Here is a 71566-nt window from a genome sequence, read left to right on the forward strand (position 1 = left end):
GGGCAGAGTAGGGGACGTGAGGACAGAGAAGGGGGCCTACGGGAGGGCAGACTAGGGGGCCTACGAGAGGACAGACTGGGGGGGGATCGGACCAGGGCAGACAAGGGGGGGGATCAGACCGGGCAGAGCAGGGGGCCTAAGAGAGGGCACAACAGGGGGCCTAAAAGAGGGCAGAGCAGGGAGACTAAAAGAGGGCAGAGCAGGGGGAATAGGACCGGACAGAGAAGGAGGGATAGGGACGGACAGAGGAGGGGTCCTAAGAGAGGACAGACGAGGGGGGCATTGGAGCGGCCGGGGGGGGGCATGGAGCGGCCGGAGGGGGGTGGGGGCTTGGAGTAGACGGAGGAGGGAGGGCCTTGGAGCGGCCGGAGGAGGGGGCCTTAGAGAGGGCAGAGGAGGGGGACTTCGAGAGGGCAGAGGAGGGGGATAAGACCGAATGGGGGGGGGGGGATTAGCCGATAGAGAAGGGGGCCTACGAGAGGACAGACTAGGGGGCCTACGACCGGGCAGACAAGGGGGGGGATCGGGCCGGGCAGACAAGGGGATGTAAGAGAGGACAGAGAAGGGGGCCTACGGGAGGACAGACTAGGGGGCATCGGACCGGAGAAGACAAGGGGGGGATTGGATCGGGCAGAGCAGGGGGCCTAAGAGAGGGCAGAGCAGGGGGCCTAAGAGAAGCAGAGAAGGGGGAATAGGACAGGACAGAGAAGTGGTGATAGTACCGAACAGAGAAGGAGGGATAGGGACGGACAGAGGAAGGGTCCTAAGAGAGGACAGACGAGGGGAGGATAGGAGCGGCAGGGGTGGGGGGGGGGGGGCTTGGAGCGGCCGGAGGAGTGGGAGCGCCTTGGGGCGGACAGACGAGGGGGCCTAGGAGCGGGCAGAGAAAAGGGGGCATAGGAGCAGGCAGTGAAAGGGAGGGATAGGAGCGGGCAGTGAAAGGGAGGGATAGGAGCGGGCAGTGAAAGGGAGGGATAGGAGCGGGCAGTGAAAGGGAGGGATAGGAGCGGGCAGTGAAAGGGGGGGATAGGAGCGGGCAGTGAAAGGGGGGGATAGGAGCGGGCAGTGAAAGGGGGGATAGGAGCGGGCGGAGAAGGGGGGATAGGAGCGGGCGGAGAAGGGGGGATAGGAGCGGGCGGAGAAGGGGGGATAGGAGCGGGCGGAGAAGGGGGGATAGGAGCGGGCAGAGAAAGGGGGGGTAGGAGCGGGCAGAGAAAGGGGGGGTAGGAGCGGGCAGAGAAAGGGGGGGTAGGAGCGGGCAGAGAAGGGGGGGATAGGAGCGGGCAGAGAACGAGGGGATAGGAGCGGGCAGAGAAGGGGGGATAGGAACGGGCAGAGAAGGGGGGGATAGGAGCGGGCAGAGAAGGGGGGATAGGAGCGGGCAGAGAAGGGGGGATAGGAGCGGGCAGAGAAGGGGGGATAGGAACGGGCAGAGAAGGGGGGATAGGAACGGGCAGAGAAGGGGGGGATAGGAGCGGGCAGAGAAGGGGGGATAGGAACGGGCAGAGAAGGGGGGATAGGAACGGGCAGAGAAGGGGGGGATAGGAGCGGGCAGAGAACGGGGGGATAGGAGCGGGCAGAGAACGGGGGGATAGGAGCGGGCAGAGAACGGGGGGATAGGAGCGGGCAGAGAACGAGGGGATAGGAGCGGGCAGAGAACGGGGGGATAGGAGCGGGCAGAGAACGGGGGGATAGGAGCGGGCAGAGAACGGGGGGATAGGAGCGGGCAGAGAACGGGGGGATAGGAGCGGGCAGAGAACGGGGGGATAGGAGCGGGCAGAGAACGGGGGGATAGGAGCGGGCAGAGAACGGGGGGATAGGAGCGGGCAGAGAACGGGGGGATAGGAGCGGGCAGAGAACGGGGGGATAGGAGCGGGCAGAGAACGGGGGGATAGGAGCGGGCAGAGGACGGGGGGATAGGAGCGGGCAGAGGACGGGGGGATAGGAGCGGGCAGAGAACGGGGGGATAGGAGCGGGCAGAGAACGGGGAGATAGGAGCGGGCAGAGAACGGGGGGATAGGAGCGGGCAGTGAAGGGGGGATAGGAGCGGGCAGAGAACGGGGGGATAGGAGCGGGCAGAGAACGGGGGGATAGGAGCGGGCAGAGAACGGGGGGATAGGAGCGGGCAGAGAACGGGGGGATAGGAGCGGGCAGAGAACGGGGGGATAGGAGCGGGCAGAGAACGGGGGGATAGGAGCGGGCAGAGAACGGGGGGATAGGAGCGGGCAGAGAACGGGGGGATAGGAGCGGGCAGAGAACGGGGGGATAGGAGCGGGCAGTGAAGGGGGGATAGGAGCGGGCAGTGAAGGGGGGATAGGAGCGGGCAGTGAAGGGGGATAGGAGCGGGCAGTGAAGGGGGATAGGAGCGGGCAGTGAAGGGGGATAGGAGCGGGCAGTGAAGGGGGACAGGAGCGGGCAGTGAAGGGGGGATAGGAGCGGGCAGTGAAGGGGGGATAGGAGCGGGCAGTGAAGGGGGGATAGGAGCGGGCAGTGAAGGGGGGATAGGAGCGGGCAGTGAAGGGGGGATAGGAGCGGGCAGTGAAGGGGGGGGATAGGAGCGGGCAGTGAAGGGGGGGATAGGAGCGGGCAGTGAAGGGGGGGATAGGAGCGGGCAGTGAAGGGGGGGATAGGAGCGGGCAGTGAAGGGGGGGATAGGAGCGGGCAGTGAAGGAGGCCTTACAGAGAACGGAAATGAGGGGGATGGGGGGGACAGAGATGGGGGGATGGGGCGGACAGAGGAGGGGGCTTCGGAGTGGACAGAGGAGGATGGGGCCTGAGAGAGGACAGAGAAGGGGGCCTGAGAGAGGACAGAGTAAGGGGAATAGGACCGGACAGAGAAGGAGGGATAGGGACCGACAGAGGAGGGGTCCTAAGAGAGGACAGACGGGGGCGGGGGGGGGGGAATAGGAGTGGCCAGAGGAGGGGGGGGGGATAAGAGAGGCCAGAGTGGTCGGCCTTGGAGCAGCCGGACGGGGGGGGGGGGTCTTGGAGCAGACAGAGGAGGGGGATACGACCGGGTAGAGTTGGGGGGATATTAGCCGAAGGAGTAGGGGGCCTAGGAGCGGGAGGCGAAGAGGGGATGGGGCGGACAGAGGAAGAGGGTGGACCGAGGAAGGGGGGTTGGGGGCGGACAGAGGAAGGGGCCCCGGAGCGGACAGAGGAGGAGGCCTCGGAGAGAACAGAGTAAGGTCCTAAGAGAGGTCAGAGAAAGGGCGGGGGGGGGGGGGGATAGGAAAGGAAAGAGTAGCGGGCCTAAGAGGACAGAGAGGGGGGGATGGGACCGGACCCAGAAGGGGCCTAGGAGAGGACCGGGCAGAGACGGGGGGAGATTAGCGGACAGAGTAGGGGGCCTGAGGGAAGACAGAGGAGGGGGGCTGAGGGAAGACAGAGGAGGGCGGGATAGGCGCGATCAGAGGAGGGGTGATAGGGGATAGGAACGGGACGGGCAGGGGTGGGGGATAGGAACGGGACGGGCGGGGGGGGCTGGATAGGAATGGGCTGGGCCGGGCACGGGGGGGGAGGGGCGGGGATAGAAACGGGCCGGGCCGGGCCGGGCCGGGCACGGGGGGGGGGCGGGGATAGAAACGGGCCGGGCACGGGGGTCTTGCAGCCGACCGGCCACGGGGGCCTCGCAACCGACTTAGACGGGGTCCTAGGAGCAGACAAAGAAGGGGGCATTGGAAGGGGCATAGGACTAGACAAAGGGGCAGAAGATCAGAAAAGTTGGGTGGGGTAGGGAGTTGAAGCAGACAGAAAAGGGGGCCTAGGAGCAGCGTGGCTCAGTGGAAAGAGCATGGGCCTTAGAGTCAGAGGTCACAGATTAGCATCCCAGCTCTGCTCATTGTCAGCTGTTCGACTTTGAGCATGTCATTTAACTTCTCTGTGCCTCAGTTACTTCAACTGTAAAATGGGGATCAAGACTGTTAGCCCCCCTGTGTGACAAGCTGATCACCTTGTAACTTCCCCAGTGCTTAGAACAGTGCTTTGTGCATAGTAAGCACTTAATAAATGCCATTAAAAAATGGGAACGTGTAGGACCACACAGGCGAGGGGGGCAAGACCCCCACAGAGGAGGCTCTGGGAGCAGGACTCAGAAGGGGGAGGGTTCAGGACCAGCCAGAGAAAAGGGGTCAGGACCAGAGAAGAGAGGGTAAGGATTCCTTGTCAAAAAGACACTTGGACCTATAAGATAGAAAAGGAACTGTTAGAATTGCAGAGAAGTGGGGACAGGTGTTCTGAGGTTTTGATTCAGGGTGGCAGGCAACAGGTGTGCTAGTTCTGTTACATGGTTTTCTCTGAAACACTTAGCGTAGTGCTCTGCATATATTAAGAACTCACCTACCGTTGATTGATTGCAGGAGCCAAGTGTCCTTTACAACTTCCTCTGTCATGGTGAGAAGCTGGAGAACAAAGAGTAAGTTTGAGTGGCCAGGAAGCCTTCTGAAAGAAAGCGTTAAGCCCTTGAACCCACTCCCCGACCTCTACCCCCAGTAAGGTCATGAGTAAAATTAACATCCTGAAGGATGAAATGCCCACACAACATCCCAGCAGCAAGGGCCTTGGAGAAATTTTCCAGCCTAGAAAGGTTCACATCTAGCAAGCCACAGGACACCTAGTCAGCTTCCCTCTTAACATTAGGCTTTTCCCCCCAACCCACCCACACCCTCCTTACTCCCTCAGAGGCAGTCACTGTCAAGTACAGAGGGGTTCCACTTCTAAAGGAGCTGAGGATTTGCAGGGTGACCCAGTGGACAGGACTGTAGGTTCAGAGAGCAATGATCCATATATAGAATTAAGGACCTGAGTCTTCTGAATCCCACAGTCAAGCCAGACAGAACCAGTTTCCTACACAGAACCTTAGCCCCAGAACCAACCACAGTACAGAGATTGACATATCCCTCTACATGCCTTGTAGCCCTCCTACAGTGACCCCTAATCATTCACACATGCTCCCATCACCTTCCCTTAGAGATGGAAGCTGATTCTTCTTGATTGCTGATCCTTCCTCTCCATGGGGATCAGCTGCTCTGGGTTCTCAATGAAGAGTCAACAGGCCTCATGGCCAGAAAAGATGGTGAGAAGCTTTTGGGAACAGAAATCCTCGGGTCCATCTCTTCCAAATCATCAGGAGTCCTTTGACATCCAACTCTGGACGGCCTCAACATGGAAATAGGAAGAGCTTGAAAGCTCTATCTTGCTCCTTACACCTCATGTGGACCACATCCACCCTCAACCCATCCCACACATCCTCTTCCCCGAGCCCCCTGACTCCCACCCCCAACCTACCAGGTGGATCAACCAGCCATTTCCCACATTTTTAAAAAGCCCTACTGGAATTGTTTCTTCTCTCACAAGCCTTAGTTGACTAAAGCTCTCATCCCCCTTAACTCCCCATGCCCCCACCCCTCCAAACACTTTGTTTACCTTTCCAGCTCACTCATACACTTAGTCCCACCCTCTAAGCACTGAAGCATTCACCATACATCATGTAAGCATGTTTTCATTCATATCCTTCCCTTACTTGTGTGGTATCATCTGGGACTCCCCACTAAGTAGATGCCAGGCCCAAAAGATTGACAAGGAACTGTTAGAATTGCAGACAAGTGGCAACAGGTGTTCTGTAGTGCTGAGTCAGGGTGGCAGACAACAGGTGAGCTAGTTCTGTTACCTTGTTTTCTCCTATACACCTCATACAGTGCTCTGCATACACTAAGTATTCACATACCATTGATGGATTGCAGGAGCCAAGTGTCCTTTAGATCTTCCACAGCAACCATGAGAAGCTGGAAAACAAGCAATGTGTGTGTTAACCCCTCACATCCAATCCATCACCTAAACCTGCCGGTCTCACTTCCGCACCATCGCCAAGATCTGCCCTTTCCTCTCCATCCAAACCGCTACCCAGCTGGTTCAATCTCTCATCATATCCCGACTGCATTACTGCATCAGCCTGGTCTCTGATCTCCCGTCCTCCTGTCTCTCCCCACTTCAATCTATACTTCACGCTGCTGCCCGGATCATCTTTGTGCAGAAACACTCTGGGCATGTTACTCCACTCCTCAAAAATCTCCAGTGGCTACCCATCAACCTACACATCAGGCAAAAAAAACTCACTCTGCTTCAAGGCTCTCCATCACCTTGCCCCCTCCTACCTCACCTCCCTTCTTCCCTTCTACAGCCCAGCCCATACCCTCCACTCCTCTGCCGCTAACCTCCTCACTGTACCTCATTCTCGCCTGTCCCGCCGTCGACCCCCGGCCCATGTCCTCCCCCTGGACCGGAATGTCCTCCCTCCGCACATCCACCAAGCTAACTCTCTTCATCCTTTCAAAGCCCTACTGAAAGCTCATTTCCTCCAGGAGGCCTTCCCAGACTGAGCCCCCTCCTTCCTCTCCCCCTCACCCTACCTCCTTCTCCTCCCCACAGCACCTGTATATGTTTGTACAGATTTATTACTCTTACTTGTACATATTAACTATTCTATTTATTTTATTGTTAATATGTGTTTTGTTGTCCATCTCCCCCTTCTAGACTATGAGCCTGCTATTAGGTAGGGACTGCCTCTATATGTTACCAACTTGTACTTCCTAAGCACTTAGTACAGTGCTCTGCACACAGTAAGCGCACAATACAATTGAATGAATGAATGAATGAATGAATGAAAGAAAGAGGCAGGTTGAGTGGCCAGAGAGCCTTCTGAGATAGAGTGTTATGTTCTTCACCCCATTACCTACCTTTGACTCAGAATCTGGGCATTCATGAGGTCAACATCGCTGAGGAGGATACCCCCACAGAACAGCCCTGCAGGGAGGGCCTTGGGCAAGTTTCCTGGCCCAGAAGAGCTCACATCTACCAAGCCAGAGAACACAGTCAACGTCACTTTTGACATCCTTCCAACTCCCTCAGAAGCAGTCACTGTCAAGCACAGAGGAGCTCCACATGTAAAGGTGTTAAGGATTTGCACTAACTCCCAGACATCCACCCTTAGATGCCCCCATCACCTTCCCTCAGAAATGCAAACTCAGCTCCTGAATCTTCCTCTCCATGGGGATCAGCTGCTCTGAGTCCTCACTGAAGGAGCAACAGTCCTCATGGCCAGGAAGGGTGATGAGAAGCTTCTGGGAAAAGACATCCACTCATCACAACTCCTTCGACATCCATCTCCAGACTACTCTCACCTGGTATGAGGAAAAGCCTGAAAGCTCCAGGTTGCTCCTTATGACTCACTTGGACCACATCCACCCTCATCCCACACATCCTCCCACCCCGCACCTACACCCCCAACCTACCAGCCATTTCCCATATCTTGAAAAACTCTACTGAAATGATTTATTCTCCAACAAGCCTCACCTGACATAGGATCTCATCCCCCCCTGGCCCCCGCCCCTTCAAACGCACACTACATTTTCCCTTCCAGTTCACCCATGCACTTCATCCCTCCCACAAAGCAATGAAACATTCACTTCACATCAAGTACACATCATTTTACTCAGATCTTCTCTTACCTGTATTATATCATCTGGGTCCCTTTCATTGTACTGATGCCACACCTATAACATAGGAAGAGAACTGTTAGAATTGCAGACAAGTGGGGACAAGTGTACTGAGGTGGAGGGTGAGTGAGGGTGGCCGGTAACATTTGTGCTAGTTCTGTTGCATTCTATTCCCCCAAGCTCTTAGTACAGTGTTCTGCATACATTAAGTACTCACCTACCACTGATGGACTGCAGGAGCCAAGTGTCCTTCAGAACTTTCACAACACAGTGAGAAGCTGGAGAACAAAGAGGTAGTTTCAGTGGCCTGAAAGCCTGCACAGACAGCATTGGGCCCTTCACTCCACTACCCACCCCAGAGCCCAAACCCAGGCATTAGTGAGATCACTATCCATGGGGACAATGCCCCTACTAAACAGCCCTGCAAGAAGGGCCTAAGGGCAGTTTCTGGGCCCAGAAGAGCTCATATGTAACAAACCAGAGTATACTTAATTAACTTCACTCTAAACACTAGGCTCTTCACCCCTCCTTCCCACCCTCCCAACTCCCTCAGAGGCAGTCACTATCTAGTACAGAGGAGTTCCACCTCTAAACCAACTGAGGATTTGCAGGATGACCCTGTGGACAGGACTGTGGGTTCAGAGAGTATTGACCCCTCTATAGAATTAAGGACCCTGGGTCTTCTCAGTCCCACAGTCCAGTCAGACAGAACCAGTTCCCTATGCAGAGCCTTAGCCCCAGTTGGTAGAACCAGCCACAGTACTGAGAGTGAGAGGCCCCTTTGCACACCTTATCCTCCTCCTGCAGTAACCCCTAGTTATCCACCCTTAGATGTCCCCATCACCTTCCCTTAGAGATGGAAGCTCAGCTCCTGATTCTTCCTCTCCATGGGGATCAGCTGCTCTGGGTCCTCACTGAAGGGGCAATGGTTCTCATAGCCAAGAATGGTGATGGAAATCTTCTGGGAGGAGAAACAAGCCGGTCCATCTCTTCCACTCATAACGACTTCTTTGACATCCATCTTTGGACCGCACTCACCTGGGATGAGGAAAAGCCTGAAAGCTCCAGCCTGGTCGTTATGCCTCACTTGGACCACATCTACCCATCCAGCACTCCCACCACCCACCTAGTCAGTGGACATAACAGGGCTCACCCACATCCTGAAAAGCCCTACTGAAATGGTTTCTTCTGCAACAGGCCTTCCCTAACTAAAACTCTCATCTCTTCACACAAACCCACACTTTGTGTTCCCTGCCAACTCACCCATGCACTTAATCCCACTCCCTAAGCCCTGAAGCCTTCTCCTCACATCAAGTACCTATCCTCTTACCCAATATTTTTCCTTACCTGTATTGTATCATCTGGATCCCCATCATTATACCAGTGGCTGGACCTATAAACAGCTAAGGGAACTACATCAGCATGCACAAGACAGGTCTATCTGACATTCAAAGGGAAAGTGATACCATAATGAGAGCAGAGAAGTGGGGACAGGTGTGTTGAGGTGGTATGGGAAGGCTGCAAGAAACATGTCTGCTTAATCTTTTCTATTAGACTCTCTCAAGCAGTTAGTAGTGTTCCTCTTGTAGGAATTTCTCAAACCCTGTTGATTGATTGCAGTAGCAAAGTGTCCCTTAGAACTTCCACAACCAAGGAGAGAAGCAGGAGAACAAAGCAGCAGTTTGAGTGGCCAAGAAGCCTTCTAAGATGGAGTGGTAGGCCATTACCCCACTACCCACCCCTGTTCCCCAATGCAAGAATGAATGAGGTCAAAGTAGGTGAGGAAAGATATCCTCAAAGCACAGTCCTACTACAGGTAGGGTCTTGGGGAAATTAACTGTCCTAGAAAAATGTCCAGCTACCAAGCCAGTAGGGAGATTCAAGGCTCTTCCATAATCAAGAGCTCTTTCTTTTCCCAAGCTCACCCAACCAACCAATTACACCCCCTCAAAAACAACCATCCTTGAAAAGAGGGTGGCCCTGTACTCTTATATAGGGCAGGGAGAGTGTGGGGGCGGGAATTCACTAATCCCCCTGATTAGAAGCAGCTGGGGTAGAGAGCAGGTGCCACCGAGGGAAAGCCCGGCTGCATTATTGGATGAGGATATGGCTGCCAAAAAGACAGAAAAGGACAGGATAGGATGAAAGGGTTTGTTTAGAGAAACACTAATTCTGAGCAGTCTCCAGTGAGTCCCGACTCTGGCCCGACCCCCACCGCCCTTTCATGTCCTGTCTCATTTCCCTCCTCACAGTCCCCACATACAGGCTTCTGACACCGGACCCAAGGATTGGCTAGGAAAGCCTGGCCCTTCAAATAGGACAGCCCACCACTCTCCCCACGATCAAATCCCTCTCAAAATCACATCTACACACCATGGATTAGTGGAGAGAGCACGGGTTTGGGAGTCAGAGGACGTGGGTTCTAATCCTGGCTCCTCCGTTTCTCTGCCGTGTGACCTTGGGGAAGCCACTTACTTCATCTGTAAAATGGAGATTGAGATTTAGACTGTAAGTCCCAAATGGGGTGACCTTAGTACCTTGTATTTACCCCAGTGCTTACAATGGTGATTGACACAAAGTAAGGCCTTAACCAATGCCACAATTATTATCATTATTATTTTCTCCTCCAAGAGGTCTTCCACAACTAAGTTCTCATTTCCCCTATTTGTTCTACCTTCCACGTGGCCTGTGCACTTGGATAGTCTCCCTCTAGGCACTTGCTAGTCCCACTTCGCCATTTCTTCTCTCTGCAAATTATTTCAGTGCCTGTCTTCCTCTGTAGACTGCAAGCTCCTTAAGGACAGGGATTATGGCTATCAACTCTGTGGCAGTGTACTTTCCCAAGCACTTAGTACAGTGCTCTGCACAGAGTAAATGCTCAATAAATACGATTGACCGATGATCGATTGATGGCGGCTCGGGCTGCAGGAGGCCAGTGGGTGACCCCCATATTGTGATGGGCTCCGGTGGCTCAGTCTAGGGTGTGGCAGGGAGTTAACAAAGGAAATCCCGGGCTATGGCCTAGACCCGGCCTTCCGGCTCCTGCTTGCCTCCCCTCCTTTCTGGCCTTGAATCGGGGGAGAGTCATTGCCTGTCAGATATGCGGATGGAAGGCGTTCCAGGCCAGAGGCAGGACATGGGTCCAACGTGGGTCTCAAGGGGCAGGAACCGAGGGGATTTCGAAGGATCGGGTACTGGTGGGATTCTAGAGGTCACTCCAACAGAGACCTCAGGAGTCAATCCCCAGTGAGGTCTCAGGGGTCTTGGGGATACTCTGGGGGTTGGGCTCCAGATGGGAATTCAGGGGTTGCTCCAGGAGTCTCAGAGGCTAGGCTCTCCAGTGAGGCCACGGGCGGTGGGCGGGGTGGACACCCAGACAACTGCAGCTAAGCTGACTGCCACACTCTGCCCTACAAACACTTGCCCATCCCCTCCCCAGATCCCCAGAAGGGGCTTGTTCTCCAGAGACTGGTGGTCCAGAACTACACCCTGTACAGAATTCAGATCCTAGTTAAAAAGACCTGCTTTGTCCTCCCACCTGTACCCAGAATTCTCTTACTCCTGTCCTCCCTAGACTGTAAGATTGTTGTGGGCAGGAAATGTGTCTGTAGGGGGTAGTTGGGAGGAGAGAATGTGGTGAAAACCTGTGGGTAATTATTGAGCATTTACTCTGTGCAGAGCACTGCACGATGTGCTGGGGGATTAGGATACTGAGTTGATGGAGCTGACAAGGAGATGATCGTCTAACTCTCCAGCCACTTGCGAAAACTGACAATTTAAGCACAGTGGCTTCAGTCAGCCGATTGGATCCTTAGCAAAGATCAGGTTTTTGATTGCGGCCGAGAGTTTGAGAATCTCAGTTTGTGGAGCAGGGGATTGATTGACAGTGGAGGACACTGCTGGGATGAGACAGGAGGCTGAGGCAGAAGAGCAGCATGGCACCATGTGAACCATCGCACAACTCTATCATAATTATTATTATTGATATGATTAATACAGTAATAATATACAACCTGCCCACAAGAAGATTAGTCTCCTGGAAGAAACAGACATTAAAATAAATGACAGAAAGGGGAAGTAGAGTATAAGTGTATTTACATAAGTTCTGTGGGCTGGAGTATCAAAGTGTTTATCTTGGTAAGTCTACAAATTGGTAATAAAAATGCCAATTTAGAACAGCAGTCTTCAAAGTGAGCCACAGAGGTTGAACTCTGTCCAAAGAAATAAAGTTTCAAGTTTACCTGTCCTTCTCTGGGGAATAGTCTAAGCAAAATATGTTTTGGTTTTAACATGGTTTTGAAAGATTAATCAAAACCACTTGGCAATGCTATGAACGGAAAAAAAACTTTGGTTAGACTATAAGCTTGTTGTGGGTAGGGAATAGATATTGTACTCTCTCAAGCACTTAATACAGTGCTCTGTACACAGTAAGCGCTCAGTAAATACGACTGTGATTCATTTGCGTAGTGCTTTGCTTTGCAGAGCTAAATAAGAAATGTGCAGTGTTCTGTGTGGTTCATTTGTTTTTATTTTTGTTATTGAGATTTCTCTGTCAGGGCAAGCCATTGGAGAATACTCAGGAGCAACAGGTGGCTTAGGGGATAGAGGCTGGGCCTGGGAGTCAGAAGGACCCGGGTTCTAATTCCGACTATGCCACATTTCTGCTGTGTGACCTTGGGCCGGTCACTTAACTTCTCTGGGCCACAGCTACCTCATTTGTAAAATGGGGATTGAGACTGTGAGCTCCAGGTGGGATAGGGACTGTGTCCACTCTGATTTCCTTGTATCCATTCCAGCTCTCAGTACAGTGCCTGGCACATAGTAAGAACTTAACAAATAGAATAATAATAATCATAATAATAACTGTAGCCTCTACAAGTGTTGCAGAAATCTCAGGTGGAGTCCAAAGTGAAGTGTGGGTTGATTTGAAATTCATTCTTTTCTGAACTAAAAACACACTGCAACCAAAAGATTCCTCTGGTCACTTCAGGAATATTTTTCAAAGTGAAAGTTTCTTTTTAGCAACATTCCTGAACGCAAGCATTCATAGTATGAAAGTCCCACTAGTGAAGACAGATATGGTCTTTCTTGAAAAGACATTAATAGTGGTAATAGTAGGAATCAGCACTTACTATGTGCCAAGCACTGGAAAGAGCTCTAGGGTAGACTACACAGGTGGAAAAGACCTCATTCCCATTGAAACACTGGTTCATAATTGGCAAGTCCACCACTGATGTGATTTAGGTGAACTTGAGGATTCTGAACCAGTATTTCAATGGAAAATAAGAGAATGAGTTCTAACCCTCCTCTGTAAAATGGGGGTTAAAACTGGGAGCCCGATGTGCGACAGGGATGGTGTCCGACCTGATTACCTTGTCTCTATGCCACAGCTTAGTACACTGCTTGGCACGCACTGGTCTGCTGGGTTAACATGGACAAGTTACTTTATTGCGTGGTGCCTCATTCCCCTCATCTGTAAAATGGGGATTAAGACTGTGTCTGACCTGATCAGCTTCTACAGTACACTTCGTACAGTGCCTTGTGCATAGTAAGCACGTAACAAGTACCATTTAAAAAAAAATGCTGCTGCAGCTCCTTCTCCTCCTCCTCTTCCTTCTCCTCTTATTAACCTCCATTTCTGGTCCTCGTTACTCTGCTGAAGCAACAGAAGCTACCAACACCAGCAGCTCATCAGGGTTTGTGTAACAAGGAGTTCTCGGCACCTGCTCTCAGTTAGTGAGCCAGGGATTGTTTGCAGGAGAAATCCATCAATTGTTTCTATGGCGCACTTAGTGTGTGCAGAGCACTGAACAAAGAGCTGAGGAGATGACAATATAAACAGAGTTGGTAGACATGTTACCTCCCTGCAATGACCTTACAGTCTAGAGGGGTACACATAAATAAAGATAAATTATGGATATGGACATAAGTTCTGAGGGGCTGAGGCAGTCACAGCAGTGTGGGCAAAGATGACACAAAAGGGAGTGGGAGAAGAAGAAATGAGATAAGGATTAATGGGGCAAGAGTTTCAGGCTGGAGGATGGGGGAATGGGGGTCGAGGGTTGAATCTGCAGTCCAGTCCTTATTGCTAAACAATCCATCCATGAGGCCTCCAGGAGGATGGAAATAAATCCATCAGTAATGTTTAAGGACATATTGCCTGTGGGTCGCTATACTGAGCACAGGCGAGTTCCTGCCCTCAAGGAGCAGGATCCAGCAAGACAGACCAACTCTTGAGTAATGTACAAATGGGAGCAGGAGAGCAGGGAGCACAGGAGTAGGTGTCTGGATCAGATCTGCACACAAGATCTGGGAACGGGCAGGGAAGACGTGGCAGCCAGGGAGGAAGTGGGGGCAGCCAGAAGCCAGAGAACACATTTTGGACTTTAATTGATGGGTGGCTTGGGCCCAGAACCACGTAGAGAGGGGCTGCCAGACCTCTCCAACGTTCCCAGGGTAGGACTCACCTTTTTTTTAAAATGGTATTTGTTAATCATTTACTACGTTCCAAGCATTGTCCTGAGCTCTGTGTTAGATACAAGCTCATCAGGTTGGACACACTCCATGTATCACATGAGACTCACAGTCTTAACCCCCATTTCACAGATGAGGTAACTGAGGCAAAGAAGAGTGACTTACCGAAGGTCACAAAGCAGACAAATGACATGCCAGGATGACTCCCAGACCCATGCTCTATCCATTAGGTCAGAGGTTCAGGCAGGCCCATCTGTTCCATGATGCCCCCAGCCAGCTCTGTACAGAAAGTCACCCCCTCCACCCCCCGCAACCCACCGGTCCTTCCCCTCCCTGCTTCAAGGAAGAATGTTCTAGATCAGAGATTTCCCGGGACTATATCAGCACCTCCACACCAGTAGGTTTCCTACGGCTGTGCCCTGGGGGTACTTTTCTGGGTACTGGGGAATGTCTCAGGAACGGGAGCGTGGGGATTCCAGAGGCAGCTGGGCTATCTGGCAGGCCGAAGGTAACTGGAGTGTGGAGTCATTCATTCATTCATTCATTCATTCGTATTTACTGAGCGTTTACTGTGTGCAGAGCACTGTACTAAGTGCTTGGGAAGTACAAGTTGGCAACATATAGAGACGGTCCCTACCCAACAGCGGGCTCACAGTCTAGAGTCACTGCTTTATCTAACACTGACTTACTTTGTTGGGTTTGGGAGTGCTTGAGAGTGGGGGAAGGGGAGTTAGAGGAGATGAAGCCAAAGGAAGGAGAAGGAAGAGGGAGAGGGGGTGGTGGGAGGGACGATGAATCCCCAAGCATTGCCTTCTTCCCTGCCTATATCTGCCCTGCTGCCAGCCCCCCGGAATCGCTTCCACTGGAGGATGAGGGGGCACCTAGTGGCAGTGGTGCAAGGGGTTCAGACCCACAATTCCACCTCCTCCTACCCAGTCCTCCCACTCCCCTTCACTGTGCTGCCTCTGCTGACACCCCTGCAATACAGGGCTGCAGAGACAACCACCAGGACAACCATGCAAACACAACTGCACTACCCCATCAATGGCCACATATGCTCTCTCGCTCTGCCTGAGTCTTTGCCTCATTCATTCATTCATTCATTCATCCAATTGTATTTATGAAACATTTTCTATGTGCGGAGCACTGTACTAAGCATTTGGGAGAGTACAACAACAGACACGTTCCCTGCCCACAAAGAACTTACAGTCTAGAGGAAGAAAGATATGTATGTAAGTGCTGTGGGGCTGGGAGGGGGGATGAACAAAGGGAGCAAGTCAAGGTGACACAGAAGCGAGTGGAAGAAATGGAAAAGAGGGCTTAGTCAAGGAATGAACTCTTAGAGGAGGTGTACCTTCCATAAGGTTTTGGGATGCGGGAAAGAATAATTGCCTGTCAGCTCTGAGGACGAAGGGGGTTCCTGCTGAAAGCTCCATCTCCCAAAGCATCCACCGTGGCCATGGGTGAGGTCCAGGTAGGCCAACATTTGGGATTTTCTTGGGATCTCAGAGGGTCATTGCTCATGACTCTACCAGTTGCCCGCTGTGTGACCTTGGGGAAGCTCTGGGCCTCAGTTTCCTCACCTGTAAAACCGTGGTTCAATACCTGATCTCCTCCTACTTAGACTGTGAGCTCCATGTGGATCAGGGCCCGTGTCTGACCTGATTAACTTGAACCTTGACACATAGTAAGCGCTTAGCAAATATGATACTGACTTCATCCTGCTCTCCCCATCTTCAAAGCCCTCCTGAAATCACCTCTCTAGGAGGTCTCTCACAATTAATTTCTCCTTTTCAGTCATTCAATTCATTCAGTTGTATTTATTGAGCATGAACTGTGTGCAGAGCACTGTACTAAGTACGTGGGAGCATACAATACAACAATAAATGGACATATTCCCTACCCACAGTGAACTTACAGTCTAGAGGACTATCTCCCCACAGTGGCAACTACAGCACTTCCATATCTCCTAAATATTTAGGGGACTCAACACCTTGACCCTCCCCTGTAGTACTTTTGTACTTATCTTTAAACTCCATTACTTCCTCCTTTGTGTAATTTATTATAGTGTCTGTCTCCCCTGTTAGATTGTAAGGCCATTGAGGTCCAAGTCTACTAATTCTACTGTACTCTGCCAAGCATTAGTATGGTGTGCTATTCTCAGTAGGCATTCAAAAAATATTTTTGATGGTGTAGGACTTCCCTAACAGCTGCACACAGATAGCAACCCAGCTGACCCTGTCATGTTCTGAACCCTGGGAGTTCAGACCATAGACACTAGGAGGTAGGGGAGAGTGGGAGCAGGGTGAGGTGTGGTGCTGAAACCTCACTGTGGGAGTTACGACTCCATCCTCAGGCCCATGGTGGAATCTGGGGCTATAGTATGTCAGGGAAACAGCTCTGGCACCAAGCTTCACAAGATTTGTTCTGGGGTCTGCAGAGAGCTCTGACTACTCTTCAGGCCCTCAGGGGTTGGTATCTAGAAGCCCAACTCTGAGCTGCCCTTTTCCCTTCTCTTTCTTGGTTGGTTTTTTTTTTTTGGCGGTCATGGGAAGGATTTGGTACTACTGCTGGATGTAAATACTACTGCTGGATATAAACCGGTGATAGTGGGAGAAAGAAACCCGGTGTGTAATATGTGGCTCAAAGATTCTAGAAAGGAGCAGCTAAGATGGGCATGACCTACCCTCAGCTTTGGACATTCCCCAAATCAGTGCCATGATTTGTGGGATAACTTCCGGGCTGCCTTCTTTGCCCTGCCTCATTTGTCCACTCTGGCAGCCATTCCTTCTCCTTTAATCCTGGTAGGGGGCCTGCCCCAAGGTCTGAAGATCTGAGCCCCTGGCCAAACCAGCCTAATGCTCTGTCCATAAGTGCTCTGTGAAGGGAACAGCCGTTTCCTTCCTCCCCGCCCCCCTCTTCTGTTGCAACAAGCATGAAAGCTGCCTCTGGGTGTAAAAGGCGCTCAGCAGGGAGACGTTGCTTTGGGAATCTCTTTATTAGTATGTCCACTGTGTGTCTAGCCCCGTCGCGGCCTCGGTACCTACCAGGGCTCGGTGGGTGGGTGGGGGCAGGGGTGAGGGGGCATGCAACCACAGTCAGGAAAAAGTGTTGGGGAGGGGTTTGAAGGATTTCCCCCTCATTTCATTGTCAAGGTGGCAGAGATTGCAGAGGCAGATGGGCAGCTTCAGTTGGTTGGGTATTGGCCCCTGGCCATGGAGGAAGGGCCCCAGGGAAAAGAAACACGTACCCTCCTTGGATCAGGGCAGGGGAAGCAAAAACCTCTCTCAGATGAAACCCAGCTCCATTCCCAGCCTCCCAACTCCTCTTTCTGAAGCCCATTTGGGCATCTGTTAGAGCTCAGCCAGGGTCTAGGTCCAGAAATGGCTTTGCCAATCTAAAGTGGATAATATAATTACCATTTGGAGCTGCAGGCCCTGGTTAGCCTCATCTGTTCCAGACAACTGGTTCTGGACTGTTCTCTTGGCAGTGCCCTAACAGTGCCCCAAAAAAACCAGGCCCTAGTCTGCCATGCCAATATCATGCGGGACCCAAGACTTGGGTGCAGAATGGGAGGGATGAGACTATTGCTTAGGCATGGGGCTGCCCTCAGATCCAGAGGGATTCTGGGTCACCTCAAGGAGAGTCACATTTCCCTCCTCTGACAGGACACCACAAAGAATGCCATTGGTCAGTGCAGGACTGTGCCGCTGGCCCGAGCAACAGAGGAGTCTTGTGACGGATGCCTCCCGGACATCTGGGCTCCACCTCAGGCTCTGCCGACTGTCATCAGGCCCATCTGTCTCTGGGTCAGTGGGCAGAGGCAGCTTTGTTCCGGGTCAGTGCGAGCCTGCAGGCCCCAAGGCTATGGGGAGTAAGTGGTCTGGAAGAAGGCAATAACTGGCTAAGTTTACTGCCAGCCAGTCAGCGAATGGCTTCGGCTGCCTGTGGGCTGCTTAATGGACTCAGTGGAGACACTGTGATGGCTCTGAGCTGCCGTTACCTGTCTCTCCTCTGTGGACGTGCCTGGGCCAAGGCAATGACGACCCACGTGTGCTGGATAAATCGTTGTGAGCCACGGTCCCTCGCTGCTCACCGCCTGGCCCGGCTGTCTGGAAGAAACGGCCGCATCCTCTCACCATGGTCTGCCTGAGGCAGCAACTCCCAGCTCAGGCTTTGGAAGGCCTTGGCCAAAACCTTCCCTTGCCTGGTCTTCCCAGCTGCAACACTACTGCAGGAAAGTGGGGGAGGGGAGGTAGATGTGGAGGTGAGGGCCAGCTCTGCCCAAGTACCTTTGTGGGTTGCGATCGGGAAACCGAGAACCACACTGGAAGCTCCTAATTTCAGAGTGGGAAAAGTGGGGAGAAGCAGAGGGAGAGAAAAGGGACTAAATGGGATACCTGGTGAGGGGAAGGGGTTTCGCTAGAGGACTTCAAGCCATAGTCAACATCTGTCAGGGATGGGGAGAAGAGATACAGAGAGGTAGAAAGAGACAGAACCTGTGTGTGTGTGTGTGTGTGCGCGCGCACACGCGCGCGAGCGCACGTTTGCCTATTTCTAATTTGTTTTATTTTCAATTGTATTTATTCAGCGCTTTCTGTGTGCAAAGCACTGTACTATGCGCTTGAGTACTCTACTAAGAGCTTGTGTAGGAGCTGCCAGCCAAGAGAGGGCATAAATGGAGGCTACCGATTAGGTCCAAACAAGAATAAGACTGTGTCCAGTTCTGCGTTTTGCCAAGTCTGGAAGAACAGAAGAAAAAAAGCCCCAAAAGGGTCAGGTAACAGAGCCAGAGGAGACTGTGAATAACGAGTTGTTAGATGGAGGTTAAGGACTGAGGCCAGAAACGGAGGAAACAGGCCAGCAGAGCAAGAGGGGTGGTCAAGCTGCTAAAGGGATAATCTATCAGTTAGAATCTCCTTTCCCCAGTGGGTTAAGTCCAGGCTGCTTCCCCAATCAATTTGATGGTGAAAAATGGTGACCTAAAGTCTGGGGATGGGCTAGGGAAATCAATGTTTTTTCCTTGAGCGCTTACTGAATGCAGAGCACTGCTCTAAGTCTCCTCAGTGGCCTTTCCAGCCCAGGGAGCACCTTTCATGCAGACAGTTCTGGTCCTCAGGCTTCTAAGTGGCTTTTGACACCTGCCTTAGAGGATCATGGCACCTTTTACTGCTGCGATTCAGTCCCCGATGAGGTGGGCGGCAGAGACTCTGGAGACTGGCCGTGCCCAGGTGGGAGATAGGCAGATTGGTGCTACCCAAACGTTCTACTCAAGCTGGGGCAAGGTCTTAAACTTCCACCCACAGCAAAGCCCAGGGACTTTGATTAAAGACAGTTTTGGCTTAAACTCTGGTCAATGCAGCCTTGGCAGCTGAAACCCTGGAATCACATCTCTGCAGCTCCTCTGGGCCGGGAGGGAGCTGTGGAAGAAACGACAAACTTGGTTTTCATGAGCTCTTGAGAGTTGGGGCCAAGTGCCTCTTGGAACTGACCTAAGAGCAGTTGCAGGAAGAGTTGTTTCTCTGGACCCTAACTGGTGGGCAAGAGAGAAAGAGGAGAGTCAGGGACGCGTCTACTGATTCTGTTGTATTATACTCTCCAATCACTTAGTGCAGTGCTCTGCACACAGTAAGTGCTCATAAATATCACTTATTGATTGATTTGTTTATTGGAGCTGTGTCCAGAAAAGACCTCAAGAAAATGAAGTCCAGGCTTGGGAGTTTGGTGCAAGAAACAGTTCTTTTCTCTCTCCTTTCTGGGTGCAATGAACCCATTGCCATTTCTCCCTTCGTCCAACATGGGCATCTTCCTAGGTGGGACAAATGCCCAAAGTTAAGCTTGTGCCCAAGCCTGGAGTCTGAGTTCTAAATTTCCAGCTCAGCAAGCACCATCCTTCCCCTAAACAAGCTAACTCCTGGGTGTCATTGCCCAGAATCTCTCCTCTCATTTCTCTTTGGGACATGTTTGCTAATTCTTTCATATTGTATTCTCCTAAGTGCTTGGTACAGTGTCTGCCCACAGTAAGCACTCAATAAATACCATTGATTGATTGAGTCTCTGAAGATAGGGCTCTACTGCTTACCTCTCAGAATCACACTAACCTGCTGCTCTCATTCTTTCTGCCATTTTGGAATCCCAGAGCTGTGACCCTTGGACTTAACTGAACAAAGGGCACAGGGAGTCAAGAGAAGAGCAGAACTGGAAAAGGAACTTGTGCTCAGAATTGTACCCCTTAAACCACTTCAAGGCCTCTCCACTGGTCTGCTCATTGTGTTTTTGTCATATACCAAAATGAGATTGCCTCTGTTAGCCCTGGGGGAGAATTTGGGAAAGAGAAAGGGATACTCTTTGACTCCTAGTTGCCAAGCACTTAGTACAGTGCTCTGCACACAGTAAGCACTCAATAAATATGATTGAATGAATGAATAAAAAGCCAGAATCCATTAGAAGAGATGGGCCAGAAATGTAGGCTCTCACCCTAGGGCGGGAAGGACCATGCTCAAGGAGATGCTTAAGGGTCTGCTTCAGCCCACCATGAAGTCAGCTCATGGCTACACAGTGACACTCCCTTAAGATTTGGTGCTGACTCTCATCAGGGAAGCCCAAATTCCTGCCCGTCTCATCTCTAGCATTGGGCCTTTCCCCAATCTGGGGCTTAGAATTATGGGAGTGTAAGAAGTCCTGTACTGCTTTCCTCCCCTCCACATCTCAGAGCAGAGATGTGCACTGTAGAATGATGAGGTCCTCTCCTCCCAGCAGCAGGGCCCAGGGGAGATAGGAGAATGATGGGAGAAGACATGTGGCTCCAAATGGAGGACTCCTCAATGCAAACTAAAACAAGAGGCTGGGCGGAACACAGTGAGGGGCTTGGAAGGAGGCAGCTGGTTCTTGGGGCATCACAGAACAGGTGGCAAATCACCCCCACCCAGCAGGCCCTCTGCTCTTACGTAGCCTGTTCTGTGGTCTCCCTATCCTGGGATGGACATAACCATGACACCGAAGGCAGAGTGTTGGGCACTGGGTTTCCTTCCGCCAATGGAATTAGGATTTTGATAGAAGCAGAGGGAGTAAGCATCGTCTTCTAATCAGATTTGGGTGGCTAGAAAGGTGAGAAGTGATTTGGATTGAGTGGTCGGGGAGGGTAGTTGGAGCTGCCGAGGTTCTCAGAAGCAAGAATTTAAGTGAGTGGAATAGAGGGCCGTGACCTTTCCTCGGCCAAGTCAAAAATCAGAGCCGGCTGGCAAGGAGGATTATGGGTAGGATTCCCCTTTGGCAAACTGAGGGGGCTTGTGTAGGAAAGCAGTTTGGTCCTCTTCCAACCCATTACAAACTAGAACTCGGGTAGGGCCGGTAGGGATGGGAGGTGAAGTGTCTTCTTCCATGGTGAAAGGTTGGCAGAGATGTATGAGGGGCAGGGGGACTGGATTCCTCTCTGCCCAACAGCAGACGAACCATGGAGCTGCCAGGGCCCTGGGGGAGTGGGCGCCCCCTCTTTTAGTCTCCTACAGCCTCTCCTTAAGGGTTCCCGCCCCCTACCTGCAAGGGGGCAGTTATGGAGATCCCCAGCCGCAAAGTTTGGTAACAAAGAAAGACGCTCGTCAAACCTTGAGCCCTCACTCCCTCCTCGTCTGGGGTCTAGACCCCCCTCCCTGCTCCAACAAGGAGCACCGGGCCCATCTACCCAGGAGGTTTCAGATGAACCGCTGCGCTGTTGGGGCGGGCTGCCAGGATGTACAGGACGTTCTCCTTCAGGAACGTGGGCCAGTCCATGGACCTGGAGAGAGATCAGAGAGTGGAAGCTGAAATGGGCTCCAGATGCCCCAGCGGCACTTGTGTGGGGAATGGGCTGGGGGGCCAGGAAATCAAGGTTGGCCTGGCCCAAAGCATTCAGGCACCAGTCAGGGCCAAACCCCAACACTTCACCCCTGAGAATATCTCACTTGGGTCAATAAAGGCAGAGAATAGTGCCTGGGACATAATAAGTGCTTTAAAATACCATTATTTATTAATATTAATAATAATAATAATAATGATGGCATTTATTAAGCGCTTACTATGTGCAAAGCACGGTTCTAAGTGCTGGGGAGGTTACAAGGTCATCAGGTTGTCCCATGGGGGGCTCACAGTCTTAATTCCCATTTTACAGATGAGGTAACGGAGGCACAGAGAAGTAAAGTGACTTGCCCAAAGTCACACAGCTGACAATTGGTGGAGCCGGGATTTGAACCCATGACCTCTGCCTCCAAAGCCTGGGCTCTTTCCACTGAACCATGTTCCTTCTCTAATTATTATCATCATTATTATTATCATCGCCTCAGGGAGAAGCCGAGAGTGCTCACTCACCTGGGTTCTTCCTGGTCAGCTTTGAGGAAGGGCTTCTCCTGGCTCTTGCCGCTGTTGCTACTGGCTGGGCTGCTCTCCGATATTGGCCCCACATGGCTGATGCTGAATGTACAGGGACATGGAGTTGGAACAGGACTAGAAGGAGACGGAGCCCTATTCCACTTGTCTGCCCTACCTCCCCACTCACCCCAATCTTATCTTACCAGGGGGCAGCACTGTAGGAGGGGGAAGTGTGGAGAAAGGGACAAATCAAACAAAGAGGGATAAGTTGGGACCCTTAGTGAAGCGAAAGGGAGGAAGGGGAGTGTATGGGGAAGACGCTGATTGCTCAACCCCGTACCTGACGTTGCAGGACAGGGTCTCTCGGGGGCGCTTGCGGAACCAGGCATGCTGGGCCTTCCGGCACTCGGTCTCACTCACGTGGCCCTCCCTGCCCTGGGCCAGGAAGGCAACTCGGGCCCGGTCCCGCTCCTTGGCTGTGAGGAGCCTGAGCAGTGAGTTCTTCGGGGAAAGTAGAGGAGAATCAAGAAGCCCGGCTGGCCCCAACGCTGCCACTCTAACCTCCTTGCTCTGCCTTGATCCCATCTGTCTCACCATCAACCCATAGCCCACATCCTGCCTCTGGCCTGGAATGCCCTCCCTCCTCAAATCCGACAATTACTCTTCCCTACACACCTAGAGCCTTATTGAAGGTACATCTCCCCCAAAAGGCCTTCCCTGACTAAGCCCTCCTTTCCTCTTCTCCCACTCCCTTCTGCATCACCCTGACTTGCTCCCTTCTTTCAGTCCCCGCTCCCCTCCCCACAGCACTTGTGTACGTATCTGTAATTTATTTATTTAGATTACTGTCCTGCCCCTCTGGATTGTAAGCTTGATGTGGGCATGGAATGTGCCTGTTTAATGTTGTATTGTCCTCTCCCAAGCACTTAGTACAGTGCTCTGCACACAGTAAGCACTCAATCAGTGTGATGGATGGGTTGATCCCATGGACACTCCTTCCGGCTGATCTGATAGGTCCCTTCCAAGTCCACGAGAGACGGAGGGGTTTCTCTCTTCTCTGCCCCACTAAGCTACTTGGAGAAGGGCCAAATCTTCCTTCTCCACAGGCCAACCAACCTATCACACCAGCCAGGTGCATCACCCGCCTCAGCAGGGCTGGCTAGTGGATGGTTAGCGGGGTGATGTTCCCAGCCACGGGCCTACCCAGGCTCCCTTTAATAATAATAATAATAATAATGATGATGGCATTTATTAAGCTCTTACTATGTGCAAAGCACTGTTCTAAGTGCTGGGGAGGTTACAAGGTGATCAGGTTGTCCCACGGGGGGCTCACAGTCTTCATCCTCATTTTACAGATGAGGTAACTGAGGCCCAGAAAAGTTAATTGACTTGCCCAAAGTCACACAGTTGACAGTTGGCGGAGCCGGGATTTGAACCCGTGACCTGTGACTCCAAAGTCCATGCTCTTTCCACTGAGCAACACTACTTTGTTGAGTCCATCACCGAGGGTGATGTTCCCTGGCCACAGGGTTCCCTTTGTTGACTTGCTTCCTTTGTTCAACTCCCTCTCCCAGCCCCACAGTACTTACAAACATATCTGAAATTTATTTATTTCTATTAATGTCTGCCTCCCCCTCTAGATGTAAGCTCCTTGTGGGCAGGGAATGTGTCTGTTTACTGTTTAATTGTACTCTCCCAAGCACTTAGTACAGTCACTGGGCTCACAGTAAGTGCTCAATAAATACAATTGAATGAATGAATGAACACCAGAGGGAATCTCTCCCCAACATCCGCCCTGGACTGGAGCCTCACCTCGGGGCGCAGCTGGTGTAGCAGTTGCAGGGATTCATAGGATAAGAAGTCAGGCCACTCCACATGGCCCTGGCGGTCAGGGTCGAGGGCAGCGAACTGGCTGGTGGCGCGTTCCTCCTGCTCCTCACTGAGCACCCTGGCACTGCTTCCCCGTCGAGCTGCCTGGTGCTGGTAGCGGAGGAAGTCGTCCAGTGTCAGCGAGCAGTCTGTAAAGAGGCAAAAACCTTCAATGTCCCCAGCTGTCCCTGGCCCTCCAGGCCCAGAATGCCCCTTCTGGAGCCTCCCTGGAGCCCTTTGAACCAGTCCATCTCTTGGCACCATTGGCAATGGTTCCATCGCCCAGAGCGGGCTGGGGGTGGGGATGCCAACAATCCCTGGGCTCGAGATTCCCCAGGGGTTTTCTGGCACCCCTACCCTCTCCTGTCATCTTTGAGGCCTTTCCCTGGCACCTCAAGAACGTGGTTCACCTTCAATCTCCAAGATGAGGTGAGAGGAGGGCGGATACGAGCTCATACAGCCTCCTCATTCCTCTGCATTGGGGGGGGGCGTTCCTCCCACCCCCCACACAACTCCATCCCAGAGGCCCTCACCAGGAATGATCCTACACTCTTGGAAGCTTTCCATGAGGCTGAACATCTCTTCCTCGGTTAGCAGCAGGTTGAGGTTGTCCTGAAGAGAGAAAAGGAGAAAGTCTTGAATGGTCCGGGGCTGAAGGGGTGTCAGGCTGAAATGTGTGAGGACTCAGAGCAAGGAAGTTTAATCCCCAATGCTACCCCTGGCTCGGTGTGTCTCTCTGAGTCTACCTCTGCCCCTCCTGGCCTACAACATTCCCACCAGGAAGCCAGCAGTTCTAAAGCACTGTTTGCTGGCTTGTTGCTCGGGGGCACAGAAGCTCTTTTAACTCCAAAAAATGCCCTTTGAAAGGGGCTAAATTTTGTGCACCAGTTTCAGCAAGGAAAACCCAGGGGACTGCTTCCTGATGCAGTTACACCTATCTATGAGCCCTGAACAGCGGGGGCCTTCAGATCTTTCCCAGAGTCCCCATGGACCTTCTCGGCAGGGAAAGGTGGGGGGGAGTAAGAGACTGAGGGAGGAAGGGAGATGAGGAGGAATAAAGAGAGGTCCTAACCATTTTCATACTTCCTCCAAGGTTAGAGCTTGAAACAGACAGACAGACACTCACACACACAGTTTGAGGAGGAGGTGTAGAATGGGGAGGGAGGAAGGGATAGGAACAAGGCCAGCCCTGAATCTCTAGCCTCTCCATGTTTCTCCTCTCAAGAAACTTCAATGGTTGCCCATCTACCTCCGCATTAAACAGAAACTCCTCCCCATGGGCGTTAGAGCACTCCATTACCTTGCCCCCTCTAGTTCACCTTGCTACTCTCCTACTATGACCCAGCCCACACATTTCACTCCTTTCATGCCAACCTTCTCTCATGCCAACCTCAATCTCTTCTATCTTGCCACTGACCTATTGCCCACATCCTGCGTCTGGCCTGGAATGTCCTCCTGCCTCAAATTTGACAATCACCCTCTCCTGCCTCAAAGCCTTATCGAAGGCACATCTCCTCCATGAGGCCTTCCCTGACTAAGCCCTCCTTTCCTCTTCTCCAACTCCCTTCTGTGTCACCCTGACTTGCTCCCTTTATATATCCCCCCCGACTCTCAGCCTCACGGCACATGTCTGTCATTTATTTATATTAATGTCTGTCTCCCCCTCTAGACTGTAAGCTCGTTGTGTGCAGGGAACATGTCTGTTACATTGCATTCTCCCAAGCACTTAGTACAGTTGCTCTGCACACAGTAAGCGCTCAGTAAGTAAGATTGACTGACTGAGAGAGGCATTTCTAGAATGTGAGTATTTAAGCAGCAGCTGCTGCAGCCACAGTGTCAGGGGCAAATCTAAAGTTGGCTCTGGGAGCCCCCTGCAGCAATGCGTGCAGGGAGAAGGCGCCTGGGAAAGAGGGAATCCAGTGGTACTGCTAAGGGGAATCCCAGCAGGGTTGTGGGGGTCAGGACTGGAAGAAAAATGGGGGGTGGGGGTAGACAAAAGCCAGCCATGCCGTGCAGATGCAGGATGTCTCCTAGCGGTTCCCAATGTGGAGGGGAGAGGAGGGGACAGAAGGAGGAAGAGGACTGGCAATGGACCTCCTCTGTCCTTTTGATGCCTAGAGATTTCCCAAATCTCCCACTGTTAGATTACCCCGTTGCCCTTGGAGTTCTCACCCAGGATCTACGGGGGAAGCTTGAAATATCCCATGGCTCGGGGAGAAGCCGAGGCTTTTATGCTCATTTTTCTGGTTACTGCGGTTGGAGGACATGTAGCAAGCAGTCGAGGAAGGAAACTAGAAATGTGGGGCATGGCGGAGCCCAGCTCTGTCCTTCTGGGGTGGTGGCGGGGTGACTCTCATTCTCTCTACACGGTGGGAAGGAGGACTTTGGGGAAGACACGGGCCTGGGAATCAGAGGACCTGGGTTCTGATCCCAGCTCCATCTCATGCCTGCTGTGTGACCTTGGGCAAGTCACTTCACTTCTCTGGGCCTCAGTTTCCTCATCTATAAAAATGGGGGTTAAGACTGTGAGCCCCATGTGGGATAGGGACTGTTTCCATCCTGATTATCTACCTCAGTGCTTAGTAATAATGATTATCATGATACTTGTTAAGTGCTTACTATGTGCCAAGCACTGTTCTAAGCACTGGGGTAGATACAAGTTAATCAGGTTGGAAATAGCACCTGCCCCACATTGGGCTCACACTCTTAAAACCCATGTATTTGTTGCTGAATTGTACTTCCCAAGTGCTTAGTACAGTGCTCTAAACACAGTAAGTGCTCCATCAATACGATTGAATGAATGAATGATTTTGTTACAGGTGACTTGCCCAAGGTCACATAGCAGACATGTGGCAGAGCCAGGATTAATAATAACTATAATAGTAATAATGATAATAATTATGGTTTTTGTTAAGCACTTACCATGTACCAGGCACTGTAGTAAGCACTGGGGTGGATACAAGCAAATTGGGTTGGATACAGTCCCTGTCCCACATGGAGCTCACAGTCTCAACCCATGACCTTCTGACTCCCAGGCCCGTGTTCTATCCACTACACCATGATACCTCGCTGCTTAGTACAGTGCCTGGCATATAATAGGTGCTTAACAAATACCACAATTATTATTATTATTCTGTGCCTCAGTTACCTTGCCTGTAAAATAGGGATTCAATACCTGTCCCCCGCACCCCCCACTTAGGTTGTAAGCTCTTTGTGGAACAAGAACCATTTCTGGTCTGATTATTTTGTATCTTCCCCTGCACTTAGAACAGTGCTTGGCATGTAGTGAGTGCTTAAATACCACAATTATTACTACTATTAAGAAAGGAAGGGAGAGAAATGAAAAAAAAAGAAATCACTTCAAAGCTTGCATAGGAATTTTGGTCCCCTTGAAGAGGGTGGATGGAAGATCAGATATGTGGGGGTGAAAATTATTAGGCAAGTAATTATGCAGTTGAAACAAGAAGCAGAGGAAGTTAGTCAAGCTCCTAAATTGCCATTTGAGTAAGTGCAGTCAGTGAGTGCAGGACTCCTTGGTTTCAGACCCTGTCTAGGTCACACCACATATGCTAATTGGCCAAATGTACTACTTGACATTCCAGTCTTGGAAATAAGTTTCCTTTTAGGGTGGCAGCATGGAGGAACCGTCTTCTACTTTGGCAGAAGCGGCAGGACCCCTCACATTCATTCATTCAATTGTATTTATTGAGTGCTTACTGTGTGCAAAGCACTGTACTAAGCACTTGGAAAGTACAATTCGACAACAAAGACAATCCCTACCCAACAACGGGCTCTCAGTCTAGAAGCGGGGAGATAGACAACAAAACAAAAGAGAACAAAACAAGTAGACAGGCATCAATAGCATCAATGTAAATAAATAGAATTGTAGATCTATGCACATCATTAATAAAATTAATAGAATAATAAATATGTACATATATACACAAGTGCTGTGGGGCAGGGAGAGGGGTAGAGCAGAGGGAGGGAGATGGGGCGATGAGGAGGGGAGGAGGAGCAGAGGAAAAGGGGGGGTGCTCAGTCTGGGAAGACCTCCTGGAGGAGTTGAGCTTTCAGTAGGGACATCCTTCAGGACACGGACCCAAAAGCTAGGCAGGGATGACAGAGGAAAAGAAAGGAGAGTTCTCTTGGCTCCAGGTTGCTTAGTTACTGCAGAAGCAACATCACCCATTTGGGGGCAACCAAAACTGGATAAGACTCTGCTCCTGGATGAACTGAAGCATTCATTCCGTGCTTTGTTTGCAAAACAGTTAGCAATCCAGTAGAAACTGCTGCCTAGAGAAATTCAGTGATTTCCCAAAGGTTCCTTCAGCCAGGAGTGGAAAAGCTGAGCCTGGGATACCACAGAGGTTTATCTGGGAGATAACTATGGCAACCTCAGTCATGGAGAGTACTCCCTGCCTGTACCTGCAGACATCCAGAAGGTTGTGAGTTCTAATCCAGCTCCTCCACTTGTCTGCTGTGTGAACTTGGGAAAGTCACTTCACTTCTCTGTGCCTACATGATCCTTGACATCTTTCTCATTCAACCTGCACAGTCAGTTTGTCACCAAATCCTGTCATTTCTACCTTCACAGCTCTAGAATCTGTCCCTTGCCCCACAAGAGCCCTTGAGCCCCATTGCCACTGCAGCTGTAACTCCAGTTCTGATCCCAATTTGGGTTCTGGGATCAGAACCATGGAGACCCTGATGGCAGTCTGCACTGCAAGGACCCAGCCTATGCCACAGAGCTTCCAGTCCCAGGCTGGACCTTGTTTGCCGCACGGAACCCCCGGCTTCTGCTTGCGCTGCAAACCATCCAGCCTGGGGTCCAGCCCCTTTTGGCTGGGGAATAATGGTGGCATTTGTTAAGTGCTTACTATGGGCCAGGCTCTGGGGTGGATACAAACAAATCATGTTGGATACAGTCCCTGTCCCATGTGGGACTCACAGTCTCAGTTCCCATTTTACAGACGAGAGAACTGAGGCCCAGAGAAGTGAAGTGATTTGCTCAAGGACACCCAGCAGACAAGTGGCGGAGCCAGGATTAGAACCCATGATCTTCTGACTCCCAGGCCCTTGCTCTAACCACTATACCACACTACACAACGGGGCAGGACATTATTCTACCCTCCTGGCCCGAAACCCTGCGGGGCCATGGTGTATACAGAATGGGTATCTATACTTGCTCCCCTGAGACTGCACTCCCCTTTCGGGTGATCCGCTGACTCTACTTGGGTTGTAGACCTTTTGGAGTTGGGGTGAAAAAGCTCTCCAGGCCTCTAACTAGAAAGGTGTTCCAAGTAGTAGAGAAATAGAGTGGTAGAATAATAATAATAATAATAATGATGGCATTTGTTAAGCACTTACTATGTGCAAAGCACTGTTCTAAGCGCTGATAAAGAACTGAGGCTCAGAGAAGTTAAGTGACTTGCCCAATGTCACACAGCAGACATGTGGCAGAGCCGGGATTCAAACCCATAACCTCTGACTCCAAAGCCCATGCTCTTTCCACTGAGCCACGCTGCTTCTCTGTAGCAGAGAGAAGAGAACTTGAAGCGGTAGAGAACTTGAGAAGCAGCATGGCATAATGGATAGAGCACGAGCCTGGGAGTCAGAAGACCATGGGTTCTAATTCTGTCTCCACCACTTGTATGCTGTGTGACCTTGAGCAAGTCACTTCACTGGGCCTCAGTTCCCTCATCTGTAAAATGGGGATTGAGACCGTGAGCCCCACCGTGTCCAACCTGATTTGCTTGTATCCACCCCAGTGCTGAGAACAACGCCTAGCACCTAGGAAGCGCTTAACAAATACCATTATTAGTATTACTAACAATAATAATAAGCAAGCTGGAGAAGCCATCTGGCCCCAGCTCTCCCAAGAGCTGGACTCACGCAGTAGTAACAGCTCCAGCCGATCTCGGTGTGGGCAACTTCTGCCATTTCCAGGGCTCCATCTCCCTGCAGGTAGCCCATGCGGTGCAGGCAGCCGTCATGAAACACCCTGGTGCAGATCCTGCACGGAAAGAGGTTCTCCGCGGTCCACACCTCACAGATCTCACACATCTCGTCGTTGGCGACCTGGAGGGAGAGACAGAGAGCCAGAGGGGAGAGAGCCCTCTTTCATGTGACCCCGGGCCTGGCTCCCACCCTGGGGTTTCAGTCACAATGCTTAGTACAGTGCTTTGCACACAGTAAGCGTTCAATAAATTCAGTTGAATGAATGAATGAACGAATAAATCGTCAGGGTGAATCAATGCTTGGGGGGGCGTTGAGGGTGGGATGCTGCAAGAGATGGAGCACAGAGCTTTCGGGTGAGAGAGCAACCTCTTCTGAGCTGCCTTATGGGAAGGACTGTCTGAGGACTTTTCATATACTGCCCTCCCCAGGGTGCTTCATGGACCCAAGTTGATGGCCAGTTCAGCAGCTTCTGGACCTTTGATTTCAGGGAACCTAAAGATCCCTAGTGCTCCAGGTTAGCTTTGGGGAAGTCAGCTCATAACAAATAGTTTGACTCCAGGATTTCACACCACACTGGATTCTGACAGGGCCCCAGCCTCTCTCCACTCCAGTTCCAGCCTGCACCCTCCCGCTGCCTTTCTCTTACGAGAAGCAGCATGGCCTAGTGGATAAAGCACGGGCCTGGGAGTCAGAAGGACATGAGTTCTAATCCCGGCTCTGCCACTTGACTGCTGTGTGATCCTGGGCAAATCACTTCACTTCTGTGGGTCTCAGCTTCCTCATCTGGAAAATGGGGATTAAGACTATGAGACAGGTTCTGTGTACAACCCGATTTGCTTGTAACCATCCCAGCATTTAGTATAGTGACCGACTCATAGTAAGCACTTATCAAATACTATTATTATTATTATTACTTCAGTGCTTAGAACAGCGCTTTGCACATAGTAAGCACTTAACAAATACCATCACTATTATTATTATTTCCTGGGCCCTGGGCCCCTTTAGGATCCTTTCCCATCCTCTCTCCCTGCCCCGCTCTGGTACTCACAGACTCCAGTGGCTCCAGGAAGATGTCAAGAGGCTGGTCATCAAACAGCTCCCGGGTGGGGCGGGTGAAAGCAGGCGGTGTAAAGCGGTTGGCCCGGTCGAACTCCTCGGGCTCCACCCCGCGACCATCTCGAAGCCGTTCCCAGGCCGCACGGTTCCTGCTGCCCCCCTCCTGGGGGTCTCCCTCCGCAGTCGCCGCCCCCTCCTCTTCCTGCTGCTGCTCCTGGACGGCATGGTCTACGGTGCCCCGGCGGGCCCCCGCGGGCTCGCCTGTCCGGCGGATCGAAGGCCTCTCCCGCAATCCATCTTTGAAGGCCGACACAGCCAGGCTCACCTTCTGAACCTGCTCTACCGTCTGCCGCTTGGACATCAAAACTCCCATGATGCTGTGGGCAGAGCAGGAGGATGGTGAGCAATCCTCTCTGAGCCAAACCTGCCAGTCAACCAGATGTGCCCAGGGGCATACAACGGAGCCCACTATTGAAACTGGCAGGAGTCCCTGGACTGGCTACCAGGCGGAAGGTGGCACTGTGCCCAGGGCCAATTTAGGAAAACCAACTCAGGGAGCTCAGTTTGAGTAGTCAGTACCTTTCCTAATTAATAATAACTGTGGTATTTGCTAAGGGCTTACTCTGTGTCCAATGCTGTTCTAAACACTGGGGTAGATACCAGAATAAGAGACTGTGAGCCCATTTTTGGGTAGGGACAGTCTCTATATGTTGCAGACTTGTACTTCCCAAGCACTTAGTACAGTGCTCTGCACACAGTAAGCGCTCAATAAATATGATTGAATAAATGAATGAATAATCAGGTCCCACGTGGGTCTCAGAGTCTGTGTGAGGGAGAACAGGTATCCAATCCCAATTTTTCAGATGAGGGAATAATGATAATAATGATGGTATTTGTTATGTACTTACTATGTGCCAGGCACTGTACTAAGCGCTGGGGCTGTTACAAGCAAATCGGGTTGGACTCATTCCCTGTCCCATGTGGGACTCACAGTCTCAATCCCCATTTTCCACATGCGGGAACTGAGGCTCAGAGAAGTGAAGTGACTTGCCCAAGGTCACACAGCAGAGAAGTGGCAGAGCCTGGATTAGAACCCATGATCTTCTGACTCCCAGGCCCATGTTTTTACACTAGGCGAGAAGCAGCATGGCGTAGTGGATACAGCACGGGCCTGGGAGTCAAAAGGTCATGGGTTCTAATCCCAGCTTGGCCATTTGTCTGCTGTGTGACCTTGGGCAAGTCACTTCCCGTTGTTGGGTAGGGACCATCCTTATTTGTTGTCGACTTGTACTTCCCGAGTGCTTAATATAGTGCTCTGCACACAGTAAGTGCTCAATAAATACGATTGAATGAATGAAATGAATGAACTTCACTTCTTTGGACCTCAGTTACCTCATCTGTAAAATGGGGATAGAGACTGTGAGCCCCACATGGGACAGGTACTGTGTCCAACCCGATTTGCTTGTATCAACCCCAGCGCTTAGTACAGTGCCTGGCACACAGTTAAATGCTTAACAAATACCATTATTATTATTATTGTTATCAATAAGCCACACTGAACAAGTTCCCCATTCCTGTTCCCACAACAAAGCCACAGAGACCTCAAGAGTCAGCCTACTCTGGACTCTTAGCTAAAAGACAAGACGGAAGCCATTTGGCTCCTGCTGCAGGAGTAGGGCAAACGACACCTCCTTTCAGCCGAGAGCAAAAGACCACCGCCGGCCATCCCTAGCTGGGGACATTTAGTAGGCTGAGGTGAAGGGGCTTCCAGTCTCACAAGAAACACCTGCTTCGAAGCAATTCTCACAGCTGGGTGAGACATAATGGTAATAATAATGATGATGATGTCATTTGTTAAGCACTTACTACTGTCCTAAGTGCTAGCATATATACAAGACAATGAGGTCAGACACAGTCCCTGTCCCATGTGGGGCTCACAGTCTGAGTAGGAGGGAGAATAGGTATTAAATTCCAATTTTCCAGATGAGGAAACTGAGGCACAGGGAAGTCAAGTGACTTTCCCGAGGTCACACAACTGGCAGGTGAAAGCTGGGATTAGAACCCAGACCCTCTGACTTCCGGCCTCATGCTCTTTCTGTTAGGCTAGGCCACCTCTCGGGACAAGTGAGGAGAATTGATGACAGTGGGACACCCCAACAGCTGCTGCATGGGGAAATCAAAGGAGGCATGCATCACACCAGGGGGCAGAAAAAATAATTGAAATTCGCAGTGAAGCACCATCTCAAATAATGTGATGCTGCAGGGGAATGTTGGGAGATCACTGCAGCAGGCAGATGAACCTGACCGGTGAGAAATCAGAAGAGGGGTGGCTCTCCTAAAGGACAGGCTTTGGAGAAGACCGAGTGCATTGAGGCAGAGTTGAAAACAGGTCCAGGCAAGCTCACTACCACAACAAGCTTACTTGTAAACAATGCTGAGGGGGCTGTCCCACAGTGATTTTTTTTGACAAGGATGGGAGGGCCTTCTTCGTATATGAATTATGGCTCTGTGTGTGTATTCAAATTTCCTACAGTCATCTGCCCTCTGAGGAGATTCAAAGATGGAATAAACAGGTGCACCCTAATTTTTTAAAAATGACATTTGTTAAGCACTTGTTGCATTCCAGGCAGCGTGGCATAGTTGATGGAGCACGGGCCTGGGAGTCAGAAGGTCAGGGGTGCTAATCCCAGCTCTGCCACTTGACTGCTGGGCGGCCTTGGGTGAGCCACTTTACTTCTCTGGGCCTCAGTTACCTCACCTGTAAAATGGGGATTGAGACTGTGAGCTTCATGTGGGACAGGGACTGAGTCCAACCTGATTTCGTCATATCCACCCGAGTGCTTAGTACAGTGCCTGGCACACGGTAAGTGCTTAACAAATACCACAATTATTATTATTATCACTAAGCATTGAGGTAAGATCCAAGCTAATCAGGTCCAGATCCATTCATATGGTCCATTACGAGATTCAGTCCTCAGCAAATTTGGCTCTATTCTCCCCTCCTCTACTAGTTGATGTTTTCTGGACTGGGATCACTGGGTAGAAAGAGGAATCATCTATGACTTCTCAGCATCTCTTTCTAGTCCCACAGCAGCCATGGAAGGGTGGAGAGGGATTGCCATTCTACATCCAGGCTGCCCCTGCTGCTATTCTCCCCCCCAACACCCACCCCCAGATGTATGCTGGGTTGCTGCTGCTCCTCTAAATATTTCCTAGACTTAGAGAAGAAGAGGGTGAGTTTAGTTCTTTACTCTGGGCTCTTTGACTTTTTGCAGAGCTCTGACAAAATCGTAAACTGTGGCCGCAGTATATCATCCCTACATTATATTGTTCAGGACAATCAACACCTGAGAATTGCTGGCTTTGGGCCCAGAGACCAGGTTTCTGTTTTGGCACTAGCCATAGTTCATGACATCATGAGGAAAACATCAGAAATGCCAAGCTACTGTTTTTCTGGCATCAATTGTTACCAAGGAAACCCAGAATACCAAATTAGGATCTGGTAAGTGAGGGTATTTTTTTCTTTCAAAGATTCTGTTTTCAAACTAGCTAATTCCAGCTCTGGTTTAGGAGCTGTTGACTGAAAGTTATTTATTTTGAACAATAGCTACAGTATTGTTTTTAGTGACCGGAGCAAGCAGGATTTATTGACCACAAAGAGCAGAGTCACTAAGATGATATGAGGGCATTTTAACCTCAACAGGCAGTCAGTATTGTATTTCTGTAGAACCTCCAAATGAAGATCACAGATTCTAAAAATTGGAATGGGTTCCTCTAGCCAGTGGGGTAACTTCTTGTGATCTGCAACTAATGCCCCTCAGCAAGGAAGGAATTGAAATTCCCCAGAGAACACAGAACTGGGAGTCAGGAGACTTGCTGCTCTGCCACTTCCCTGCTGTGTGACCTTGGGCAAGTCACTTAACCTCTCTGGTCCTTAACTTCCTCATCTGTAAAAATAGGAATTCAATGCCTGTTGTCCCTTCCCTGTTGAGTGTGAGCTCCACGTGGGACTGGAACTATTTCCTATCAGTGCTTAGTACAGTCCTTGGCAGATAGAAGCACTTAGCAAATCACACTATTATTATTATTATTATTAATGCCATTTCCCAGGCCAAAAAGTCACAGCTTTCATAACCATAAATATTTTTTTTCCATGACAACTCCCTTGTAAAAATAGGCAAGCATTTAATCTTATCATCTTGGTTTTAAGTGTAATGAAACAGTCACTGGGACAAAGTAGCAAATATCAGATCCAGAAATAAAGACTACTCAAGCATGTTGTTTTGGCTACTACCGTCTCTAGTTCAAAGCCTCTAGACTTGGCCCTTCCCAATGCATCTTTTCATGTTTTGCCATTTAATAAGTTTGTCTCTAAGATTTCCTTCCAAACAGGAAAAGAAAGTCTGGGGATCTAGGGAAGGGAAAATGGACTTTTTGGGAATAAAAAATGTACATGTAGGTTCAACTCGGCATTTTAAGAAGTGTGACTGCATTTAAGGGAGGCAGCTGGAGCCAATCAGCATTCATGGGGAAGAAGCTACAGCCAATGGGCATTTATGGAAAAGAGCTGCAGCCAATTAGTGTGTGACAACTCACATAAGTAATCAACACTCGACAGTTCTCTCTCTTGTATCTTACTGATCTCCTCCTACTACCTGACCCTACACAGATCACTCCTCTAATATCAACCCACTCAGTGTACTTCAATTTCATCTTTCTCACCACCAACCCCTTGACCACAACCCGGGCTGGAACTCTCTCTCCCTTCCTACAAGACTGTTCACCACTCTCCACATCTTCTAAGCTCTCCTAAAACTAAGTCTCCAAGAGACTCCCCCCAAGTAAGCCCTCTTCCCCTCCAGACCCTCTCCCTTCTGTGTCACCTAAACACTGTACTCTTTAAGCACTTGAAATCCACCCCACCCTCAGCCCCACAGCATTACATACATAGCCATAATTTATTTTACTGTTTATCTCCCCCTCTAGACTGTAAACTCCTTAGGGGAAGGGATTATGTGTACCAACTCTATTGTATTGTACTCTCAGTACAGTACTCTGTGCACAGTAATGCTCAGTAAATGCCACTGATACATTATTATTCTGATGATGATGGTAGTTAAGTGCTCACTATGTGTCAAGCACTATATTAAGCGCAGGAGTAGATACAAGTTAATCAGCCTGGACACAGTCCAGGGTTCACAGTCTGTGGGAGGGAGATCAGGTATTTAATCCCCATAATTGGGGAAACTAAGGCACAGAGAAGTTAAGTGACTTGCCCATGGTCACACTGCTGACTTCCAGGCCCATGCTCTTTCCACTAGGCTATGCTGCTTCTCAGTACCACCAGAGCACAGTTAAATAACAGAAACTCTTCCCAAGGCTGTGTCACAACCTAACAGAGGCAGTTAGGCTAAGGGACAGCTCAGCACTGACACAGTAGTCCTAGTAAAGGAATTTAAATGGGTGGGGATGACTTGCTGGAGAGCATTTGACAGGGGTTGAAAGGTGAATTCAGGAGGGTGGGAAATGGGAACAGCCCAAGAAGGTAGCGCAGACTGGCGAGTGGACAGAGAGAAGAGAACATCAGGAAATAACTGCCTAAGATACGGCAAATGTCCAAGATGAGAGTCAATATCTGTCTTTTGAATAACTGTAGTCATGAAGACGTCTGTCTACATGGCTCTCTTAGAAAGACCTGATTATGCAAGTTTGCAGTCTGAAGGGGTCCCTTTCTTCAGATAAGCATCAGCTCACAATGCAGAAAAATTACTTACAGGCAAGAACGTGGGGAGTGTGTGTGTGTGTGTGTACATGTGTGTGTATGTGTGTACACAGCAAGCTCAGGGAGAAAGCAAGAATCTCAGCAGCGTTTATTGGACATCTCCTGTGCATAGAGCACTGCCCCAGGTTCTGGGGTAAATAAATGCACAGTAAATGTGGAAAATGTAATTTCTACCCTGGAGGAATTTGCAATCTATTGAGGATGACAGCACAGCTTGTGTAATAGGAACCAAAGAACAAATCTTAGTTACAACTGATAAACACAAAGGGGAGCAAAATTGACGAATCAGTGGCATTTACTGATTGTTTGCTGAGTGCAGAGCACTGTATTACATACTTGGGAGTTGATAGAGATGTTCCCTACCCACGGTGAGCTTACAGTCTAGAGGGGGAGACAGACACTAATATAAATGATTTATAAAATTTATAAAACCAATAACTAATCGGAATAGATACACACAAGACCTATAAGGGTAAGTCTTCTAGACGGTGAGCCCGCTGTTGGGTAGGGACCGTCTCTATATATTGCTAACTTGTACTTTCCAAGCACTTAGTACAGTGCTCTGCACACAGTAAGCACTCTATAAATACGACTGAATGAATGAATGTAAGGGTAGTTGTAGGAGGGGAGGAGGGGAAGACATGATATTCATTCATTCAATCATATTTATTGAGTGCTTACTGTGTGCAGAGCACTGGACTAAGCACTTGGAAAGTATAATACAGCAATAGAGAGACAATCCCTGCCCACAACTGGCATACTTAGGGAAGTAGATGTTGGGGAAGGAAAGGGTGAATATTGAGGTGCCCCTGATGAGGAAAGTTCTTGTTCCCAGGGGGCCAGCTCCCCTGGGTAATGGCAGAACTATGGCCTCATGGAAAGAACTTGGGCCTGGGAGTCAGAAGATCTGGGTTCTAATCCCGGCTCCAACACTTTTCTGCTTTTTGACCATGGACAAGTCACTTGACTGCTCTGTGTCTTAGTTACCTCATCTGTAAAATGGGGATTAAGATGGTGAGCCCCATGTGGGACATGGACTGTGTTTAACCCGATTAGCTTGTATCTAACCCCAGCGTTTAGTTCAGTGCCCAGCACATAGTAAGTCCTTAAAAAATACCATAAAAAAGCCCAAAGGAGACCTCGAGGCAATAGTTGCTTGGGCCTACTAGAAGTTGAAAAGGAACCCCGCTGGGAAGAAAGTGGGACTGACCACCTATTAGTTGACCTGTGCTCTCGCCAGAGTACCTGGGCATGGGCACTGGCAAAGATGATGATTTTGACATAGAAAAAGCCTCATTTAAATGGTGATGCCAAGCATTCTCCCCCGTTTAGACTGTGAGCCCACTGCTGGGTAGGGACTGTCTCTATATGTTACCAACTTGTACTTCCCAAGCGCTTAGTACAGTGCTCTGCACACAGTAAGTGCTCAATAGATACGGTTGATGATGACGATGATGATGATATGTACCACATAAGCGCTCACTCAGCCTGCGCAGTAGACGGTGTGGGCGGAGAAGGAGGTGACGGACATCACACTGCCATCTGGGTGGCACTCTCACAAACCTTTGGGGAGAAAGTGTGAGCCTCAGAGTGGCACAGTGGGGTTTTTTTTTATAGGAGTTGTTTTCGTGGGGGCTTGGTCAGCATTTTGGCAGTGACAGGGGCCTGTGTCAGGGAAGGCCCTGGTGATAAATTCAGCTCTAGTCACATTATGGGTGTTGCTTGCAATTAGGTAATTTAAAGCTGTTCTGGGCCAGCACCCAAATACCCATCTACAGATGGGGAACTGGGGTGACATCACTGGAGGTCCTGGCTAACAGCAGGAATTAGGGAACGACTTTTGGAGAGATGGAGGAGATTTGGAGGTAGCTTCCTGACAGACCCCTTATTTGGGAGGTCTGAATTTGAGGGAGTGGGATGGGGGGGTTCCACACTAGCCTAATGGGCAGGAGGTAGAACTCGCTCCTTCCTCTCATCACCAAAATAATCCTGTGATTGGGCAGGGTGGAGGAGGGCAGGAAATGGCAGAAAGGAAGCAGGAAGAATAAGAGGTGGACTATTTAGCGAATAAAGAGGTTAAGAAAATGGGTTGAAAAGAAGGAGCATGGCCCAGTGGGTGGACCGCAGGATCAGGTTCTAATCCCAGCTCTGCCACTTACTTAACCACTTAACCTTGCCAAGTCACCTAACTTCTCCATGCCTCAGTTTCCTCATCTGTAAAAATCAATCATTGGTATTGAGCACTTACTGTGTGCAGTGCAAGCGTGGCTTAGTGGAAAGAGCCCGGGCTTGGGAGTCAGAGGCCATGAGTTCCAATCCCGGCTCTGCCACTTGTTTGCTGTGTGACTTGGGGCAAGTCACTTAACTTCTCTGTGCCTCAGTTCCCTCATCTGTAAAATGGGGATTAAGACTGTGAGTCCCATGTGGGACAACTTGATTACCTTGTGTCTATCCCAGCGTTTAGAACAGTGCTTGGCACATAGTAAGCACTTAAAACATACCATCATTACTAAGTACTTGGGGAAGTACAAATCAATAGAGTTGGAAAACAGGTTCCCTACCCACAACAAGTTTACAGACTCAAGGGATTTAAAATAGGGATTAAATACCTGTTTTCTCTCCCCACTTAGACTATGAGCCCCATGTGGGTCAGGGATGGAGTCCAATCAGATTATCCTGTAAAGAAGCAGTGTGGCTTAGTGGAAAGAGCCTGGGCTTGGGAGTCAGAGGCTGTGAGTTTTAATCGTGGCTCTGCCTCTTATCAGCTGTGTGACTTTGGGCATGTCACTTAACTTCTCTGTACCTCAGTTACCTCATCTGTAAAATGGGGATCAAGACTGTGAGCCCCACGTGGGACAACCTTTAATCTATCCCAGCTCTTAGAACAGTGCTTGGCTCTAGTAAGTGCTTAACAAAAACCATCATCATTATTATTATTACCCCAATGCTTGGCACAGAGTAATCATTGTAATTCCACACATTATTGTTGTTGTTAATGAGGCAATAAAAGGGATTAGGAGCAGAAGGACTGAGGTGATGTTTTCTTTTGAGAGATCTCTCTGGACAACTAGTAGAGTGATTGTTCAAGACTGAACCGCTTCACGTTGCAGGGATGGTAGAAGGGTGTGTGAGTGTAGGTGTGTAGGTGTGTCTAGAGGCTGGTTGATAATGATAAAAATGTGAGCAGTCTTTGCTGGAATCATCCCCAGTGGGTTGAAGGGAGGAGAGGTCTTCTATTGCCAGCTCCTTTCTTTTTTTGAACTGTGGCTTGAAGGGACACATCTCTAGGGTGGCCTGAGCCGGAAGGCATGAAAAAAGTCAAAACCATTTATGATTCCTGTGGTAGCTTCTCTGAACACAGGGGCCAGACAGGAACAAGGTTGGTTTCATCTACCACACTGGCAGTTACAGGGAAACATGTCAAAACTGGCTCCGAGGCTCAGAGACTGAGCCCTATCCTAGGGCTAGAGGTGGTCCCGCAAGAGGGCAGTTGACAGGGAGCTGGGTTTGAGAAGCACACAGGTTTTGCCACCTACTGCTGAGTTGAAATTCCAGACCCAGAATGCCAGCAACCAATAATCACAGGAATGGTGGATTTCAGGGTTTGTGGGCCGAGGGTGTGTTTGGCTATCGCAGAGGAGACCAAAGAAGGCACTTCTGTCCAAAAGGACCCTGGGAGTCTAGCCAAACTACACTGCCTAGTACAACAAAATGCTTCCTACACCTAATTCGAGTTTGCGCTCATTGAGCCATGTGGAAAGTGCTACTGCTCCAAAGATCCGGTTCTATGATATTCCCTGGTGTGGGATATGGTTCCTGCCACCCAGTCTCCTGGCAGAGGGACTATTTATAGTCCCTCAGGGACTCAGGGACTATTTATAGGCCCCAGGTGCCCCCCAATCCAGACTCAGATCCAGCCGGCACCACTCTAATTCTCTCCTTCACCTTGGTGCCCCTAGGCCTGGAGGATCTGCCAAACTGGCTTCTGCAGTTTGGGGGTTCCCAAAGGGCAGGTAATGAAAATGCAGTGACTAGAACTATTTCCCAGCTTGCCTGAGCTCAAGCCCCAGAAGTTACAGAGTCATTTCAGTTTAATAAGAAGCGAACCCACAGCAAGTCATTTAATTTCTATGAACCTCACTTTCCTCACCTGTAAAATGGGGACTAAAGACCTGAGTCCTCCCTCCCCTTTAGACTCCAAGCCCCATATGGGGCTGTGTGGCCTTGGGCAAGTCACATCACTTCTCTGGATCTCAGTTTCCTCATCGGTGAAATGGGGATTCGGTCCCTCTTCTCCCTTCTTCTTAGATGGTGAACACCAGGTGGATCAGGGACTGTGTCCAACAGTCTATCCCAGCGCTTTGTACAATGCCTGTTACATAGTAAGTGGTATCTGAAATGATAATTTTTGTCTCTAACCCAGCACCTCAATAGAGTGCTGGACACCTGGGTAGTGCTTAATAAATGCCAGTATCATTATTAGAATGTACATCCAACATGGTCCTTTCCTGTTGTTTCTGAATTGTACTTTCCACGTGCTTAGTACAGTGTTCTGCACACAGTAAGCACTCAGTAAAAACGACTGAATGAATGAAAAGGGACCATCTCTGTATATTGCCAACTTGTACTTCCCAAGGGCTTAGTACAATGCTCTGCACACAGTAAGTGCTCAATAAATACTATTGAATTAATGAATGATCCTCACAGAGAACTTCTCAAGAGGCGGTAGAGCAGGAGATGGAGGAAGACACACACAGTTGATGGAAATTACTAGACGTGTAGTCCTTGGGGAGGGTATTATTAGTAGTCATAGTAATTGTACTTAATGAGTGCCCACTGATCCCAGTGCCCTGTACTAATTACTTGGAAAGCACAGAACAAACGCTGGAGGTGGAATAGTTCCCAACCCAAGAAAATTTGGTAAGTGGCTAAAAATCACCTGCTCTGCCTGGGCAGGATGGGTGGAGTTCAGAGGTCCAGCACTGTCAACTATGAAATGAGCTGGGGATTTAAAGGTAGGGCAGAGGGAGCTGGTTCGAGTTTCAGAACGACTGCTGTGCTAATTAATGTCCATATTAACAAACAAAGCTAATCAACAGCAGGGTTGATCAGTTTCAGGTTGCTGCTGCGCTCTGTGCCTGGAACATTCCAGAGGCTCTGGCTGATTCTTTTAGCTGCTAACAGCTGGGGTGGGCTCTCCAGGTCTCAGCTGTAACTGTGAGTGGCAGAACCAGGAGCACCCCCAGGCTGATAAACACTCAGACCCTCCCAGCAGGCACAGTTGATAGGAGGGACTGAGTCAGAGTGGAGAAAATTATCAGAGGAGATGGAGATTGACGGGGCAAAGACATTTTTCCTCTCTTCAAAACTCTCCACTGGCTTCCTATTTCTCTCTGTATAATAAGAACTGTGATATTTGTTAAGTGCTTCCTGTGTGCCAGACACTGTACTAAGCACTGGGGTGGAAAAAAACAAATTGGGTTGGACACAGTGCCAGTCCCATAAGGGGTTCATAGTCTTCATCCCCATCTGACAGATGAGGTAACTGAGGCCCAGAGAAGTTAAGTGACTTGCTCAAAGTCACACAGTTGACAAGTGCCAGAACCAGAATTAAGACCCATGACCTTCTGACCCCCAGGCCCATGATCTATCCACTATGCTATTTCTTTCTCTAATCAAAGAACTCTTCAGATTTAGCTTCAAGACTGGCCACCAATTCACCCCGTCTACATGGGAAGGCAACATGGCCTAGTGGATAGGGCGTGGGCCTGGAGGTCAGAGGACTAGCTCTACCATTTGTCTGCTGTGTGGCCTTGGGCAAGTCACATCACTTCTTCAGATCTCAGTTTCCTCGTTGGTGAAATGGGGATTCAGTCCCTCTTCTTCCTTCTTCTTAGATGGTGAAAGCCAGGTGGATCAGGGACGGCATCCAACAGTTTACCCCAGCGCTTAGTACAGTGCCTGGCACATAGTAAGTGCTTATCAAATACTATAAAAAAAAACTACTTAAAACACACAGTGAAGCACCCCTCCAAACCATTACTGTAGACTGCAGTAAGGTACCAACTGGGTGAGCAGAATTTGGGAAAGGAGTGGGAATTTTTTGTAAGCAAAGGCTTCTGGGAAGACTCTGAGTCTCTGAAACCATGTAGCCAACAGTGCCAGTATGGTCAGCAGCAGGTCTAGCCACAAGCCAAAGCGAAGCATAGAGGCAGCATGGCCTAGTGGATAGAGTCCGGGCCTGGGAATCAGAAGGACCTGGGTTCTAATCCCAGCTCTGCTACTGTTTTTCAAGGTATTTGTTAAGCACTAACAATATGCCAGGTACTGTAATAACCACTGGGGTAGATACAAGACAATCAGGTTGGACACAGCCCTTGTCCCATATGGGGCTCACAGTTTTAATCCCCATTTTATAGATGAGGGAACTGAGGCACAGAGAAGTAAAGTGACTTGCCCAAGGTCACACAGCAGACAAGTGGCAGAGCTGGGATTAGAACTCAGGCCCTTTTGACTCCCAGGCCCGTGCTCTTTCCACTAGGCCATGCCGTTACCTTCTCTGTAAAATGGGGATTAAGACCATGAGCTGCATGTGGGACACGGACTGTGTTCAACTTGATTAGCTTGTATCTACCCCAGCACTTAGTACAGTGCCTGGCACATAGTAAGTACTTAAATACCAAAAAAAAATGCACAGCAGGATCTTTCGGTGAAATATGACTATTTTCAGCTGCAGAGGTAAAATCATACTCTAAGACTCACCTGCAGGGTAGCGTTTATAAAATACAGCCTTCCTGTGAATTTGAAGAAACACTATCGACAAAAGTAGGAGGCAAATCTTCACACTAGCTATGCAGCTTCTCTGGGAAATCTCACCCTTGAGCCACAACCTCCTTTACCTGCCTACCCTCCCACACACCTCCTCCCTGCAAAATTGCCCTTTCCAGGCAAGGAGACCTCCGGTCTCTTGACCCCCTTCCAGTTATCCCAGCCCATCATGCCCCATTTGGACTCCTGATCCAACCTGCCCTCCTTGGAAGCACGAATCCATGCCCTCCACACTGCCCAACTCAATTAATTAATTAATTTATTTATTTATTCAATCAGATTATTGAGCATTTACTGTGTGCAGAGCACTGTACTAAGTGCTTGGGAGAGTACAATATGACCATAAACAGACACATTCCCTGCCCGCCCCCAGCTTACAGTCTAGAGACAAGCTTACAGTCTCGAGGGTGAGCTTACAGACTGTTCTCTCTAAGGTCACCAACGAGCCCCTCCCCAGCAAATCTAACTGACTCTATCCTAATCCTCCTTGACCTCTCTGCTGATCCCATGGACCGCCCCTTTCTCCTGGCAACACTGACTTCGTTTTTCTGTCACAGTTTTCTCCTTTTACCTACCTCCATGGAAGCTCCCGTTCAGTCTCTTTTGCCCAGTCCTCCTGTATTTCCCACGCCCTATCAGTAATAGGGGGTTCCTCAAAGTGTGGTTCTGGGGTCCCTTCTGTTATTAATTTACACCTTCAGGAAGCTCATCCACTTTCACTTCAACAACTGACTCTATGCACACGAGAAGCAGCATCGTGTAGTGATAGAGCACAGGTCTGGGAGTCAGAAGAGCATGGGTTCTAATCCCGGCTTTGTCACTTGTCTGCTCTGTGACCTTGGGCAAGTCACTTCTCTGGGCCTCAGTTACCTCATCTGTAAAATGAGGATTGAGAATGTGAGCCCCAGGTGGGACAGGGACTGTGTCCAACCTGATTTGCTTGTATCCACTCCAGTGCTTAGTACAGAGTCTGGCACATAGTAAGTGCTTAACAAATATGGTAATTATAATTACCAACTCCCAAACCTCTCCAGCTCTGGCTGGGTTCTTTCTCTGCAAACACATCTTCTGTGTCCCCAAGTTCCCTTTATTTGGATATCCAGCTGGCACCTCGAGTCGCACTTATCCCAGACCGAACTCATGAGTGCATCTGACCTAATTGGCTTGTAACTACCCCAGTGCTTAATATAGTGCTTAGCACCTAGTGCTTAATAAATTCCGCAGTTATGATTATTAAGGCAGGCTCTCGGTCTACACTTGAGAAGAGCAGAGGTTAAATCCTTCCCTAATAGATATAAACTCAAAGTCTGTGCATTCTCCCTCAGCTCATCCTCTTCTATCTAATCCTCACAGTCTCTGACACATAACCCCAGTCTCAGTCATACTAGCATCCTGACTGTTCCCTCAACCCCCTCCTCTGGCCCCCTTTCCTATGTTCACACATGGGATAGTATTGAATTGTCCACTCACTTTTTTATACTGTTTCTCAATCTTTACAAAGTGGACATGGAACAGAATATATAGAGATAGCTATATCCGCACCTATCTCTGTGTACCCTCTCAGCAGTAGACCCTACTATGCCCCGAATTGGCCTGAATGAAGAATTGGATGCCACGGAGCATGGATGTGCTCCTTTTATACTGAAAAGTTGTAAAACAGAATGGTGTGATGGGTCACCAGTCCATGTGTGCTAAAGCATGCATAACTCCTCACTCAACTTCATTAATCGCTTTACACTGTCCTCAGCCAGGAGGCCTCTGAAAGAATCTTGAGCCAATGAAACAAAAACAGAAAGAACACTCGGAAATAACCCCCTTTCTAAGAGAGAGGAATAACTTACCTACCCTGCTCCCTTCCCCCTGCTTGAAGCTGGGTCTGGCTCCAGAGTCCTTTCGCATTCAGCTCCCACCCTCAGAGCCATAACCTACCTCTTGACAAAGACCAGGTAACAAGCCCGTTGATATTTCAGGCAACAAGTCACAGAAAACGGTTTCAGACACCACAAATATCAAAGATGACAACCAGAAGGGGGCAGCCATTTTGTGGGCCCTGTTTGGCTGGAACTAGGGGATTACAGTGGCTTTGTCAATCACACACACACACACTCACAGAGGTGAATTTTACTGATAGTTGTGTCTTCTTTGAATACAAAAGATAACTATATATCAGCTGTATATGTATAAAATGGTTCAGTGGTTCTTTTAAAAGCAGTCACTAAAACAGGTAAATAATTGAAATGGTCTAAACTAAACGGAGTGCTTATTGAAATGTTCATTTTCATGCATGCACTTTATTAAGCCATTCGCCTACATACCTTCAACTGTGTTAGTATTAGCCTAATTTTACATGCCATTAGATTGTACACACCTCCAGGCCAGGATTTACTTTTGTTGTATGGACTCAAATGCCTAGTACACAGAAGATTGTCCATTTTTCTGCTATTCATGATGATGTTTTTAAAAACAGGTAGCCACAATATTGTTCTGATGGCACAAGTGTGAATTCTTTTTTTCTCCAAGGACCACCAAGCTAGATGTAGAGATTCTTAAGGGCAGTAATCACATTTCACTGTCTTAATCTTTCCCCATGCAGCCTGATACAATGATATGTGCCCACAGGCACTCAAATATTTGTTCTCTGAATTGCGGCTTCAGATGTCAAGAAGACTACCTTGTGGGGCAAATGTTCTGGTAACTTCACCTTGCTCACTAATCAACATCAATCGATCATCTTTATTGAGAGCTTACTGTGTGCAGAGCACTGCATTAGCTCTTGGGAGAGCACAATAGAACAGAGTTGGTAGACATGTTCCCTGCCCACAGTGAGCTTACAGTCTAGAGTATAGTGATTTTAAGATGAAATTAATTTAATATTTTCATTTAATTAAAAAAAATGAGTACAGCCTAAATTTACAGTCTACCACCATCCTCAGCCTGGATGTTCCCGGGATCTGCACCCAGGGTCTGGCCGGGGAGGTCCGGGTGAGGTGAGGGTGAGGTTCACCAAACATTGCCTTCCTTCTACCTGCTCCCCCCTTGGCCACCTGTAGTCCCATCCTTGTGCGATCCTTTCTCCCATCCCAGTTGTCCGGCTGCAGGGCCCCTGGGAGCATGGGACTCCAGGCTGGCTGGTGGCCATCCTCCCCTGGCATCCCCCAATAAATGAAGGCCACCTGGCCATGCCCCTTCATGAACTTCCCCCCTCACAAGTCCAGGGGCAGAGCACTTTACTGAGCCACCCGTGCTGATTCTGCACCTCTGCTCCCAAATCACTCTGAGACATCAACATAGCCCTGGTACAGATCCGGGCCTGGAAACAACATTGGATAGGGAGGGTGAACTGTGGTGGCTCCAACACAATGTCTGGAGTCTGGATACCCTCGGCTTCACAGTCCTTCTGCACCACCCTTCAGAGTTTAACCCACCAAATCCATCCATCCATCCTATTTATTAATCACTTAATGTGTGCAGAGCACCATGCTAAGTGCTTGGGAGAGTCCACTTTAACAATATGACAGAGTTGGTAGACACGTTCCCAGCCCACCACAAGCTTATGGTTTAAAAGGGCCCCCGGCTAGAAGATCCTTGCTGGGGGCCTTTCCCGGGTAGAAAAATCATGAGACTCCTCTCCTCCAATTACCTTCACTTCCTTAGTAAAACCTACTCACCAAGTTCCATTAGTGCCCGGCTAAAATCTTTTTGAGCTCATCCCGGTCAAGGGACCCTTTCCCTGCAAGCATGGATGCCTACCACACTGGGTTTACAGGGATGGGTGCTTCTGAGGACTGCAGGATTAACCATCAGCCTCGCATGGACTCTAGGTTTCCAGGCTGCGCCACCCAGGCCAAGAGCTCCCCAGCTTCAAATTCCGGGGCTAGGGAGCAGATGATTCCCTGACTTGGTGGGATATTTCCCAATCCCCTCCTTCTATTCCCACTTCCCCAGCCTCCCCCATCCTCATCCCCACCTCCAAGGTCCCCGATTTCCCTCCAGGCTCTGGACCATCTCCCCAGGGGCCCCTCACTTCTCTTGTCAGTTCATTCCTTTTCTTTCCTAGAAGCAGTTTGGCACTTACCAGTCCCACCAGTAGCAGGGGTGGGGGGAGGTTGGCAGGCTGTTCTGCTGGGAGGCCAGACTCAAAAAGCTGCTGTGGGACCAGGAAAGGGGGAGAGGAGGGAGGTTTTCCTCCAGCAAGCCATCTGGCATGCCTTAGTGACAAGAGCCCAGGCTTGGGAGTCAGAGGACGTGGGTTCTAATCCCGACTTGGACAGTTATCTGCTGTGTGACCTTGGGCAAGTCGCTAAACTTCTCTGGGCCTCAGTTCCCTCACCTGTAAAATGGGGATGAAGATGGTGAGCCCCCACGTGGGACAACCTGATTGCCATGTATCTGCCTCCAGGGCCTAGAACAGTGCTTAGCACCTAGTAGTGCTTAACAAATACCATCCTCCTCCTCATCCTCGAGGGGCGCCTCGGTGTGGGCATCTCAGGGAGGGGGGCCGCAGATCATAATAATAATAATGGTGGTATTTGTGAAGAGCTTACTAGGTGACAAGCACTGCTCTAAGGGCTAGGGGAGATCCACGGGAATCAGGTTGCCCAACGCGTCTGAGAGGCAGGGCGGGGCGGCCGCGGCTCGGACGGTCTGCCCGGGGATGGGTACCTTTTGCGGGCGCCACGGGTCCCTCCGGCTTGGAGGGGCGAGCCAGAACCGGCCCCGCCAAGGGAGCTGAACCCACGGTGGTGGTGGAGATGGGGGTCTAGGGGTGGGGTGGTGGACCACCTCGGTCTTCTTTCCCCCCAACGTTTTCTCTTCGAGGCCAGGACCCCCCTCCTCTCCTCCCGCCCCACAAGAGCCCATGTTTCCCAGGGCCCTGCCCCTCTACTCCCCTCCGACCCACTTGATGGAGCTGCGTAAAGACCTCCGGCACTGTCGGGGCTGCCCCCTCCTGGGACCCCCCTTGCCCACCCTGTAACAGTGCTCTGCTTGCCCCCACCCAATCCCGGGGCCGGGCCTTCCTGACCCTTCCGGGGTCGCCCCCTCCCCTGGGCTGGACACCCCTCGACCCCTCCCCTGCTGCAGGGTGGGCGCCGCTTACCGCGATCCCGCCCGGCTCTGGGAGCTACAGGGATGCCCAGATTCTGCCCATCGCTCCGGAGGGCTTCCGCAAGGACCAGCCGCAGAAGCCTCAGTTTCCCCAGGACGCTGCGACGGAGGGGCGCCCCTCCCTAGGCGCCTGGCCACGGCAGGCTGGGAAGGGCGCGGGGCTGGGGAGGTTTTGGGGGAGGGGGGCGCTCACTGGTCTCTCTCTGTCTCTGTCGCCTCTCTGTCCCTGCAGCGGCGGGCTCCGCAGCATCCCCGGGTATCCCGCAAAGCGCTCGCCTGGAGGGGAGATCAGAGGGGGAGGGGAGATGGAGGGGGGAGGGGAGGGGCTGGCACGCCCCCAGAGGGGCGGGCGACCGGGCTGGGGAGGGGGCTCCCTGGACCGATTCGCTGGAGATGTGGGAGAGGAAGAAATGGGCTTCAGCGGGCCCCACCGGCCACTGGGTGGGCGGGTGGGTGAGGAGGGGGTGCCCCTCCCCCTCCCTCCGCTCTCTCCCGCCGCCCCCATCTCCGGGGATGGCAGAGCCCCGGACAGCACCGGTCCATCGGCCTCGGCAAGGTCAGTCCCGCCCAAAAACCCGGGATTTTTTCCCCGTCCCTTGGCTTTCTCCCTCTGCAAGACACCCACTCTTTTCACTTCCCCCTCCTTCGCAGTGCGGGTAGGGACATGGCCTGGCCAGGTGGAGCTGTGGGGAAGGCAGGGGTCAGAGGGGAAGGCCAGGGTCAGCGGGGAAGGCCGGGGTCAGCGGGGAAGGCAGGGGTCAGCGGAGGCCGCAGGGTCCGGGTTTAGCAGCCTACGACCCACGCACTCCCTGGATGCCCTGTCCGTTCCCTTTCCCCACCTGTGAGCCAAATACAGCTCACGCGCCAGAGTCAGGTCCAGTGGATGGCTGAGGTTTCCCCTCACACACCATTGGCACTCCAGATCTACCCAGGCTGGACAGTAGCCAGCCATGGGGTAGGGTTGGATGGGCTGCCAGGCCCTAGCTCCTGCCCAGTCCAGGGAAGAAAGGGGGCATTTATGCCCCTGCAGAGGGGAAGCATTGCAGCCCCCTGGATCCCCCGGGTCAGGGAGGGCCTACACTGCACAGTGGACAAGGAGAACCAAGGCCAAGGACCTTAGCTGGTTATTTTGCTCCACGCTCCTGTCCCTCTCACTCTGGGTTTCCTCTGATGGGCCATTCTTGGCCCAAGGCCAGATTTCCACCCACCAGGACCCAGTATCCTTGCAGTTTTTCTTTCAGAGAGTTGTGAGCCAAGAAGTAGCTTGCTCATTACTTGCCACCTCTTACTGTCCATGGCTGTCTCTGCACCTAATTCCTCAAGATCTGTTCATCTTTCTTTTTATGGTGTTTGTTAAGCACTTCCTATGTGCCAGGCGCCGTACTAAGTGCTGTGGCCGGTACAAGCTAATCGTGTCGGACACAGTCTGTATTCATTCATTCATTCAATCGTATTTATTGAGCACTTACTGTATGCAGAGCATTGTACTAAGCACTTGGTAAGTAAAAGTTGGCAACATATCCCACATGGGGCTCACAGTCTTAATCCCCATTTTACAGATGAGATAGCTGTTTCAAAGGGAAGTTGAGTGACTTGCCCAAGGTCATATGGCAGGCAAGTGAGGGAGCAGGGATTAGAATCCAGGTCCTTCTGACTCCCAGGCCCATACTCTAACCAAAAGACCACACTGCTTCTCTTCCCTCTTTGGGCACCAGCTGATGTCAGTCTACGAAGCAGCTTGGCCTAATGGAAGGAGCACAGGCTAGGGAGTCAGAGGATGTGCCACTTGTGCCCCCGCTCTGCCACTTGTCTGCTGTGGCACTTTACTTCTCTGTGCCTCAGTTACCTCATCTGTAAAATGGGGATTAAGACTAGGAGCCCTGCATGGGACAACTTGATTACCCAGTATCTACCCCAGCATTTAGAACAGTGCTTAGCACATAGTAAGCACTTAACAAATGCCATTATTATTATTATTATTTTTCTGTCTAGTCTGCCAAAGATGCCCTCGTAGCATGTGCTTGGGGGACTTTATCCCTGGGAGAAGATGATGCATTTTCCTAAATATATTTATGGTATTTGTTAAGCTCTTACTATGTGCCAAGCACTGTTTTAAGCACTGGGGTAGATACAAAATATTCAGGTTGTCCCACGTGGGGCTTCCGGCCCCATTTTACAGATGAGGTAACTGAGGCACAGAAAAGTTAAGTGGCTTCTCCAAGGTCACACAGCACTCCCTAAATCCTTAAGGGGAGAGAAGGGCAGAAGTTGTGATGCCCAGACTGTGTTTTAGTGATAATAGAGTGGTAAAATGGTATGTACTGAGTCCTTTGAGAAAGTTCAACAGAAAAGTCCAGCAGAAAGTGACACATTCCCTGCTTACATTCATTCATTCATTCATTCATTCATTCATTCAAACAATCAATCAATTGTGTTTATTGAGCACTTACTATGCTCAGAGCACTGTTCTAAGTGCTTAGGAGAGAGTACAATACAACAATAGAGTCTGAGGGTGGTGGAGACAGATATTAATATAAATAAATACATTACATATATGTACATAAGTGCTGCGGGGCTGGGAGTGGAGGGATGAATAAAGGGAACAAGTCAGGGTGACGCAGAAGGGAGTGGGGGAAGAGGAAAGGAAGGGCTTAGTCAGGAAAAGCTATTTACAGGGGAGTCAGACATTACAATATTTACAAATAGAGTAAGCAGAATAAATGATCAAATAAATATATACATACATGCTGAGGATGTGTAAATGCCAAAGATGAGTTTGTGGAGTTGGGGATTAAATGGGGGAGGTTTATTGAAGGAGGTGTAATTTTAGAAATGTTTTGAGTATGAAGTGAGCTGTGCTCCCTGGCATCTGGAGAGGGAGGGACTTGCAGGTTGCGGGGAGCAGCATGAATGAGGGTATGGTGGTGGGAGGGTCCCGAGAGAGGTTCTGGAAAGTTAGATGGGTAGCTGGGAAGTAACAGGTGGCTCGTCGCCCACCACAACCCAGCCCGCACACTCCACTTCTTTGACGCCCACCCACTCTCTGTGCCACGAGCTCATCTATCGCAGTGCCGACTCGTGGCCCACATTCTCCCTCTGGCCTGGAACTCCCTCCCCCTCTAGATGTGACAGACCCCCTCCCCCTCTCCCACAACTCTCCTCATCCTCAAATCAGTTAGTCATATTTATTGAGGGCTTATTCTGTGAGCAGAGAGAACTGTACTGAGCACTTGAAAGAGTACAAAACAACAAAGCTCATAGACACATCCCCTGCCCGCACGGTGCTCACGGTCAAGAGGAGGAAACAGACATTAAAATATGTTACGTGTATGTCCATCAGTGTTGTAGAGCTGAGGGTGGGGTGAGTAAAGGGTACAAATCCAAGTGCAAGGATGACACAGACGGGGTGGGAATGTGACCTACTTGGAGGAGATGTGATTTAATAATGCTTTGAAGATGGGGAGAGTGGAAGTCTGTCGGATATGAAGGGGAGGGTGTTCCAGGCTAGAGGCAGGAAGTGAGCAAGGGGACAGTGGTGAGAGAGATGAGATCGGAACACAGGGAGTGGACGGGCACAGGAGGAGTAAAGTGAGCTTTCTGGAGTGTAGGAAATCACTGAGGTAAGGACGGAAGAACAAAGTGATTATGTGCTTTAAAGCCACTGGTAAGGAGTTTCTGTTTGATGTGGAGGTGGATGGGCAACCACTGGAGGTTCTTGAGGAGTGGGGAAACTGAAAATTTTTGACAGAAAAATGACCTGGGCAGCAGAAAGAAATATGGACTGAAGTGGGGAGAGACAGGAGGCAGGGAGGTCAACAAGGAGGCTGATGTGGTAATCAAGGCAGGACAGGATAAATTGGATTAATGCTGTAGCAGTTTGGATGGAAAGGAAAAATTGTTTCAGTAATGTTGCGAAGGTTGGAACCAATAAGTTTTGGTGACACTGAATGAGAGATGAATTGATGATAATGCCAAGATTACGGGCTTGTGAGACAAGGAGGGTGTTTGTGCTGTCCACACTGATGGGAAGGGCAGTAGATGGACAGGGTTTGGGTAGAAAGAAGAGGAGTTCTGTTTTGGACATGTTAAGTTGGAGGTGTAGGTGGAACATCCCAATAGAAATATCCTGAAAGCAGGAGGAAATACAAAACTGCAGCAAAGGAGAAAGATCGGGGCTGGAGATATATATATATATATATATATATATATATATATATATATATATATATATATATATATATATATATATATATATCTGGGAACCATCCACCTATAGTTGGTAGTTAGAGCCAGAGGAGTGATGAATTATTCTAGGGAATGGGTGTAGATGGAGAATAGAAGGGGATCAGAACTGAGCCTTGAAGGTGCCCCAGAGTTAGGAAACGGGAGGCAGAGGAGGAGCCTGAGAAAGCAACTGAGAATGAGTGGGCAGAGAGATAGGAGGAGAACTAGGAGAAGCCAGTGATGGTGAAGCCAAAGTTGGGTAATATTTCCAGGAAAAGGGTGTGCTTCTCAATGTTAAAGGTAGCTGAGAGGTGGAAAACAATTAGGATGGAGGGGAGGCCATTATATTTGGCAAGTGGGAAATCATTGACGACCTTTGAGAGGGCAGTGTTGGTGAAGTAAAGGAGGCGGAAACCAGATTGGAGGGCGCGGAATCAAGGATAAAGTTTGAGGTTGGGATGTAGAGGGAGTAGATGCAGACAAGTCACTCAAGGAGTTGTTTTCAAAACCCTACCAAAATCACATTTCCAAGAAGCCTTCCCAGATTAAGCCCTCATTTCCCTATTCATTTATTCAATCATATTTATTGAGCGCTTACTGTGTGCACAGCACTGTACTAAGTGCTTGGGAAAGTACAATACCACCATAAACAGCTCTTCCCTCTGCAACACCCATGTACTTGACTGTGTACCCCTTAGGTACTGTCATACTCACCCTGGCACAGCACTTATGTACATAGACTTATAATCCACCATTTCTCCTAGTTTACTTTATTGTCTGTCTTTCCTACTAGAGGGCCGGGATTTTGTCTATCAAGTCAATTGTACTGTACTCTCCCAAGCACTTAGGACAGTGCTCTGCACCCAGGAAGTGCTCAGTGAGTACCACTGATTGGTTGAAGAGAGCAAGTATATATGATGGAAAGAGTTGGAGGAGAGCCTCAAATAATAATAATAATAATAATAATAATGATGTATTTTTAGGCACTTACTATGTGCCCAGCACTGTTCTAAGCACCGAGTAGTGTGCTAATCAGGTTGGACACAATCCCTGTCCCATATGGTGCTCATGATCTTAATCCCCATTTTACAGATCAGATAACTGAGGCCCAGAGGAGTGAAGTGACTTGCCCAATGTTACACAGGAGACAAGTGGCAGAGCTGGGATTATAACACAGGTCCTTCTGACTCCCAGCCCTGTGCTCTATCCACTAGGCCATGCTGTTGTAATGAGTTTTTGCTTGATGCAGAGGGAAATGCAAAGTCATAGGAGGCTTTTGAAGAGAGATGTGTGCTCAGCGGTACAGCAGCATTTAGTAGGCTGGGGGCAGGGTGGCTGTTACAGTGACTTATCCACAAATGAGCTTGCGCTCAAACTTGGGTGGGAGCTGTTTCGAGATGAGGAGGGACAGATCCAGATCTAGATATAGGAAGAACCTATACAGCAATGGGAAGCAGCATGGCCTAATGGAAAGAGCACGTGCCTGGGAGTCAGAAGATGTGGGTTCTAATCCCGGCTCTAACACTTGACTGCTGTGTGACCTTGGGCAAGTCAATTTAATCCTCTGTTCCTCAGTTACCTGATCTGTAAAATGGGGGTTATGATTGTGAGCACCATATGGAACAGGGACTGTGTCCAACCTGATTAGCTTGTATCTGCCCAGGGCTTAGAACAGTACTGGACACACAGCTCACTTCACTTCTTTGTGCCTTAGTTACCTTATCTGTAAAATGAGGATTCAGACTGTGAGGCCTGTGTGGGCAGGGACTATGTCCAACCTGATTACGTTGTACCTACCTCAGCATGTAGAACAGTATTTGGCACAAGGTAACCGCTTAACAAATACCACATTAATTATTATTATTGTTGTTACTACTAATAAAAGAACTGGCAGAATTTGGCAGAAGATTGAAGGTGAGAGTTGAAAAACTGCAAGGAGTCAAGGATGGCACTGAGGTCGGGGGCTTCTGGAACAGGGAAGGATGGTGGTGTTTTGGGACAACATGGGACAGTTAAGGAACAGGAGTGGCTTTAGGAGGAAAGATGGGCTTTGCTTTAGACATACTGAGTTTGAGTTGCTGGTGAGACACCCAAGTAGAGGTGTCCCAAAGGCCAGAGAAAATGCAGGATTTTAGGTTAGAGAGATGTCAGTGCTGGAGAGGGAGATTTGGGAATTGGCTGCTTAGAGGCAGTAGCTAAAGCCACAGGAGTGGATGAGTTTCCTGAGAGAGTGACTGCTGAAGGAGAAAGGAAGGGGACCCAGCAGAGTCTTATAGGACACTCACAGGTAGAGGATGAGGGTTAAAAGAAGCTGGTGAGTGTAACTTAGAAGTGGCCAGAAATGCCATGGTAGGTATGAAGAAATGGTAGGAGGAATACCAAGTTAGTGGGGGTTTTTTTAGTAAAACCTAGATAATAATAATAATGACGATGGTATTTGTTAAACACTTACTATGTGCCAAGCACTGTTTTAAGCACTGGGGTAGAAACAAGGTAATCAGGTTGCCCCACGTGGGGCATACAGTGAATAGGCTATCATTACAGGAGAAAAGTGTGTGGACTGGATTTTAGTAGGAAATCATGGAGGTAAGGTAGTTGGAGGCAAGTTGATTGAGTGCTTTGATGACAGTGGTAAGGACTTTCTGTTTGATGCAGAGGTGGGTGGGTGGCAGGTTCTTGAGGAGTGGTGAAAACATGAACTTAACATTTTGGTAGACAATGATCTGGGCAGCAGAGTGAAGTATGGAGAAACGAGAAGGGGCAGGAGGCAGAGAGGTCAACTAGGAGGCTGATGCAGTAATCAAGGGATAGAGTGTTTGCATTAAAGTCATTGCAGTTTGGATGGTTAGGAAAAGGCAGATTTTAGATGAACTGAAAGGATTTGGTGATAGTATGTGGGTTGAATGAGAGGGATGAGTCGAGGACAACACCAAAGTTACGGGCTTGTGAGTCAGGGAAGGTGGTGGTGCTGTCTTCAGTGATGAGAAAGTCGGGGGAAGACGGGGTTTGGGTGGGAAGAAAAGGCATTCTGCTTTGGACATGTTTTGTCTGAGGTGTCAGTGGTACACCCAGGTAAAGATATCCTACAGACAGGAGGAAATATAAGACTGCAGAAAAGGAGAAAGATCAGGACTGGAGAAGTAGATTTGAGCATCAACCACACAGAGATGGTAGATGAAGCCAAGGGAGTGAATGAGTTCTCCAAGGGAGTAGTTGAAGATGGAGAACAGAAGGGGATCCAACACTGAGCCTTGAGGGACTTCCACAGTTAGCGGGTGGGAGGCAGAGAAGGAGCCCATGTAAATGACTAAAAATGAGTGGTCAGAGAGATAGGAGGAGAACCAGGAGAAGACAGTGTCAGTGAAGTCAAGTTTGGCTAACGTTTCCAGGAAAAGAGGTTGGAGAACTGTGTTGAAGGCAGCCAACAGGTAGAGGGGAATTAGGATGGAGTAAAGGCCCTTGAATTGGGGAAGAAGGAGATCACCGATTGCCTTTGAGAGGGCAGTTTTGGTGAAGCAAAGGGGTGGAGGCTAGAATGGTGGGTATCAAGGAAAGAGTTGAAGAGGAAGTAGTGACAGCAGGTGTAAACAACTTGCTCAAGAAGTCTGGAGAGGAATGATAGGAAGGAGCCAGGGAGATAGCTGGTCCACAATGTCTAAGACAGCTGAGAGGTCAGGGAAGATTAGATCCGAGGCTTTTGGTCTTGGCTCTTAAGAGATCACTGATGACCTTGAAGAGATTTGTCTCAGTGGAGTGAAGTGATTTAAAACCTGATTGTAGTGGGCTAAGGTAGTTGTTAGGAAATGGAGGCAATGGGGGTACCTGACCCAATTCAGGAGTTTGGCTAGGAGTGGGACAGAGCTTTGAGATCAAAATGGGAGCTTTTTTGAGGATGGGGGAGACTCAAGCATGTTTAAATGTAGAAGGGGACAAACCATTAGAGAGATCCCTGGAAGCAGTGTGGCCTAGTGGAAAGAGCCCAGGCCTAGGGGGGGGTCAGAAGACTTGAGTTCTAATCCTGCTCTGCGACTTGTCTGCTGTGTGACCTTGAGTAAGCCACTTAACTTCTCTGTGCTTCAGTTCCCTCATCTGTAAAGTAGAGATTCACTACCTGCTCTACCTCCTACTTAGAATGTGAGCCCCATGTGGAACCTGATTATCTCATATGTACCCCAGTGCTTGTCACATAGTAAATGCTTAACAAAAAACATTATTATTATTAATAGTCTCATCTTTATTATTGTGAAGCTAAACACTGGTTTACTGATCAGTTAGGCCAGTTACCCAACTCATACACCTGTTTAAAAACTAAAGCTCTTAAATCCCTTTCTCATCCTCCTTGGCCGATGAGTCTGGGATGTTTTCCTCTTCTTGCCATCCTCCAGCTGAGGTGGATGGACTGAGACTGTTTTCCTTGAACGTCTTTGTTTTATTTTGGGTGATCTTCCCTTCAATGGCCCTCAATAGGTGTTTGATAGCCAAATAATTTCCCTCCCCTCTCCCCTGGGGAGCGGGTCCCCACAGTGTGAAACTGGCCAGTGTAGGAAGGATCTCATTGGGTTTGGCTGGTACCCAGGAGGTTATGCTACCTGTTTCTTAATTTTGCTTCCCCTTCATGTATTTACCTAGTCCAATGGCTGACCACATTGCCCTGTTCTAGGCTCTTGGCCTTTGCCTTAGTGGCTGTGTTGCTTTTTAACTGCTGGCAAAATTGGCTCCGTTTGGTTCTGTTCTGATTCCCGATTCCAACTGGGGTCAATCATCCCATTTGTAGACATTCTGAGTTTGGGGTACAGGGAATGTTTCACCTGGGTCCTTCTGATGATGCTGCCTAATTCTGTTACTGGAGCTGGGTGCCTTGCCTCTGTTCCAATGTCTATTGGCTCCAGGAATTGTCTCTTAAGCCTCTCTGGGCTGCCACTAAGTGCAGATAAACAGCACGGTAGGTCTACATACCCTTCAGTAGGCAGCCACTTTGAATAACTCTTTAGAATCAGGCAGCTTGCTTGGCTCAGTGGAAAGAGCCTGGGCTTGGGAGTCAGAGGTCATGGGTTCTAATCCCGGCTCTGCCACATGTCTGCTGTGTGACCTTGGGCAAGTCACTTCACTTCTCTGAGCCTTAGTTCCCTCATCTGTAAAATGGGGATTAAGACTGTGAGCCCCACATGGGACAACCTGTTTACCTTGTATCCCCCAGCGTTTAGAACAGTGCTTCGCACATAGTAAGTGCTTAACAAATGCCAGTATTATTATTATTATCTATTCGAGGAATGGGAAATTGAATGTTGTTACCATCAATCAATCAACCAATGGTATTGATTGGGTGCTTACTGTGCGCAGAACACTGTACTAAGCTCTTGGGAGAGTACAGTACATCTGAGTTGGTAGACCTGCTCCCTGCCCACAATGAGCCTGCAGTCCTGAATCCAGGGATTAATCTCACGGCTAGGCAGAAGCTTCGCTAGCATATCAGCTGTCTCTCCACAGTGCAGCAACTCGTGCTTCTTGCTATTTTTTCCCTGGTGGTGGAGGGAAACTGATGCACAGAGCCTCACATCCTCAGGTGAAAAACCTTCTCCTGCAGAAGTGACAAACACAATATCACAGGGAGAGTCTGTGAGTCCAGTGGTGTGTGAGAGGAATGATACCTTTGGAAAGTGTTTTGTTTGGTAACTCTCCAAAACGCCATAGAAGACAAATTTAACTGAATGTAACACGTATTGGAAAAACTGCCGAAGGACGAAAATTGAAGAGTGATAAGCGCTTAGTACAGTGCTCTGCACATAGTAAGCGCTCAACAAATACGATTGATGATGATGATGATAAAGCGCAAGCCTAGAGCATTGACAGGGACCTAGGAATTTTCCAAGTCTTTAGGAATCGATTTTTGTATTCATTGAGCAGAGTCCTGACCTAGATGAGGTGGAGTTAAGGTCTGGTTGCTCCTGAGGAACCTACATTCAAATAGGAGAAGCAAGATATACATTTATTTATTCATTCATTCATTCAATTACATTTATTGAGTGCTTACTGTGTGCAGAGCACTGTACTAAGTGCTTGGAAAGTACAATTGGAGAAATGAACAGACCACACGGCTGAAGTTTAAAACCTGCAAGAAATACATAAGAATGCAAATGACAGAAAGGCATCTTTGGCTTCTATCCATGGGTGCTTTGTGCAGGTCTGAGCAGATAAAGAAAGCAATAAGGAGCATAGGGTAGTAGGAAGGAGGAACACATTAGTAAGGGAGTTAATAGAGGAGCTCGGTACAGCACTTGGTATAGTGCCTGGCACATAGTAAGTGCTTAATAAATACCACAAAAAATGATAAGGTTGGGAGGCAAAGATGTCCCGTGACAATCCATATTTGGTCTAGACTGCCAGTATTATCATCATCAATGGTACTTACTGAGTGCTTACTATGTGCAGAACACTGTACTGAGCTCTTCAACGAGTGCAATACAACAAAGTTGGTGGACACATTCCCTGCCCACAGTGAGTTTTACAGTCTAGAGGGGGATGTAATAGAAGAAGGGGGAATTATCCAAGCTGTGGGTGATCAGATCAGCACTTGAAGTGAATAATATTCACTCTTGGAAGAAGGCCAGATTGGCAGGGGAAGGAAGGTGGAGTCATGGAGGTGGTGGTAAGGTTCAAGGGGTGAAGTTGTTAGGGCCCAGGCTAGCTCTGTGGCTGTAGGAAACGCGAGGATCTTCAAGGTAGCATCATCAATCATATTTATTTAGTGTTTATTGGGTGCAGAGCATTGTACTAAGGGCTTGGAAGAATACAGTACAACAGAGGCGGTAGATACGATCCCTGGCCATAATTAGCTTACAGTCTAGAGGTGAATATTACCATACAGAGGTCTGCCAGCCATGTGTGTTGGGGAGAGGGGAGAGGTTGAACATAACAGGGGAAGCAACAATGATTCCAGGGTTCTGAATGTGGGCCATGGATTGGGGGTGGGGAAGTTGGGAGGAAAAGCCTGGTTTTTAGGAAGGGTAGGTGATCTGGTGGGTTTTTTTTAGATGTGCTAAGTGGCAGTGAGACAACCAGTGTGGATGACTTAGAGCCACAGAAATATCCACCTGGAGAAGGGGAGAAAGCAGGGCTAGAGTTATATTTTTCAGGGAAAATTGACACCCAGCAACTGGACCGATACCCAGAAGAACAAGATGAGAGGATTGGAGTGGTTCAGATAGACTTTCGGGACCCGGCCAGATTGTCAACTCCTTCTGTAATAATGTGGGCAGGGAATGTGTCTACTAACTCTATTGTATTGTACTATCCCAAGCACTTAGTAGAGTGCTCTGCACACAATAAATGCTCCTTAAATACCATTGAGTGAATGGGTGGGGAGGAAAATGAGTCAGCATAGCCGTCTCATCCGGAAGTGTTTGCACTACCTGTTGCTTTATATTTGTTCTTCTGATTTACATTGTAAAATGTTTTTACCTGTCTTCCCCCTTAGATTGTAAGATCCCTGAGGGCAGGGAACATATGCTTTGCTATCATCAAACTCTCCCAAGTGCCTGGAATTGTACCTCACACTCAGTAGGTGCTCAATAAATGTCAATAATTGATCGATTGACTGAAAGCTATGAATATTCTTACCAAAGCACAAAATTGCAAAGGGATACAGTGATATAGCTGGAAAAATAGACTTTCCTACTCAGTTAATGGAATTCAATGAGTGCTTACTGTGTGCAGAACACGGTACTAAGCACTTAGAAGAGTGCAATATAATAGAGTCGGTAGACCCATGCCCTGCCCACAAGAAGCTTTTCCTGCTGTTTGGATCTAAATATGGCTTCCTGTGTCCACATTGGCATGCTTGGAGTGGAATTCTGAAGTTTGAGCACAGAGACTATGAAGGTTAGTGGCTCAGTAGCGGACTGGACACCTACTTGGTTACTGAGGAGCAACTTGGTCCTGGCTCTAGAAGAGCTTACAATCTAGTGGGGCAGACAGGATCACACAAGTAGATAAAACCCTAGTCCTGAGGTGAATGGAGTAGATGGCATGACTAAGAGAAACATGAGGGTGGAATTAATCAGGATGGCTTCGTGCAGCAGGTGGGTGTTTAGCAGAGTTTGGAAGGAGAAATAGATGGGGCTTGTTGGAGAGGGTGGGGGAGGGCATACCAGGCCAGGACAGAGGAGAGAGTTAAGCTGGGAATAATGAGGATGTTTGCCTGGACAGAGGAGAGAACAAAGAAGCCAGCTGGTAGAAAATCTTCAAGTAGGTGGTCAAGGGGTGAAATTGGGAAAGTGTGATGATGGCTAGCTGCTCTAGGCTGCAATGAGAGTCACGTGATTAGATGAGCACTTGAGGGAGCTGATTCTTTCTGTCGCAGATAGTGTATTTAGCCTGGAGTGGGAAGTGGCAGGAGACAAATAGCGAGATGCTGAGGACTTCTGCTGCATTGTGGCTGTAAGGTGTGGTGTGGAAGGGGAAAATGATGAATGATTACTGAGGAAGAATTGGCACGATGTGGTGGGAGGGGAGGGTGGTGAAAGAGAGCCGGGGTCAAAGGTGACAACTAATTTGTGAGCAAGGGGATTAGGAAGATGATGGCATTGACAGGAGCTTCCTTATGATAACTGTGGCATTTGTTAAATGCTTACTCTGTGCCAAACACTCTACTAAGATCTGGGGTCGATACAGTACAATCAGATCAAAAGCAATCCCAGTTCCATGTGAGATTCACAATCTCAGGGGAAGTCAGAACAGGTATTGAATCCCCATTTTGTAGATGAGGAAACTGAGGCACAGAGAATTTAAGTGACTGGCCCAAGATTATAAATCAGGCAGATGGTAGAGCTGGGATTAGAATCCAGGTCCTCTGACTCCCAAGCCTGTGCCCTTTCCACTGAGTCATGCTGCTTCTCTATGTGAAATAATCCTTAGCCAAAGTCTCTCAAGATGCTATACTCATTTTGCAGTTAGAAAAATTAGATTTAAGGTTAGATTAGATTTGATTTGAGAAGCAGCATGGTTCAGTGGAAAGAGCACGGGCTTTGGAGTCAGAGATCAGGGGTTCAAATCCCGGTTCTGCTGTCAGCTGTGTGACTTTGGGCAAGTCACTTAATTTCTCTGTGCCTCAGTTCCCTCATCTGTAAAATGGGGATTAAGACTGTGAGCCCCATGTGGGACAACCTGATCACCTTGTATCCCCCCAGGGCTTAGAACAGTGCTTTGCACATACTAATCGCTTAACAAATACCATCATTATTATTATCATTATTATTATTATTATTATTTAAGGACACCTGGGCAATATTTTTTTCTCTTGAATCTTCTTTGGTTTAATGAGGAGCATAGCATTTGCCTTATTGTGTGTCTATTAGTGCTTAACTGGGGTTTCGTGTTCACCAGCTAGTGGAAGTAGTGATCATCAAACGGTCCTGGGATTTTAGCAATTCTGTGTTTCCAGTCTTCAGACAAATCATGGGGATTTTTTCAGCTCCTTCACTGTGCAGAACATTCTACTAAACCCTTGGGAACATATAATAATAATAATTATGTTATATGTTAAGCACTTACTATATACCAGATACCGTACTAAGTGCCAGGGTGGGTGTAATCAAATCAGGTTGGACACAGTTCCTGTGCCACATGGGGCTCACAGTCTTAATCCCCATTTTACAGATGAGGTAACTGAGGCCCAGAGAAGTGAAGTGACTAAGAGAAGCAGCATAGCTTAGTGGTTAGAGCATGGGCCTGGGAGTCAGAAGGTCATGGGTTCTAATCCTGACTCTGTCAGTTGTATGCTGTATGACCTTGGGCAAGTCACTTCACTTCTCTGTGCCTTTCTGCTTTTTCTGTGATTTCGATGCCTTTTTCCATTTCTTTCCCTTCTCCATCCCTTACATTGATCCTTGGCAATTTCAAAACCTATGTGGGCATTTCCAAAGACCCCCATGCCCCCACCCCTACCCCATCAAGTGTCCCCTTCCCCAACTCCACTAACCTCCTATTCCAGCCTATTCTGTGTTTCCAGTCTTCAGACAAATCTTGGGGATTTTTTCAGCTCCTTCACTGTGCAGAACATTCTACTAAACCCTTGGGAATGTATAATAATAATAATGATGGTATATGTTAAGCACTTACTATATACCAGACACCGTACTAAGTGCCAGGGTGGGTGCAATCAACTGACACACTGTATCAGTCACTGTATCATCTCTAACTTCACTTGTCCTTGACTCCTCCCTCACATTCAACCCACATATTCAATTTGTCACTAAATCCTGCCCATCTAACCTTCACAACATTGCTAAAATCTTCCCTTTCCTCTCCATCCAAACTGTAACCATGTTAATCTAACCACTTAGGCTATCCTAGCTTGATTACTGTATCAGTCTCCTTGGTCACCTCCCAGCTTCCTGTTTCTCCCCATTCCAGTCCATACTATACTCTGCTGCCCGGATCATTTTTCTACAGAAGAATTCAGTCCACATTTCCCCACTCTTCAAGAACCTCCGGTGGTTGCCCGTCCACCTCGGTATCAAACAGAAGCTCCTTACCATCGGCTTTAAAGCACTCAATCACCTTATCCCCTCCTACCTCACCTAGCTACTTTCCTACTGCCACCCAGCCGGCACACTTTGCTCCTCTAATTTAGCCAACCTACTTACTGTACCTTGATCTCGTCTATCTTGCCATCAACCTCCCACCCACATCCTGCTTCTGGCCTGGATCACCCTCCCTTTTCATATCTGACAGACAATTACTCTCTCCCCCTTCAAAAGCCTTATTAAAGGCACATCTCCTCCAACAGACCTTGTCTGACTAAGCCATTTTCTTTTCTCCCTCTTCCTTTTGTGTCACCCTGACTTACTCCCTTTATTTACTCCCCACCCAGTCGCACAGCACTTATGTACATATTCATAATTTATTCATATTGCTGTCTGTCTCCCCCTCTAGACTGTAAGCTCACTGTGGACAGGGAATGTGACTGTTATGTTGTTGCGTTGAACTCTCCCAAGGGCTTATTGCAGTGTTCTACACACAGTAAGCACTCAGTAAATATGATTCATTGATTGATTGATTCACCAACGCTTAAATTCCTCTCTGTCCACAACCTTCTAACCTGTCTTCTCTGCCAATCCACCCTTCCCTCAACCCTTGCAATCAATCCTTCCCCACCACAAAGACTTTTCTTTCTTGGACCCCCTCTTGTCATCCCAGGCCTCATGCCCCCATTAAGACTCCCTCTTGAAGTGCAAATTCCCTTCTTCCCCTCTCAGGATCACAACTGGAGAGTTTCCAGTCCTCTACCAGTCTCAGCTAATAATAATAATAATAATAGCATTTGTTAAGCACTTACTATGTGCAAAGCACTGTTCTAAGCACTGGGGGGGATACAAGGTGATCAGGTTGTCCCACGTGGGGCTCACAGTCTTAATCCCCATTTTACAGATGAGGTAACTGAGGCTCAGAGAATAATAATAATAATAATAAGGACATTTATTGAGTGCTTACTATGTGCAAAGCACTGTTCTAGGTGCTGGGGAGGCTACAGAGTGATCAGGTTGTCCCACTGAGGGCTCACAGTCAATCCCCATTTAACAGATGAGGTAACTGAGGCCCAGAGAAGTTAAGTGACTTGCCCAAGGTCACACAGCAAACATGTGGCAGAGTCAGGATTTGAACCCATGACCTCTGACTCCAAAGCCCGTGCTCTTTCCACTGAGCCACACTGCTTCTCAAGAGAGAGTCAAACAGAGGCCTACCCATTCCCTTCGTAGCTTGGGCAGAGGCTGGTGAGTGGAAGACAATCTGCCAAAAGTCAAAACTCACCCATGCTGGGCAGTAGGGGCATGGGAGAGAGTGAGGATGGAGACTCAAGTTTACTGTGTGGAAGAAGCCAATGATAAACCACTTCCATATTTTTACCAAGAAAACTCTATCTATATCATCGCTACACTGATGACACCCAGCATCTCATCCTATCCCGTCTCTACTACTGCATCAGCCTTCTGTCTGATCTCCCATCCTCGTGTCTCTCCCCACTTCAATCCATACTTCATGCTGCTGCCCGGATTGTCTTTGTCCAGAAATGCTCTGGGCATGTTACTCCCCTCCTCAAAAATCTCCAGTGGCTACCAATCAATCTGCGCATCAGGCAGAAACTCCTCACCCTCGGCTTCAAGGCTCTCCATCACCTCGCCCCCTCCTACCTCACCTCCCTTCTCTCCTTCTACAGCCTACCCCGCACCCTCTGCTCCTCTGCCGCTAATCTCCTCACCATGCCTCGTTCTCGCCTGTCCCGCCATCGACCCCCGGCCCACGTCATCCCCCGGGCCTGGAATTCCCTCCCTCTGCCCATCCGCCAAGCTAGCTCTCTTCCTCCCTTCAAGGCCCTACTGAGAGCTCACCTCCTCCAGGAGGCCTTCCCAGACTGAGCCCCTTCCTTCCTCTCCCCCTCGTCCCCCTCTCCATCCCCCCATTTTACCTCCTCCCCACAGCACCTGTATATATGTCTATATGTTTGTACATATTTATTACTCTATTTATTTATTTTACTTGTACATATCTATTCTATTTATTTTATTTTGTTAGTATGTTTGGTTTTGTTCTCTGTCTCCCCCTTTTAGACTGTGAGTCCACTTTGGGTAGGGACTGTCTCTATATGTTGCCAACTTGTACTTCCCAAGCGCTTAGTACAGTGCTCTGCACACAGTAAGCACTCAATAAATACGATTGATGATGATGATGATGATGATCTACATCTCTGCCCCTGCTCTCTCCCCCTCTCTCCAGGCTCGCATCTCCTCCTGCCTTCAGGACATCTCCATCTGGATGTCTGCCTGCCACCTAAAACTCACCATGTCCAAGACTGAACTCCTTGTCTTCCCTCCCAATCCCTGCCCTCTCCATGACTTTCCCATCACCGTTGACGGCACTACCGTCCTTCCCGTCTCACAAGCCCGCAAACTTGGTGTCATCCTTGACTCCGCTCTCTCATTCACCCTTCACATCCAAGCCGTCACCAAAACCTGCTGGTCTCAGCTCCGCAACATTGCCAAGATCCGCCCTTTCCTCTCCATCCAAACCGCTACCCTGCTCGTTCAAGCTCTCATCCTATCCCATCAGGACTACTGCATCAGCCTTCTCTCTGATCTCCCATCCTCGTGTCTCTCCCCACTTCATACTTCATGCTGCTGCCCGGATTGTCTTTGTCCAGCAATGCTCTGGGCATGTTACTTCCCTCCTCAAAAATCTCCAGTGGCTACCAATCAATCTGCGCATCAGGCAGAAACTCCTCACCCTCGGCTTCAAGGCTCTCCATCACCTCGCCCCGTCCTACCTCACCTCCCTTCTCTCCTTCTACAGCCCAGCCCACACCCTCCGCTCCTCTGCCGCTAATCTCCTCACCGTGCCTCGTTCTCGCCTGTCCCGCCATCAACCCCCGGCCCACGTCATCCCCCGGGCCTGGAATGCCCTCCCTCTGCCCATCCGCCAAGCTAGCTCTCTTCCTCCTTTCAAGGCCCTACTGAGAGCTCACCTCCTCCAGGAGGCCTTCCCAGACTGAGCCCCTTCCTTCCTCTCCCCCTCGCCCCCCTCTCCATCCCCCCATCTTACCTCCTTCCCTTCCCCACAGCACCTGTATACGTGTATATATGTTTGTACATATTTATTACTCTATTTATCTTACTTGTACATATCTATTCTATTTATTTTATTTTGTTAGTATGTTTGGTTTTGTTCTCTGTTTCCCCCTTCTAGACTGTGAGCCCGCTGTTGGGTAGGGACTGTCTCTATGTGTTGCCGACTTGTACTTCCCAAGCACTTAGTACAGTGCTCTGCACACAGTAAGCGCTCAATAAATATGATTGATTGATTGATTGATTGATTGATCTATATACTGCCAGAACGATTGCAGATGGAGGTGGGGCATTCTGGGAGAGATGTGTCCATGGAGTCCCTGTGGGTTGGAGACTACTAGGCAGCGTAAGACAATACTCATTCATTCAATCATATTTATTGAGCGCTTGCTGTGTGCAGAGCACTGTACTAAACACTTGGGAAATGCAAGTTGGCAACAAACAGAGACGGTCCCTACCCAACAGCGGGCTCACAGTCTAGAAGGGGAGACAGACAACAAAACAAAACATGTGGACAGGTGTCAAGTCACCAGAATAAATAGAAATAAAGCTAGATGCACGTCATTAACACAATTAATAGAATAGTAAATATGTACAAGTAAAATAGAGTAATAAATCTGTACAAACATATATACAGGTGCTGTGGTGGGGGGAAGGAGGTAGGGCGGGGGGATGGGGAGGAGGAGAGGAAAAAGGGGGCTCAGTCTGTAAGGCCTCCTGGAGGAGGTGAGCTTTCAGTAGGGCTTTGAAGGGAGGAAGAGAGCTAGCTTGGCGAATGTGAGGAGGGAGGGCATTCCAGGCCAGGGGGAGGACGTGGGCCGGGGGTCGATGGCGGGACAGGCAAGAACGAGGCACAGTGAGGAGGTTAGCAGCTGAGGAGCAGAGGGTGCAGGCTGGGCTGTAGAAGGAAAGATACTCCCCTCTCTCCACTGAAATCACCTCTCTCATCTCCATGATCCTCAGTAGATCTCATACCTTCAATCCCCAGCAATGGATTCCTTTCTCAGTATGATTCTTCCTCTCCTGCGCCTGTGCTGCAGAATACTTCTGGCAGAAAACCAGGCACCAGCTGCTGATTTTGGCTACTTCATATTCATCCTCACTTGCTGTAACGTTGCCTTCTCTCCCTCTCAGCAACATTACTCCTTTTCCCTCATCACCTCTCATGCCCACTGGCCCCTCCCACTATTCCAGAGTTTGAGCTCCTTCCTGGGACCCTCAGAACCCACACCTCCCTAACTTGCTCACCTTTTATGACCTTGATGACGTCTTTGTTGATAAAATTGGAATCATCAAGTGTGAGTTCCTCAGAATCTTCCCTTCCACAGCTACCTCCCACTCTACATCCACTCTTATACCTCTTGGCCATCTTTCAAGAGATCTCCCGCATGCTTTCAAAAAAGCCCTACCCCCTCCACTGTGCTATCTTCTAAAAACACTTGCATCCACTCTTCTTCCTTCCCTGTCATCTTCAACCAGTCACTGTTTGCAGGATCTTTCCCCTCCAACTTCAGACAGGCCCATGTCTCCCCTATTGAATAAAAAACGCTTCTTTGGACCCCACTACACCATCCAGCTATTATCACATCCTCCTCCTCCATTTTCTGATCAAATTCCAAGAACAGATTGTATACATAATAATAATAATAATTATGGCATTTATTAAGCACCTACTATGTGCAAAGCACTGTTCTAAGCACTGGGGAGGTTACAAGGTGATCAGGTTGTCCCACGGGGGGCTCACAGTCTTAATCCCCATTTTACAGGATGAGGTAACTGAGGCCCAGAGAAGTTAAGTGACTTGCCCAAAGTCACACAGCCGACAATTGGCAGAGCCGGGATTTGAACCCATGACCTCTGACTCCAAAGCCCATGCTCTTTCCACTGAGCCACGCTGCTTCTCCTCCTGCCTCAACTCACCCTGACCCTCCCAACCCCCTCCTTGGCCCTCTGTGATCCAGTTTCTGAAAGCTTCATTTCCACTGAGATGGTCTCTCCAAGGTCATCAGTGACCTTCTCGCTAAATCTGATATGTTATATTGGATCTGGAAAGCAATGTGGGAATTCCAACTTCTTCATAAACCTGTGGTTTGTTAAATGCAGTGTTTCCCCCTTCTAAGTAAACCTTGCATTGACTGGTTATCCCAAAAGACTTGGTAATTGTTCCACGTATCCTAATAAGGGAGCGCGAGGGAGGGAATTTGAGTCACATTTGTGAATTGTTAGAATAATAAAGGCTGACTTTTTAAATAGAAAATGGGGCTTTTTGTGTTTGAATGAAAAATAGAGACAAAATCCTGGGGAAATTCTAGTGTGTAAGGAAAAAACCAATTGTGATTATAAATGCAGTTGTCCATTATTTAGAATCCCCAAATTTCAGCTATGATGAAGTTTCACATATTTTCCCAGTGTCAAGGTGTCTCCCCAGGAACCACTGACAATTTAATCTGGCATTTTACCTCAGGTGTTTTAAAGCATCCCCTGCTTTGTTTTTGAGTGGGGAAGTCCACAGATTTATTGAGCATTTACTCTTTGCAGAGCACCAGAGACTTGGTACAAAGCACTTGGGAGAAATAGAGTTAATGGACACATCCCTGCACTCAGGGAGCTTATAGTCTAGCAATGACCTTTCTGGGAAATTTTATTTTTCTCCCCTTCTACCAAAACCTGCAGGGGGTAGGACTGAGCACTTCTTGTGTGCAGACCTCTGTATTTAGTGCTTGGGAGAATACAACACAGTAGGGCTGGTGGACACATTCCCTGTTCACAAGGAGCTTACAGTGAGAAGCAGCATGGCTCAACGGAAAGAGCATGGGCTTGGGAGTCAGAAGTCATGGGTTCAAATCCCAGCTTCGCCAATTGTCAGCTGCGTGACTTTGGGCAACTCACTTAACTTCACTGTGCTTCCGTTCCCTCATCTGTAAAATGGGGGTTAAGACTGTGAGCCCCACATGGGACAATCTGATCACCTTGTACCTTCCCCAGCACTTAGGACAGTGTTTGGCACATAATAAGCACTTAACAGATAGAGGGAGAAACAGGTAACAAAATAAATTATGGATATACGTATGTGCTGTGGGGCTGAGGGTTGGGTGAATAGCGAGTGATGAAAGGACACATATCCAAGTGTTAGGACATTGCAGAGGGGCGAGGGGTAGGGAGGAAATGAGGGTTTAGTAAGGGAAGGTCTCTTGGAGAAGATGTGGTTTTAATAATCCTTTAAAGATGGGGAGAGTGGTGATCTGTTGTATATGGGGAGGGGGGGGAGGGAGAGTTCCAGGCCCAAGGGAGGATGTGGGCAAGGGGTCTGTGGCAAGATCACGCCAATTGGTTGGCTTTAGAGAAATGAAGTGTGCGGGCTGAGTTATGGTAAGAAATCAGCATATCAAGGTAGAAGGGGGTGAGCTGATTGAGTGTTTTAAGGTAATGATAAGGATCAGAGCTGTAGGTTTACATACCTTCACCTGGACCCCAGATAGAAACTGATCTTTTTGTGGGTACTGACCTCTGGCAAGTCTCTCTATTGAAAAAAATTAACAAATACAACTGTTATTATTAGCCAGTCAACCGTATTTATTGAGCACTTACTGTGTGCAGAGCACTGTACTGAGCACTTGGGAGAGTACAATACAACAATAAGCAGACACATTCCCTAATTATTATTATTATTATTTACTGTGTGCTGTGTGTACTACCCTGGGGTAGATGCAAGATAATCAGTGCAGACACAGTCTCTGTCCCACATGTTCCTAAAGTCAAAGGGGAAGTGAGAAAGGTCCCATTTTTCAAATGAGGAAACAGAGGCATGGAGAGGTTAAATAACCTACCCAAAGCCACATATCAGGCCAATGTAGAGCTATTAGAATCCAAATCTCCTGACTTCCCAGTTCTTGACACTTCCCACTGGACCACGCTGCTTCACTCTCACTGAAATTCTTGGGTAGCACAGTGGTCCTTTTCTTTGAAATTAAAAGTACAGATGTATTCCCTTGCCAGTTTTAAAAGTTCATGTGGACTACAAAGAAATTCTTGTGGCAGCTGGAAACAGAATAAGGAAGGTAAGCATCCTCTACCTGGCTAGATTGGAGAGGCCATGGTGATTAGGATACAGAAAATCAGTAATGACCGAATCATGAGTTACGTGTGATGACAACCGAAAAGGCCAATAAAATTCTGGGGAGCTCCAGGAAGGACATAGAAAGCAGGACAGAAGGCACAGTATTGCCACCACATGAAACCATAGGCTGGGAAGGGTGAAAACCAAGCGGAGTGGCCTGATGGTCCTGGGAGTCAGAGGACGTGGGTTCTAATCCTCGCTCTGCCACTTGCCTGCTGTGTGACCTTTGGTAGGTCACTTCACTTCTCTGTGCCTCAGTTACCTCACCTGTAAAATGGGGATTAAGACTGTGAGCCCCATGTGGAACAGGGACTGTGGCCAATCTGATAAGCTTGTATCGAGAAGCAGCGTGGCTCAGTGGAAAGAGCACAGGCTTTGGAGTCAGAGGTCATGGGTTCAAATCTCGGCTCTGCCAATTGTCAGCTATGTGACTTTGGGCAAGTCACTTAACTTCTCTGTGCCTGTTACCTCATCTGTAAAATGGGGATTAAGACTGTGAGCCTCCCATGGGACAACCTGATCACCGTATAACCTCCAGCGCTTAGAACAGTGCTTTGCACATAGTAAGTGCTTAATAAATGCCATCATTATTATTATTATTATTATCATCCACCCCAGACTTTAGAACTGAGTTTAGCATATACTCAGAGCTTAGCGAATACTATCATCATTATTATTATCATTATTAAGAAAAAGATAG

General features: G+C 49.1%; 1 protein-coding gene across 2 annotated transcripts; it reads right to left on the bottom strand.

Moving 5' to 3' along the window:
- Positions 1 to 15835: 15835 nt before the first annotated feature.
- On the bottom strand, positions 15836 to 49188 carry PHF24 (PHD finger protein 24). 2 transcript variants are annotated; one of them, XM_038742785.1, is made up of 9 exons: positions 48902 to 49188; positions 31186 to 31570; positions 30072 to 30257; positions 24713 to 24791; positions 24123 to 24328; positions 22651 to 22811; positions 22311 to 22412; positions 21649 to 21741; positions 15836 to 18198 (listed from the first exon to the last, which is right to left on the bottom strand). In XM_038742785.1, exons 2-9 carry the CDS (start codon positions 31564 to 31566, stop codon positions 18060 to 18062), a joined length of 1347 nt encoding a protein of 448 aa, XP_038598713.1. In that variant the 5' UTR covers positions 31567 to 31570; positions 48902 to 49188; the 3' UTR covers positions 15836 to 18059. The 2 variants fall into 2 exon arrangements, with proteins under 2 accessions (XP_038598713.1, XP_038598714.1); XM_038742786.1 differs by having other exon boundaries at positions 18105 to 21741.
- Positions 49189 to 71566: the final 22378 nt, after the last annotated feature.

The sequence above is a fragment of the Tachyglossus aculeatus genome, unplaced genomic scaffold, assembly GCF_015852505.1.
Source record: "Tachyglossus aculeatus isolate mTacAcu1 unplaced genomic scaffold, mTacAcu1.pri scaffold_177_arrow_ctg1, whole genome shotgun sequence".
In the NCBI taxonomy this organism is placed as follows: domain Eukaryota; kingdom Metazoa; phylum Chordata; class Mammalia; order Monotremata; family Tachyglossidae; genus Tachyglossus; species Tachyglossus aculeatus.

Coding starts and splice junctions, on each gene's coding strand:
- PHF24 (XM_038742785.1), bottom strand. CDS start 31,566: ATGGGAGTTTTGATGTCCAAGCGGCAGACGGTAGAGCAGGTTCAGAAG. Junction 21,742..22,310: donor GCTGACCAGGAAGAACCCAG/GTGAGTGAGCAC, acceptor ATCTCTCTCCAG/GTCCATGGACTGGCCCACGT. Junction 18,199..21,648: donor GTTCATCTGAAACCTCCTGG/GTAGATGGGCCC, acceptor ACTTTCCTGCAG/TAGTGTTGCAGCTGGGAAGA.